A 70898-nucleotide genomic window follows, 5' to 3' on the forward strand; every position below is an offset into this window, starting at 1 on the left:
GGAGGACGATTTACGAGAGTAAATGACCGGAAATATGAAGTGTTTGCCGGCAACCTCGTGGACGGCGGGGCGAGCAGGAACAAGCACATACACACACACACACACACACACACACACACACACACACACACACACACACACACACACGGGGGAGGGGTGGGGGACAGAGAGAGAGAGAGAGAGAGAGAGAGAGAGAGAGAGTCCCTCCTTTCCTCTAGATATTATGAGTTATGGAGTGGCAGGTAGATTAGAGAGGGAGTGAAGGAGAGAGGGAGGGAGAGAGGGGGAGAGGAAAAGGAGGAAGAGTAGAAGAGGGCGACGGAGAGAAGAAAAGAGAAAGGAAGGAGAAATATTAAAGAGGGAGAGAGAAAGAAGAGGGAGGGAGAGAAAGGGAAGAAGAGGAGGCAGAAAGGGAGATAGAGAAGTAGAGGTGGAGAGAAGGGTGGAAGGAAAAGAAAGGAAGGAAGGAAGGAAAAAAAATAGGAAGAAAAATTAAAAAAAAACTCCATAAGAAAAAACGAACAAAAGAAAAAAGAGGAAAAAATGAAAAACAAACAAAAAAATCGAAAGGAAAAAAAAGAAAGAGGAAGAAGAGATTATAAATAAAAGAAGAAAAAGAAGAGGAGGAGGAGGAGGAGGAAGAATATGCGAAGTGGGAAGAAAGGAAGAACGAAAAAAAAGAAGATTGAAAGTGAGATAATGAAGCAAATAACCTTCAATAACGTAAAGACTTAAGAGGAGGAGGAGGAGGAGGAGGAGGAGGAGGAGGAGGAGGAGGAGGAGGAGGAGGAGGAATATAGAAGGAGGAGGAGGAGTAAAAGACGACCAAGTAGAATAAAGAAAATGAAGAAGAAAATGAAGAAGAAAAAGAGCAAGAAAGAAGAAGAAGAAGAAGAAGAAGAAAAAAAAGAGGAGGAAGTACAAGAAGAGGAATGGAAGAACGGATAAAGAAAAGGAAGAAAAAGAAGATCAAAGCGAAAGAAGAAACACCCAAAAAGATGATAAATTCGAAGAAGAAGAAAAAAAAGAAAAAAAATAATTACGCTGCCAAAGGAAGGAAGGAAGGAAGAGAGACAGAAGAAAAGAAGGAAGGAAGAAGGGAACAAATAAAACAAATATACATAATAATAAAGAGGAGGATGAGGAAGAGGAAGAAGAAGAGGAAGGATGTGGGAAAGAAGAATATATTTAGATAAACCAATGACAATATAATGATAAAGATAATAATAATAATAAAGAATAAAAGGAAGGAGGAAGCTGTCAAAGAGGAGGAGGAGGAGGAGGAGGAGGAGGAGGAGGAGGAGAGAAGGAAGAAGGGGAGGAAGAGGATGTGGGAAGGTGTAAAGAATGGAGAGAGAGGAGGAGGAGGAAGAAGGGGAGGAAGAGAATGAGGTAGCAGCCAAAATAATGAAGACAAAATAGACAAATTCAAAGAGCGAAAAAATATTAAAAAAACAGGATGGACAAAATGAGAAAAAAAGAGGAGGAAGAAGAAGAAGAAGAAGAAGAAGAAGAAGAAGAAGAAAGAGGAGCAGAAGGCAGCCAGCGACCAGAAGAAGGAAGAGAAAAGGAAGGAGGAAGAAAATGAGAAAGAGGAGGAGGAGGGCGAATAGAATATAAAAAAAGAAAAAGAAAAAGGAGGAGAACGAAGGGAAGGAAAAGAAGGACGAAGAAGGAGGAGAAGAACAAGAAGAACACGAAGAAAAAGAAAAAGAACAAGAGGAACAAAAACATAAACAAGAACAACAAAAACAAGAAGAAGAAGAGGAAGAGAAGAAGAAGAGGAAGAGAAGAAGAAGAGGAAGAGAAGAAGGAGGCAGTAGTCAGCACCGAGGTATTTATGAGGCAATGGCAGGAATATTGTGGTCGAGTATAATTGTCTAACGAGGCGAGAAATGGGAGGCGAGTCACGGGTTTTTGCAGGTAATTTTCAAGGTCATTCTTCACCTTTACTTATACTAATGGTCAGGGGCGTCTCTCTCTCACTCTCTCTTTCCCTCACACACACACACATATACACGCACATACACGCACACACATTAGCGGTATAGAGTCGGAACCTTCCCTTTTGTCATCTTGCGCCCTTTGAATACGAACATCTGGGTCGCCTCATGTGATAATTAGACTCCTCCTCCTCCTCCTCCTCCTCCTCCTCCTCCTCCTCCTCCTCCTCTTCTTCTTCTTCCTCTTTTTCTTCTTCTTCTCCGTATTCGCCTTCTTTTTCTATTCCTCCTCCTTCCTTCCTTACACTATTTCATCTCCTTCTTCTCCTCCTCCTCCTCTTCGTCTTCTTCCTCTCTCACTCCTCTTGTGCTTTCATTCTCTTCCTCTTTTCCTTCGTCGTCTTTTATATTCTACTCTTCCATTATTATCTCCCCTTCCTCTTTTTCCTCCTCCTCCTCCTCCTCCTCCTCCTCTTCTTTCTTTCTCTTTTTCTTCTTTATATTTTGCTTCATTTTATTTTTATTTTTTATCGTCTATTTTTTCCTCCTCGACCTTGCTTCACTCATTCCTCCTCCTCCTCCTCCTCCTCCTCCTCCTCCTCCTCCTCCTCCTCCCCTCTCATTAAGGTACAAGATCAACAGACGTTCACCTGATTATGAATATTACCTCACCTGTTTGACACTAATTGGAGGTCGCTATTTCACCTGTTCATACTCTCTCTCTCTCTCTCTCTCTCTCTCTCTCTCTCTCTCTCTCTCTCTCTCTCTCTCTCTCTCTCTCTCTCTCTCTCTCTCTCTCTCTCTCTCTCTTCACCTCCTCCTTTTCTCCACCCTCTCCTCCCCTCCCTTTCTTCTTCCTCCTCCTCCTCCTCCTCCTTCCCCTATAATCTATTACTGTACAATTCCCTCTGATGTGTTTCCTCCATCCCTCCTTCCCTCCTCTTCCCTCCCTTCCTCACCTCCCTCTTATATCACTTCACTCCTTTCCTCTACGCTCCCTCTCCTCCTCCTCCTCCTCCTCCTCCTCCTCCTCCTCCTCTTCTGCACTTCACAAATGTCAGCCTTTGAGAATAATTTGCTAGACTTATTACCGATAAACGCTGCATCAGACTACTTATCATGCCTCCTCCTCCTCCTCCTCCTCCTCCTCCTCCTCCTCCTCTTCTTCTTCTTCTTCTTCCTCCTCCTCCTCCTCGTCTTGCTGTTGCTGCCTAACCTAATCTTCCCTCTCAGTCCTTCCTTTCCACCTCTCTCTTTCTCTCTCTCTTTTCCTTCCTCATCATTCTCTCTCTCTCTCTCTCTCTCTCTCTCTCTCTCTCTCTCTCTCTCTCTCTCTCTCTCTCTCTCTCTCTCTCTCTCTCTCTCTCTCTCTCTGACTAATTACCTTTTTTTGCACCTGTCCTTATAACAATCAACCTCTACCTTGCCTTACCTGACATATACCTGTAATTTATTTTTCCTTAATTAATAGAGCAACACCTGTTAATCATATGCACTTTCCCAGGTACTTTAAGCCCAGATAAATGCTTGACAAAGTGGTTAATTATGTCTCTACCTGGTTCTAATTCTACCTGGTTATAATTTTACCTGGATTTATCTTCTCTCTCTTATCTTTCTCTCTTCTTCTTTCTTCCTTCTTTTTTCTTCCTATTTTCCTCCACCTGGTTCTCTCTCTCCACCTGGTTCTCTCCCCCTCTACCTGGTTCTCTCTCTCCACCTGGTTCTTTATCTCTCCACCCGGTTCTCTCTCTCCACCTGGTCTTCTCTCTCTCCACCTGGTTCTCTCTCTCCACCTGGTTCTAACTCTCCACCTGGTTCTTTATCTCTCCACCCGGTTCTCTCTCTCCACCTGGTTCTTTATCTCTCCACCAGGTTCTCTCTCTCCACCTGGTCTTCTCTCTCTCCACCTGGTTCTGTATCTCTCCACCCGGTTCTCTCTCTCCACCTGGTCTTCTTTTTCTCCACCTGGTTCTCTCTCTCCACCTGGTTCTTTCTCTCAACCCGTTTTTTCCTCCACCTGGTTCTCTCCCTCCACTTGCTGCTACTACCACTTTTTATTTTTTCCTCCCCCTCTTCCTCCTCCTCCTCCTCCTCCTCCTCCTCTTCCTCCCTCTCCTTCATTTGTTATGGCTATCATTAGTGTTGTGGTCTATGCCCAGGAATTTGTTGTGGTTGTGTTGAGTACTTCCTATTATTGTTTTTTACTCTATTTTTACAATTATTATTCATTTTTTCTTTTTTTTTTACTCTTTTTTTTCTTTTTTTTTTTTTGGAGGGGGGAAGAAAGTGCGTGGGAGCGGTTATCTTGAGTTTTCTCTTTTTTCTTTTCTTTCTTTACTGTTTCCTGAGCCTCCTGTGTGTGTGTGTGTGTGTGTGTGTGTGTGTGTGTGTGTGTGTGTGTGTGTGTGTGTGTGTGTGTGTCTGTGTGTGTGTGTGTGTGTGTCTGGTCAGGGCTCCAAACTTATTTCTTCCGGTTCCTTTCAAGTAAGACGTACAATATTGAGAGAGAGAGAGAGAGAGAGAGAGAGAGAGAGAGAGAGAATGACAAAAAATAGAAAAATATATGCGGTTAGGATAGAAAAAGTACCCACCACCACCACCATCACCACCACCACCACCACCACAAATTCCCCTTAAAATATGCGCCCAAGGTAATTAATAAAGGGTAACCACAATGGATGGGCAAATGAGCTTGTTAAGGTAGAGAACTGTGTGGAAGGTAAATGGGAGGGAGAGGAGGGAAAGGAAGGGAAGGGAAGGGAAGGGAAGGGAAGGGGAGGGAAGGATTAATATCTCTCTTCTGTTCTATTTCCTAAGTCCATATTCCCTCCTTTTTATCATTTTCCTCCTCTTTCTCTTCTTCTTCCTCCTCCTCCTCCTTCTCCTCCTCCTCCTCCTCCTCCTCCGCTCTTCTTTTCTCTTTTAACACTTTTTGTCTCTTCCTTTTTTCTCGTATTTTCTTTCCATCTTTTTCCAGCTACCCTTTGTCCTCCTCCTCCTCCTCCTCCTCCTCCTCCTCCTCCTCCTCCTCCTCCTCCTCCTCCCTCTCTCTCTATCTATCTCTCTATCTCGTGTCAAATGTACGGTATCTTATCTTTTGTTATCATATCTTGTGTGTGTGTGTGTGTGTGAGAGAGAGAGAGAGAGAGAGAGAGAGAGAGAGAGAGAGAGAGAGATTACCTTCAATGTTTATAACAGTGATGTTAGATAAAAAAAATGTCATTGTCAAGTTATGTAAGGAATCTCTCTCTCTCTCTCTCTCTCTCTCTCTCTCTCTCTCTCTCTGCAATGAATAAATTAAAGCAAAAATAAATAGCTACGCTTTACTCCTCTTCCTCTTCCTCTTTTCTTCCTCCTCCTCCTTCTACACCTCTTCTTCCTCCTTCAATACTCTTCTTTCCTCTTTTTTTCCTCTTCCTCTTCGCCTTTATCCTCTTAGTTAAAACCCTTAGCTACTATCACATATCCTCCTCCTCCTCCTTCTCCTCCTCCTCCCATCCATTCCTTATTTTCTCTTTCCTTATCTTTTTTTTCTCTCAATCCACTTTTCTTTGCTTTCCTTTCCTTTCCTACGTTTTCTGTCCTCCTCCTCCTCCTCCTCCTCCTCTTGCTCCTCCTCCTCCCATCCATTCCTTATTTTCTCTCTCCTTATCTTTTTTCTCTCAATCCACTTTTCTTTGCTTTCCTTTCCTTTCCTACGTTTTCTGTCCTCCTCCTCCTCCTCCTCCTCCTGCTCCTCCTCCTCCTCCTGCTCCTCCTCCTCCTCCTCCTCCTCTTCCGGTGACTCTCCATCCATCGTTATTTCCTTTGAATCAACAGAGATCTTCGTTACCAGACCACAGTATATTTTTTTTCCTTCCTCCTCTTCCACACTTCTTCACGCTGCCTTCCTTTCCCTAATATGGCTTCTCTTAATCCTCCCCCCTTTAACCCCCCTTCCTTTTAGCCTCCTTTACCCTATTCTCCCTGTTTCCCCACCTTTTCCCCCCTCTCCCTCTTTCCCCCTTTCCTCCACTTCTCCCTCCCTTCTCCTCTAAAATTACTTATCTCCCTTTCTCCCCAAATATTGCTTCTCAGACTCCCCCCTTTCCTCCCTTTTACCCTCCTCCCCTATCTTTCTTTCCCTCTCCCCCTCCCTCTCTTAACTTACCAAATTGCCTCCCTAACTCCCCTTCCTCCCCTTCACCACCTCTTTCCTACCCACTCCCCACTGCCCCAACCTCTTCCCTCCCTCCCCTTTCCTCCCCCCTTCTCTCCCTTTTCTAAACTACCCAAAAATTGCTACACAAATTCCCCGCTTTCTACCCCTTCACCCCTCTTTCCTCCACTCCCCGTCCCCTTCCTTCCTTTCCCTCCCCCTCTTTTCTCCCAAACAATCCCTTCGTCTACCATTTCTCCGCTCGCCATCTCTTCCCTCCCCCCTTCCCTCTCTTCCTTCTCTACCCCTTCTTTCCTCCTCCTCTTTCCTCTCCCCTTCCCCTTCTTTCCTCTCCCTCCCCATCTTTCCTCCCAGACATACCCTTCCTCTACCATTTCTTCCTTCCCACCCCCCTTCTTTCCTCCTTCTCTTTCTTTCCTCTCCCTCCTCACTTCATTTCTCTCCCTCACTCTTCCTCCCCCTCCCTCTAAGAACAAAATAGTCTGCCCCAGTATATTCCAACCTTGTCGAGAGAAAATGTGATGCGGTTTACACATAAGTTACGTTACGGCGCTGATGATGATGACGAATGGCTAATGGTCTTGCTGTGTGTGTGTGTGTGTGTGTGTGTGTGTGTGTGTGTGTGTGTGTGTGTGTGTGTGTTTTGCTTTTTTTTGTCTGTTATCATTTTGGTTTCCGTTTGTGTATTTGTTTTTCTTTATTTCTCTCTCTCTCTCTCTCTCTCTCTCTCTCTCTCTCTCTCTCTCTCTCTCTCTCTCTCTCTCTCTCTCTCTCTCTCTCTCTCTCTCTCTCATAATGGTAGGGGCTGATAAGTTATGGAAGTGAGTGAGTGAGAAAGTGAGTGAGCGAGCGAGCGTTTGCGTGAGAAAAGCAAGATCCAGAGGGCTGATAAGTGTCTCTCTCTCTCTCTCTCTCTCTCTCTCTCTCTCTCTCTCTCTCTCTCTCTCTCTCTCTCTCTCTCGTTTTTTTGCTTTATTCCTTAACTTTCATGTCCTGTTCGCTTGTATATCTATCCTATCTATCTATATCTGTCTGTCTATCTGTCTATCTGTCTATCCTCTCTATCTACTCCTCTGCTTTTTCCTGTTTATTTGTATTACTTTATTTAACTTTACTTACTTTATCCCTTTATTCATTTCCCTTATACTTCTTCTTTATATAAATGGTAAAATATAAATGGAGAAATAGACATCAGTAAACCCAAGTATAATATATATTAGGTAAGAAGGTTAAGTTTTGGGGAGGCATCATATCTTACAGCTGCGCGTGGCCTCAGTGCTCATCTCCGTCACACTGGCCCATACAAATATATATAAGAATAATAATAATAGGGAGAAGAAGGAGAAGGTAAAGGTGAGGGCATCATACACTACAGATGCGCGTGGTCTCGGTGCACATCTCCGTCACACTAGCCCTTACTAATGTACAGAAGAAGACGAAGAAGAAGAAGAAGAAGAAGAAGAAGAAGAAGAAGAAGAAGAAGAAGAAGAAGAAGAAGAAGAAGAAGAAAAAGAAGAAGAAGAAGAAGACGTGCTGCTGATGAGGTTGTGAATGGTAAAAACAGAAGAGTATGAAGAAAAAGGAAGAAAAAGAGGATGAAAAAAAAAGTGAAAAACTACAAAATACAAAAAAAGAAGAAGAAAAGTGATGTTCCAGTATTGTAAAGGAAGACAAAAGGAAGAGGACAAAAGACAGTGATGCGATTTTAGTTAACGTTCTTAGTGACTTGATGTAGTGTGACTTTTTTTCTATATTAATCAAACATCTTAATCATTAAACATCTGCCTAACACATCACACATCTGTCCGAGCCACCCCACACCTGTTCCTGCGTACCTAATCACACCTGGACACACACACACACACACACACACACACACACACACACACTAAAACACACACTAACACGTATTTTTGCCTCCATCAAACACCTGCCTTCTCTCTCTCTCTCTCTCTCTCTCTCTCTCTCTCTCTCTCTCTCTCTCTCTCTCTCTCTCTCTCTCTCTCTCGAAAATAATGGTGGGCAAGAACTATTTGCCTTAACCTAAACGGCTCATTTGCAAAATTGAACACACTCGCTCTGCTCGTGACACCCACTTCCTCTAGCGCTGATAGAAGTATAATTTAGAAGAGAGGGCGTGAAGAAGAGGAGGAGGAGGAGGGGGGAAGGGTAGGAGGAGGGAGGAGGGGTGTAAGAATAGGATGGAAATGATTATGTGTAGGTGTGTGTGCGTGTGTGTGTGTGTGTGTGCGTGTGTGTGTGCGTGTGTGTGTGTGTGTAGGAAAGAGAAAAGTAGCAGAGGGATTTGTGCAAGAGAAAGAAGAGGACGAAGAAGCGGAGGAGGAGGAGGAGGAGGAGGAGACGGACGGACATGGTGATATATCATTACCCCGACCAAGCTCCTCCTCCTCCTCCTCCTCTTCCTCCTCCTCTCTGTCTACCTCTACCATCGCCTAAACCTTGACCCTGTGGGAATTACAGTGGAGGAGGAGGAGGAGGAGGAGGAGAGAAGCAGCTGGAGAAGGAAGAGGAGCAGTTGCAAGAGGAGGAGCAGATGGAAGAGGAGGAAGAGGAAGAGGAGTAAATTTGAGAGAGAGAAGAGCAGAAAAGAGAAGAGGAAGGGGAGCATTTTGAGAGAGAGAGAGAGAGAGAGAGAGAGAGAGAGAAGAGAAGAGAAGAGAAGAGAGAATAAAATAGAAAAGGAAAGAGAAGGGAAGAAAAAAGAATGAAAAAAGAAAAACAATAAAGTAACGGAGAAAGTAAACAAAACAAAGAGAGAGAAAGAGGTAACGGAAAAGCGTAAAAAATTGTATATATTAAAAAAGGAAAAAAAGGAAAAAAAAGGAAAACAATAGAGAAACAGAGAAAGGAGACAAAACAAAGGGAGAGAGAGAGAGAGAGAGAGAGGAAACGGATAAGCGTAAAAAATTGTATCTATGAAAAAAAAGATGCAGAAAAAAGTAACAAACGAAGCATAATTGAACAGGAAGGGAGGAAGGACACGGCGAATAATACATTGATAAAACACGTACAAAAAAAAAAAACAGACAAAGAAAGAAATAAAAGGTATGAAGAAAACGAGAATATAAAAAAAGAAGGAAAAATAATCAACAAAGGAGCGGAAATTAAAACGATAGAGTCCAATTTTCGAAAGACTGATGCTCGGAAAAAAAATAATAATATCAATAATTAGACCATGATGAATGCATTGTGTGTGTGTGTGTGTGTGTGTGTGTGTGTGTGTGTGTGTGTGTGTGTGTGTGTGTGTGTGTCTCTCTCTCTCTCTCTCTCTCTCTCTCTCTCTCTCTCTCTCTCTCTCTATAGATAAGAGAGAGAGAGAGAGAGAGAGAGAGAGCACAGTAGCCATCACCTTTCCCTTCTATCTCCCTCCTTTCCTCCCTTCTCTTCTTCCATCTCCCTCCTTTCCTCCCTCCCTTCCTTTCTTTCCTCCCTCCCTTCCATCCTCTATCTTCTACCTTTCCTCCCTTCCTCCATCTCCCTCCCTTTCTCCATCTCCCTCCTTCCCTCCCTCCTCTTCAATCTCCCTCCTCCTCTTCCGGGTCCCAGAAGCAATTTGACGCCACGCGCAAATAAGGGAATTCATGTAAAAAGCGACAGTTTTGAATGTGACCACTTGTCCGCCCTGTCATTACACTTCTTTCCTCTTTTCCTTCTCCATATGATTTATTTTCTTCTTCTTTTTACCTTTTCTTTCTTTCTTTTTTCTTCTTTTTTATTTCTTAATGATTTACTTATTCAGCGAGTTATTTTCTGTTTTGTTTTGTTTTCCTTTTCTTTTTTTTTCTACTTTTCCTTCTTTTCTTCTTCTTTCTACCTTTTTTCTTTTTTTCTTTTTCTTCTTTTTTCTTTCTATATTTGATTTACTTATTCGGATATTTTTTTCTTTTTTTCCCTTTTCTTTTTCATCTACTGTTTCTTCTTCTTTCTACCTTTTCTTTCTTCTTTTTTTCCTTCTATATGATTTAATTTTTCAGCTGGTTTTTCTTTGTTTTCTTTTCTCCTTTTCTTTGTCTTCTGCTTTTCCTTCTTTTCTTCTTCTTTCTATCTTTTCTTTCTTTATTTTTCTTCTTTTTTCATTCTATGTGATTTAATTTTTCAGCTGGTTCTTCTTTGTTTTGTTTTTTTCCTTTCTTTTTCTGCTATTTTCCTACTCTTCTTTTTTTATATTATTTACTTATCCATCTGGTTCTTTTTTATTTTTGTTTCCTCCTTTTCTTTTTTCTTATTTTTCATCTGGTCATTTTTTTCTTTTCTTTTGTTTATATAAGAAAAAAATGAAGTGTAGATTTTTAGGGGTAAGAAAGGTGATGTTTTTTTCTTCTTTTTTTTTTTGTCTTTTTCCTATCTCAATTTTCCCTTTTCTTCCTTAACCACTTATTTATTACCTGACCTTCTATTCCTCCCCCCCCCCCCCCACCACCATCACCACCATCACCACCCCTAACACCACCACCATTGCAACATCACCACCGAAACCAGCACTTAAAATATCACCACTACCAAACTCATCACATCACCACAACCACCACCACCACCACCACCACTATCATCACCAATCATCACACTTCCAACAGGTGGGGAAGAAGAACGTTCATAAGGAGAATTTTTTTGTACTTTTTATTATATCACACCTGAGAGACGATGACAACTGTATTCTCTCTCTCTCTCTCTCTCTCTCTCTCTCTCTCTCTCTCTCTCTCTCTCTCGTTTGTCACCCCAAGTGTCTCCTAGCGTTATAAATCTGCCAGTGGACACCAGGTAAGGGGGGGAGGGGGGGGAAGACTGAGAGGGGAGGGGGGGGAGGGGGGGAGGGGAGTTTATGGTTGGCTTAAGCTGTTCCGCCGCGGCTGTCAGTCACGTGGGGAGGCGAAGGGGAGGAAGGGGAGAAGGGGAGGGATGGGGAAGGTAAAAAATAAAAAGATAAAAAGGCAAAAAAATAAAGGAGGGAATTTTAAGGTAACGCACCGAGGAAGAGGAGGAGGAGGAGGAGGCGAGATGACTATACAAAAAAAAAAAGGTGAAAACAGGGTATTTACAAACACTCACTGTCACCCCTTCCCCCTTCCCCCGCACATACACGCGTCACCCTACCAACACACACACACACACACACACACACACACACACACACACACACACACACGAGCGATGTAGTAGTATTGTATAAGTTCAATTAGAAGCCCAAGACGAGGAGGAGGAGGACGGTAAAGTGAGAGGCTGTCGACGAAGAGGAAGATGAGGACGACGAAGAACAGGAAGAGGAGTAGGAGGAGGAGGAGGAGGAGGGAGATGAGCAGCGTTCTAGATTGGTCACGGTGTCTCATGGAGGGTGGTCGAGAAAGAGGAGGAGGAGGAGGAGAAGGAGGAGGAAGAAGAGAGAGAAGATTTGGAGGTTAGTGTTGTCCCCACCCACCCATCACTCTCCTACCCACCTCTTCATTCCTTCGTAGAACTTCAGTAAAGGGAGGTAAGTCATCTGCCTCTAACATAAGACCTGAATATAACCAAGATAAATCAGGAAGGAAAATTATAAACCAGTTCCACATAAACCAAGATGGAAAATGAATGACAAGCAGAAAATCGAGGTAAATGAGGCAAAAAGACACAGTAGCCAACACAAAGTTCAACCCCCCTAAAAAAAGTGAGTGAGTAAGTGAGGTGTTTAAGAGAGCAAGAAGTAAAAGAGAGAGGGCTGAACGGGAGGTAAAAAGTGTGAAAAAAGAGAGGAAAAAGAGATGAGGGAGGTAAGAGTGTGGGGTAGGTGAGGTGAGGGAGAGAGATGAGGTGACAAGGAAGGTGAGGGAGATAAAGAAAGGAGGAGGGAAGGGGAGGTAAAAAGGAAGATGAAAAAGGGGAGGAAGGAGGGAACGAAGGAGGAGGAAAGAAAGGGATGGAAGGGAGAAAGAAAGGAAGGGAGATCGAGGGAGTGAATGAGGAAGAGCAAGAAAAGAAAGAAAGGATAAGAAGGAAGAAAAAGAGAGAAGGGAGAACACAGAATTATGCAGACTTAAGAAGAAGAAGAAAAAGGAAACGAAAGAGGGAAATAAAAACAGATAAAGGAGGAGAAATGATCACACCGGAAGAAAGGAAGGGAAGAAGGGGAGGTAAAAGAAGGGAAGAGGACACAGGAGGGAGAGGAGGAGGGTAAAAAAGGAGGATGAAAGAGTAAAAGATAAAATAAGGAAAGATAAGGAAGAACAGAGGACCACACCGGAAGAAAGGAAGGGAGGAAGGGGAGGTAAGGAGGGACACAGGAGGAGGAGGAGGAGGGAGAGGTAAGGGACAGGTCATAAAGCCAAAGACAGGTTTATTGGGAGCTGTTTCTGAGCGCCTCGTCACCCACCTCTGTGTTCCCAACTGACCCCGCCCCCCCGGCACCCCCCACGCCCCCCACGCCACACGCCACCATACCATACACGCCACACCTCTACACTCATTGCCCATCCACATAGTAATCATCGTAGTGACCACCTTCAGTCACTTCTACATAGTCATCATCGTATGTCGTTGTTGAATCTGAATTTAATCAACCAACCTAGACCCATTGCTGTGTCCTACCCGGGTCACTTAACATGTCCCTAATCAAAGCCTTTAATCTATTCATAAACCTTAAGGATGGTATTACAAGACACTTTGCCATCTCACATCTGCTATTTCTAAAGGTCAAAGAGAGGATCAATCGGGTTCTAATGAGTGGGTTTTTTTAGCCTCATGGTACTGAGGAAGGATCAAACTACCACCAGGGTCATAAAACTACCCCTGGAAATCCCCACAACTAATACGGAAGCCTTGTTATATATGTGTTCATGGGCGGTGAAATGTCTCATAATACGACCCTAATAAGGCTCCTCGCCCTCACATTTCGACCTGCGCAGGGGAGTGTCAGTTATGGAATAATTATATAATTCACCACGGCCTGATCACGAGCTGGACTCCTCATCGCCAGCAAGTACCCTCCCGGTCCGAGCAGGGTTATGATAGTCGATCTCTGGGTACTGCCGGGACCCTCACCACACCCAAAAACCCCGTGTTCCCACAGGTCCCCCAAGATCGTTGAGGGCAGGGGATTGGCATAACTTGAAAAGAGGCATAACTCGAAAAGTTGACATTTGCGACGGAAATGAGGTACAAAATCGTGCAATTCACTACATGAACCACGTGAGAAAATCGTTGGTTGGCTGAAACCGTAAATTGTCCCAAATACTCGAAGGGCTCCTATTTCTGAATTATACACACACAAGAAGAAGAAAAGGCAAAGAAACGAGAAGGGAAGAATAGAGGGAAATAAGAAAGAAAAAGATGGGAAAACATAATATCATAAACCCATAAAAACAAATATGATCGTGTTGAAGAAAAACAAAAATGGAACCTAATATCATAAACCCATAAAAACAAATATGATCGTGTTGAAGAAAAACAAAAATGGAACCAAGTCAAAACAATCCCTATTTACCTACCCCAGTACTGCACAACCCTCACTAACCTCAACAAGTATACAGATAACACCATTTACACCTTGAATTAAGAAACAGACATAGACATTTAGCGGTTAATAAACACAAACACAGCCTCGAGTACTCACCCCCCCATGAATCCCCGGGGAACATGAATCTCACCTTATTTTCCACGTTTAATCACCATGTCACTGTAAATCCACCTCACCACTGCATGACTCCACTATCCATGCGTGTGTCTGTTCACTGGGAGGCGCGGGGAGGGGATAATTATAGTTTTTTCGAGGTATTTAAACCCGCCATCAGTCAGGTAAACAAACAGTCCGAATCTCTTCCAGCGGTCTTTGTTACACTCCAGCATTCGATATATTCACAAAAGCTTGATTATACTGATGAGAACTTGACTAAAATGTGCTATTATGATGATGTTTTAAGACTGTGGCTAAAAAGAACGATTAAAATAAGTGCCCATGTGTAGTTTTGCCGAGAATGAAATACTCGTTCTTGCATATTCGGACGCGTTGGCCTTGGCTTCCACTGCCGGGCCGAATTTATATCACAGTATTACAAAGATGAATTTTTCCATTTGTAGAAGATCCTCAATTTCTAAACAGCGACCAGAGAAAGAAAGATCAAAGTAGTTAGTAAGACCAAGGGAGGTTAAACTATCAAGCCATATTTAAATTAAGGGAAGGAGGGGATTAGGGGGTTTAAATATTACTGAGATGGATTTATGTATGATTAGTAAGATTCATAACTTCTAAACAGCGACCAGAGAAAGAAAGATCAAAGTAGTTAGTAAGACCAGGGGAGATAGGCTGAAGTATCAAGCCATATTTAAATTAAGGAAAGGAGGGGATTAGGGGGTTTAAATATTACTGAGATGGATTTATGTATGGTTAGTAAGATTCATAACTTCTAAACAGCGATGAAAGAAAGACCATATTATTTAGTTAGACCATAAAAGGCTCACTACCACCAAAACCCAATTAACATCCATCACCTTATTAAAGCCCTTCATCCATTTATAAACCTCAAGCAAGTCTCTTTGCCCTCCCAAATAGCCTCTCCCCCTCAAAATAGTATCCTAAAGCCCTGGTCAGAGGCACTAAAATAACATATATAAGCCTAACAGTGTGAGCAACAGCAGGTGAAGCGTTGCAATTTCTACTTCCTGTGCTGCTGGCCTTAACATTAACATCCAAGGGCCAAGAAACCCATAAATTTGAGCAATTGTAACCTACCAATTTATCTGATTGTGATGTGGTCGTGGAATACATACTTTTGTAACATTTCCATAAACTACTCTTTCGGCTACTCTTTACTTTTGTCATTTATGGGAGCGGCGAGTAGCGAGCTTTTTTTTTTTTTTTGCAATCTTTTTGTTGCCCTTGAGCCGTTTTCTTTGATGTAAATAATAAGAATAAATAAATAAATAAAAATGTGAGCTATTTGACTGAAGGGGAAGAGCACAATGACTATAAGTACTTACATTTTGCAGTAAGTTTAGGATAGAACAAATTTGCATGTTAAACTAATGACAGACCTGAGAAGAATATTATAGATGGACTTATGCATGAGTCTAAGTAAATGTTATATTATCATTATGATTACTATTATTAGCATTATCACTGGTCTGGCTTTATTTGGGGTAAGAGGACAGAATGAAAAGAAGAAGAAACAAAGGGAGTTAAATTCAGCATACAGAGAGAAAAGAGGAAAAAGAGGAGTTAAATTTAGTGAGCAGAATGAAAAGAAGAAGAAACAAAATGAGTTAAATTTAGCATTCAGAAAGAAGAGAGGAAAAAGAGGAGTTAAATTTAGTGTACAGAATGAAAAGAAAAAGAAAAGGGAGTTAAATTTAGTGTACAGAAAGAAAAGAGGAAAAAGAGGAGTTAAATTTAGCGTACAGAATGAAAAGAAGAAAAAAGGGGTTAAATTTAGTGTACAGAATAAAAAGAAGAAACAAAGGGAGTTACATTTAGTGTACAGAATGAAGATAAAAAAGAGGAGTTAAATTTAGCGTATAGAATGAAAAGAAAAAGAAAAGGGAGTTAAATTTAGCATACAGAAAGAAAAGAGGAAAAAGAGGAGTTAAATTTAGTGTACAGAATGAAGATAAAAAAGAGGAGTTAAATTTAGTGTACAGAATGAAAAGAAAAAGAAAAGGGAGTTAAATTTAGCGTACAGAAAGAAAAGAGGAAAAAGAGGAGTTAAATTTAGTGTACAGAATGAAGATAAAAAAGAGGAGTTAAATTTAGTGTACAGAAAGAAAAGAAGAAACAAAGGGAGTTAAATTTAGTGTACAGAATGAAGATAAAAAAGAGGAGTTAAATTTAGTGTACAGAAAGAAAAGAAGAAACAAAGGGAGTTAAATTTAGTGTACAGAATTAAGATAAAAAAGAGGAGTTAAATTTAGTGTACAGAATGAAGATAAAAAAAGAGGAGTTAAATTTAGCATACAGAAAGAAAAGAGGAAAAAGAGGAGTTAAATTTAGTGTACAGAATGAAGATAAAAAAGAGGAGTTAAATTTAGTGTACAGAATGAAGATAAAAAAGAGGAGTTAAATTTAGTGTACAGAATGAAGATAAAAAAGAGGAGTTAAATTTAGTGTACAGAATGAAGATAAAAAACAAAGGGAGTTAAATTTAGTGTACAGAATGAAGTTAAAAAAGAGGAGTTAAATTTAGTGTACAGAATGAAGAGAAAAAACAAAGGGAGTTAAATTTAGTGTACAGAATGAAGATAAAAAAGAGGAGTTAAATTTAGTGTACAGAATGAAAAGAAGAAACAAAGGGAGTTAAATTTAGTGTACAGAATGAAGATAAGAAAGAGGGGTTAAATTTAGAGTACAGAATGAAGATAAGAAAAAGGAGTTAAATTTAGTGTACAGAATGAAGAGAAAAAATCCCAAAACTCCAACTGCAATAACATATAACAAGGAATAACATCGCAAATCTAACCTCCATGCAAATCTTCCCACTATAATTACAACCAACTTCAAGATTACCATTTCATTTAGTCTGACTCCTATAGCCTTGACCCATCCTCCACCACTGTCTCCCCCTCCCCTTTGCCCCCGGACCTCCCTAAAAAAAAGGCATTGGTGGTCTGGGAAACGAAAATTGTGGTCAAAAGACTTCACCACAGATGGTCTGCGGCGGGGCAAACTGTCGCCATACATCACACAGCCAAGTGGGCAAATTGATATGACTAGAAACAGCACTTTTATCAACCCCAAACATGAGAGAGACCGAGAGAGTGAGAGAGAGTGAAAGCGAGAGAGAGGGAGAGAGAGAAATACAATACATACAATAAAATACACAAAAAAATCACCCTAGTATTAATATTTAAGGTGACAATACTATGTTTACATCCTACACCTGTTCGTTCTGCCATAGTGAAAGGTGGGAGTCAAATAGCTCCGAGATCATGAGTTATCCTGGACTTGATCTACACAATCAATGGGGGCATACATAAGGGGGTGCATCGCCTTGCCCACCCTATGACACTAGCATTTTTTTTACCGTAAAGGAGACAGCTTAAGGGTAAAAAAAAGTACAGTAATGAAAAAAAAGCCCGCAAATTACTGCTTCTATAAAAAGAGTTGAGAGGAGTGGCCAAAAGAGAGGTCAATTTCAATTTTGTGGGCAGGGATGCAAAACCCATAAGAGGATAGTCCCCAAGTCACAACCAATACATGCATAAGTAAACATCTTCTCTTTCGCTGGCTTTTTATTAAGTAACTACCTTCCGTTACAAATTACATGCGACTTCAATTCAATGATATTATGGACAGATTGTTCAAGAGATAATTATGTTCGATATAGCAGAGGACGATGACCCTCCAGCGCCTCGTCTTTTTCTTCTTCTCCCTCCCACACACAAACCTTACCTTCCTGTCTTTTAAACCTTAACAGTGATGAGTGAGTGAATGAACGAATGCCGATATCTTAAACACAACTACCCGGGCGGCGATGTAGTTTAGTAATACATGAATCAAGTGTAGTAGTATACATCATCTGTACAGAGTTTAAAAATGAAAATAATGAACTTGAATTATGATGCATTATATATACACACACTAGTGAATCTTTGAGAGGATTGTATGCCACGCTGTTCTCACACACTTACACACACAGAAGAGTAATACACGGGAGACACACACAAGCTAAGGGTGCGTTATGGTATATGGCTGCCCTTGTAAACATCAACACTGCACATGAAATACTTGGCAGGTTTTGACAGACTGGCCTCATCATACTAGCCTGCTCTCTCCCTTCCTTCACATGATAGTACAGCCTTTCTTCCTTCCTTATTGCAGTGAAAAGGACATAACCAAGATTAGTTTATGGACTTTTCTACTACTTTTCAGTGAGGTTTCAATAGATTGGCCTCACTTCACAAACCTATTCCTTTCCTATATGTCTCAATACAGCCTTCCTGCCTTTCTTCCTTCCTCAATGCAATGAAAAAGAATATTAGCAAGATTAGTTTAAGGACTTTTCTACTACTTTTCAGTGAGGTTTCAATAGATTGGCCTCACTTCACAAACCTATTTCCTTCCTTCATATCTCAGTACAGCCTTCCTGCCTTCCTCAATGCAATGAAAAAGAACATTAGCAAGATTAGTTTTAGGACCTCTCCAGCATTTTACACAGGCTTCCATAGATTGCCCTCACTTCACAAACCTATTCCCTTCCTTCACATCTCAATACAGCCCTCCTTCCTTTCTCAATACAATGAAAAAGAACATAACCAAGATTAGTTTCAGAACTTTTCCAGCACTTTACATATTGAACACATCCGTAATGCTTGATAATATGAACAAAAAGATCAGACACCAACACACATACACACCCAAATAATTACTCTACTAAATACCAATTACCAGTTAATTCATATAAGGCCTCATTAATTTAGGCAATCATTTTCAACGAAGACGACGACTTTTTTGGGGCTGTTCGTTGACAATCGTAGAAAATCAAAGCAACAGAAAACACACGCACATTGATTCATTAGTATAGCACTGAAGAAAACTATTGTCAGACTCGGCTATGAACTTCAATGGGTGGAGCCTAGTCAGAAAGTACCCTGGCCATACCACTGCCAAATCTTACTTAGCGTTTACAGAATATTTGTCACACAATTTCATATAGTATACATAGCTGACATATGAGGGAGAGAGTGATGTCTTGGGGGTAATGTGGCAGTGCTGTGAGGAGGTTCAAGCCCCCACCCAAGAGGACTTCATAATTGTGCCGGACTATAGTGCGTACAAGCCTCAAAAATATATCCACTTACACTTAATATTTGTCTACCCATGACCCTGGTGACCTTGTGACCTTTGTTGAGCTCATTGTGCCTATCCTCACTATAAGTTTGACCTGACTCTGCCCCTTCGAGGATGGCTTTTGTTCTGACTATGATATAATATGAATACTTAAGAGAAAATACACGGGCGTTTAGAATACCTGAACAGCCTTATATGTGTTTTAATATCACATTATGCAGCGGGTACACACAAACACAATGCCCGCCCACTCAACACCGAACAGTCCAACACCAACTTGTTCATTACCTTGGTCAACACAGGAATAGGAGAGAAATAAATATATCACCTTCCCATTCACATCACTCACCTGGCAGTTACAGAGACCATTGTTCTTACAAATGACCAATGTACAATAAGCTCATATCAGAACTAAAACATGTATAAGCAAAACTAGCAGACATGACTTGTATTGGGCATATAACCATCCTGCAGATAACAGTCTTCCCAGAAACATGAATTTTCAGCTGACGTTACATGAATTAGACACAATGGGCATGGGATAGTTATTAAGAATGTTATCATCAGGCACAGTAAAGACGGAGAGAGAGGTGTGGGAGGAAAATGCCCTGTATCGTCAAGTAGAAATTGAAAGAGAAAGTTTAAGCAAAAAGTTCAGGTTTAGAGTTTGATGTGACACCTGTATAGTGCCGTCAGGTTGAAGAAGAGAAAAGGGAAGGTAAATTATTGAAGATGTTTTTGGCTGAATGCCAAAAATCTCAGGAAGAGTTAAGGTGAGCATGATTTTGACATTGTTAAGCTGAAGAACAGGTTTGGCACGATTCCAGGCAGTAAAGTTGGTGCAAGATAACAGTTGATTTTGCACAAGAATACTTTTTATTATGCTTTAAAGCAAAGAACATGATCATAGTTTCAGACACTCAAGGTTTTACAAAAATAATTTTGTCTAACGTTGCTCATTGAATCTTTATCACCCACGGCGTGAACTCCCTTCCTTGCTGTGGGGCTGTCTCCAGTCACTAATACTGCGTGGCCTTCCCAACCACTGCTAAGGCCAGTGGCCGGAGGTATAAGTCACCAACCCCTTCGCTACAGTTAGGCTTTCTTCAAAGAATAATTTGGTGTGTGTGTCTATTTGTGCACATAAGATTCCAGTCTCCTGATAAGTTAAATCAAGTTTTTGTGGCACTGTGAGCAAAATGAAAGGCAAGGCTTTACAAAGGGAGGAAGTCCTCATGTCTTTTTTCATGGACATGGATGAAAAAAAGTTAAAAGTTTAAACACAAGAGTAATGGGTTTGAGGGGAAGACAAAGATATTCCCACAAGTTTTGCTGAGCAGCACAAAGTTGCTTCTGTGTTAGTTGTGAGCCAAACATTCAAAGTCTGCTTCAAGCCTTGTTAAGGTCAAGGGAAGGAACATCTTGGACACGGTAACGAAGGGGTTCAGAGAATCAAAAATCACGACATAAAATTATGAAGCAGTTCAATAATGAGTCAAGAGAGCAGACTGCCAAACACGAGTATACATCAAGATAACTTTATAGAGCAGGAAAATATGTGTTTTTGTTGTAACTGATATAAATAATGGCTGAAGCATTTTTGTTACAAATTCTACATAAATAGTTTTACAAAGTTAAGCTGTGAGACAAAAAATCAATGTCTTGGCCAGGAGGTAGGTGGTGGGTGGTGGGTCTGGGGTCTGCCGGCGCATGCCCAGCAGACCTTGAGGCTCAGTGCCCGGCGTCAGCCTCCCCTCGCCTCCCACTCATTGGGCTGTATTATAAGTCGAATCCGAGAAATTTCCGGTCCCCATAGAGGTGAATAACTCAGTAGGAACCCGAAACTTCTCAAATTCAACTTGTAATACAGCCCCTAAACCGAACTCTGTAAGGACCCGAAACCTCTCGGATTCGCCTTGTAGCACGGCCCAGTGACTCTGCCCCACTCATTGACTCTGCCCCTCATTGACTGCTTCATCATCACAGTTCTAAAACGTCTATGTACAGCTTTCTACAAAAATATCATAGCCTCAGAATAATCCGTCACGGCTTTTTAATAGTAATATTCCTTTCTTACCTAATTGTTTCAAAATTTACAAATAAAAACAAAACAATGATGATTCAAGTAAATTAACACAATGTAATATGTACAGATTCAGCATATTTCAATATTGTACAGAATCATACACCTGGAGCTTGGACATGAAGTACATTTTTATACACTGACACCTAGTAGTAATACACAGAGGATTATGAGGAGTGAGCCATTGCCCTCTGAAGCTTTAAGGGCCATCCAAGGCAAGGCTGGGTAATAAGATACACGGAGAAAAGCACAAAACTCATACGGTTGAGTCATGACAGCAGGAAAAGCATCTCGTTGAAGGCATTGCTTCAGTTAGTCTACTTGTTCAACACACAGAAGTCATACCATGTTTCAAGTGTCTCAAACGATTATTAATGAACTCACAAAGAATATCAGAACCAAAGAACTGAACAAAAAAAAATGCTTGCTAATGTAACCAGTAAAAATTTCTCAACAGATTCAAGAAAACAAAATCCATGTCAGCCGTGCATGAATAAAATAAATTATGATGATGCATATGGACGTGGAGACACAAATAATGACAAACTTTGAAACTAGGACTGTACACCTGAGGAACACAAACCAGAGACACGCTTCCACCGCCACCGTCACAGCCACACACAGACGGACTAACCTAACCCACCGAGGGGCTGTCTGTGCCCGAGGACCCGCCGTCTGTGGCCGATAGCACTGCACCCTTGTCACCTTTCTTCTTCGCTCGGTTCAGGAGGGCGATTTCTCTGCTCTGTTCGCGTATCTTCTTCTGCAGCAGCTCGATCTTGCTGTCGAACTCTCGGGACACGTTCTTCATCTTCTGGCGGAGTTCCTGCTCGATGGTGAACTGCGAGGCCTTCAGCTCTGTCATCTGTGAGGTAAGGTGGAGTTTAAGGCTTGACGGAACAGGGGATTTGGCAACAATGGAAACTGGAGAGGCTGAAGCAATGGACAGAAAGAGTTGGAAGCATATCATTGGCTGTCCAACCTCATAAGTGATCATGGGAACTACAAGGCTTATAACTGTTATCTGTAATGTAATGTGAATATAAAAGCTTGACAGAACAGAGTGGCTGCCTATTAGTGCCTTACACAACTCTAAATATAAATGAAAGGGTGAGATTAAACAAAGGACAATAAAGACATAGTTACATACCTGCTTCTCCTTTGCTAAGAGCTGTGCATCCTTCCCTGATAACTGTTTCTCCAGGTGTGCAATCTGCTCGCGCAGCTGAGTGATGAGCACCAGCTGGTCGGCTGTGCCCGGGTCGTCGCGCACCGGCCCTGAGTTCCTGGAGACCTGCAGAGAAGATAAAAGGTTCCTCCTCGTATTAGCCCGTTGCAGCGTGTGGCCCAGCCAGCGCAGAGTGTAAAACAATTGGACCTCTAGAATGGCAGGTGTGTGTGGCCTACATGAAAATATAAGACATAGCAAAACTTGTGTGTATATTAGTACAATTCAAGCATCTGCTCTATATATCAAGGGAAGCACCTTTAACAGTGCAAAGTATTAACAATTTCAAGATGTCCAACACTTTCACAGAATAATTCACATACAAATGCGGTGATGAAATCAATGAATGAACAGCCAAATAAAAAAAAAGTAATATTTCAAGTAAGTTCATGTAAGTATAGTTTCCAAAATGTTTACAAGAACTGTAATCCACAACAACTGGATCTTTCCATCACTTGCTTACACACTGAGCATTAAACTACAATTCACATACTCACTGAAGTCACCTGAGTGCAGTGGAACCCTGTTAGCTTGCAGGTAAGATTTCCAAGCCTCCCACATTCACCCTTGATCAAAGTTTTTGGAGCATAACCTCACCTCATCCGCCACCACTAGGCTAAACAAAACTGTCCTGCACTGCCCGGCCCAGCACAACACGGCACCAGCCAATGCTTTGGTCTGCATATGAGATTGGGCGTGATGCTTCTAGTCGTCTTTACAAAGATAAATATGCAGTGTAAGCCATAACAGCACAATGCAACCAGCCAACACCACCCCATGTGTGTGCCACCCTGCATGACTTACATAACAAACTGTAACAGGGCAGAGTGGGAGTAAGTTTCCCAAAGACCCCAAAACATTTTGGCAGACACCATATATGAGTACAATAATGTCTTCAACCACCCAAGAGTTTGCTTACAGCCTTTGGCTACTTGTAAAATGGGGGTCGGTGGTTCTGTGAGACCTGACTTATGACCAAAAAGTTGATTGATTCCAGCTTGTGGCATCTTCTTGGTATGAGAGGAAGCACTTTCTGGTAACTGGCAGAGCCACAGGGTCTTGGACACCTAGCTGAAGGGATTCTTTAATTACCTCGCCTGCTCTTAAATTAATATTTAAGAAAAACTGCTTCGGCAGCAGCACAGCTTCAGGGAAGCAGCTGTTTTAACAGCTTGATGGATCACCTGCTCACTTCAGTATCTGTTGTGCTGTTGTGACAACAAAGCCTTACATGCTATGAGCCCAGTTTCATCACTACTATTATAGTCTTACCATCCATAATGCAGTATGGTACTTAAACATTACAAATACAGAAGTTTTCATCCATGGCTTCCCAAATAGTTAACAGCTTGGCAAGAAAACTTGCTAATTTCCTAAATATTTGACTTACGTGCAGAGGATACTACACACACAATTATGAATTTCATACTCTGATTCTCAATCTTGATAAAAATCAGATTCCAAGTGATCTTTTCTACCACTGGCAAATGGCATTTTTTATTATTAATATTAAAAACTTCCCATGGGAGATTTTGATGATGGTAGAAAATGGTAGAGGAATATGTAAGAGTGGCATGGGCATGGTACGGAAAAGGGCTGCCAAATGCTGCACAGCATGAAACTTTGAGGAAGGTGACGTCCGTGTTGTGCGGGACTGGCAATGTCCTGGCCCTAACACCTGACTGCCGGGTCTGCCTCCTCACCACAGCCACCCACAGGCTCTGGGGCTGTAAACAGACTCCTCCTCCATTACACAGCTCAACTAAGACTTATTAAGGACTGTAAAAGTATTCAAAATAAACTGGTATAAAAACCACTATTGCTAATATCTTTCAGAATCAGAGTATCCTTAAAATACCACTAGTGAATAGAGTGAAGGACATCACATATCAATGGTTTCAAGACAATTATCATGCGTGCTGTTTGCGTAGCATGAGTGGGTGCAGAGGACACCACAACTAAGCACTCGGCGCAGCGCTGCCCCTGCCTGCGGGTCCCCGGCGGACTCTGCGGGGACAGATCTCAACGCTTCACGGACTGTAACCAACAAAAGAAACACAGCAAGCGAGCGTCTACCTTGGGTACCACTAACAGGGTTCTACTGTCTCCTGCTCTTCATTGCCTAAAACTCAGTTCATATTCAAGAAGCATTGGTTTACATAGTTCTTATAACCAACTAAGGAGTTTTTAATGTCCATTTTTTATTTGCATATTTGTTTGTTAATTTTTTTCATGTCCTTCACTTACCAAAGCCTTAAAATTGTCATGTATTTCCATACTCTGAGTGTCTTTGCCTGTATCATATAACCCCAGCTGAAACACGAAAAAGATTTGTAAGTTTTGACAAGGGATCAGGATTAGGCAGGAAACCATTGTGAGTCACACTGAATCAACCTAAAGTCTGTGGTGAGTGTATCAACAACATTCTTCTCTACATAAAGACAACAATTAGTAAAGCTTCAACTCAGCTTGGCTAAAATGTTACCAATTCCTGTATGAGACATTACAGTGACCTCTGAGTGCTTCCATTTACATCAAGGCTAACAATGCTTTGCCCTACGCAGTACATATAGATGCAAAGTCTTTTTCAATGTGTTGAACTGAGGTGAGGATGAACTTCAGGCCTTAATGTCAATGATTCCCTGATGCCCCCTCAAGAGTCTCATGTCAGGTCAGGATACCTTGGCTGGGGGCTCCTCCTGCGGCATCTTGGTCACGTCAGGGCGGTTCGGACGCTTGTTGTGTCCACTCAGTTTGTGTCTGGAGGGAGGAAGAGTAAAAAAAAATACTTCTATGAGCATCCGTAGGCTATACGTCCAGCAGCTTTAGATGATACTCCTAGTGACTAATAGCCTTTGCCAGACAATTTCCTTTTTTCCTTATTTTTTCATCAGATAAACATTTACCTATATCTAGTACAGTAGGCATGCATTATCTAGGCCTTATTGATTCCAAAACACAATGTGAATAATGAAATTTGCTTCTTTTACAAAAACGTTTGACCAATTTTATATTTTTTAACAACAATTGGTCGAAATCAATGACTAATTGTATTTACCTTTCCTTATCCTTGTGATGGCCGGAGCGAGAGCCCAGCTTGATGTGAGAGTGTCTGGCGGGGTCTGTCACCTTGGTCTTGGCCAGGGCTCTCTTGTAAGACAATGTACACAGCCAGCACAGCAGCTTCCCGTCCACCTGCAGGGCAACACACCTCAGAAATGGCCTTGCCTATAACCAAGCCAAGCAGACACAAGACATTATACTATTTTCTTACATATAAAATGATAAAATAATACCATGTCTCAGTGGAATCAGATTTTTTTCTTCTTAAATTCACTCCTTTTTTTGTTATTCTACCATCTTGCTTACACAGGATCATAAATTTGTCACATAATTCAGTGATATCCACTACAAATATACAGAATATCAGTTTAGTTCATCCTTCTCCCATCTAACTCATAGTAAGAGTCAGCAACTAAAGCTTTGGTAATGATATAAGAAAGATCAGCCTTCACAGTAAACAAATGGTGACAGCTGCCTACCTTCTTCTTGTCGATATCCTTTCTGTCGAATGCACACTTTTGCTTACACTGGTCGCAGGATAGTGGAGGCCCATACTTGCGCTCTGAGTTGGTACACCGCTGACACTTGTTGCCGATGAAGGCGGCTATGACGTTGCAGTACTCGCAGGCTGAGGGCTTCCCGTGCTGCTTGACCATAGTCTCGCATTTTTTGCAGATGGTAACAGTGCTGCTTTTGCTGAAACACGAGTAAATGCCATGATGAAAGATGGAGCTACAGCTACCTCCGGCCAACCATCAGGCCCCTGAAGAAACCCTACCGGCGCTAGAGGCCAGATGTAAAAAAAATAAAAAAATAAAAATAAATAAATAAAAAGCTATACAGTTCATTTTATGCATATATATTACCAGATTATTGTACACTAAAACCATTAACACCTGTGCCTTACCTCTCTTGCTGGAATTCGCTTCGACAATATGTGCATTTTACAATGGGAAAGGAACCTCTACACTCCTGTGGAAAAAAAAGTCACATAAGCTCCATTAGTACTTAGGTCTTGACTCATAGCCTTTGCCAGACAATTTCCTTTTTTCCTTATTTTTTCATCAGATAAACATTTATATCTAGTACAGTAGGCATGCATTATCTAGGCCTTATTGATTCCAGAATTCATATATGCTTCCTTACAAATGAGACTTACTATACAACAAAGTGAGGTCATTCTTTGTTCATCAATACCATAAGTGCTGGCTATCATGTATTTAAAGGTATCCTAAACCTAACCTAACATAACATAACCAGGGTTGTTTGATTTAAATGAAGTTGATATAAATTAAAATGTAATCCCAAACCATCCCTTAAAGGACCCAAGAAGGACATGGACCCCAGGAAATCCCCAACAGTTAAAAAAGATCATGAGAGGAAGAAGATGAACGGAAGGAACGGGAAAGAGGACATGGTGAAGAAAAGCAATATAGGACCGAGGGAAGGACATCCCCAAAGACAAGGAGACCAAAACCACCCCTAAAAGGACCCAAAAAGGACACAGGACCCCAGGAAATCCCCAACAAAAGGACATGGGAGGGGTCCGTGTCCCTATATCCTACACCAGGAAAAGGATACAAATAGGACACCCTCAAGGACCCAAAAAGGACACAGGAGGTTGGGAAATTCCCAAAAAAGGACACAGGAGGTTGGGAAATCCCCCTCAGAAGGACTCTTGAGGGTGAGCTCAGTGTCCGTGTCCCTATATCCTACACCAAGAAAAGGATACGAAAAGGACACCCCCAAGGACAAGGACACCGAAAAGGACCCAAAAAGGACACAGGATGCCGGGAAATCCCCCTCAGAAGGACACTTGAGGGTGAGTTTGGTGTCCGTGTCCCTATATCCTACACCAAGAAAATAGGACACCCCCAAAGAACAAGGACACCAAAAACACCCCAAAAGGACCCAAAAAGGACACAGGGCACCAGGAAATCCCAAACAAAAGGACATGGGAGGGGTCCGTGTCCCTATATCCTACACCAAGAAACGGATACAAATAGGACACCCCATGGACATAAACCCAAAAGGACCCAAAAAGGTCACAGGTCAGGAAATCCCCCAAAAGGTCACAGAGGGTCGGGAAATCCCCCAAAAAGGACACAAGAGGTCGGGAAATCCCCCCAAAAAGGACATAGGTCGGGAAATCCCCAAAAAATGACAAAGGACGCCGAAACCACCCCAAAAGGACAAAGGACGTCGGGAAATCCCCCTCAGAAGGACTCTTGAGGGGTAGCTTGGCGTCCGTGTCCCCGGCGCCGCACCTTGCACAGCTGCTGGCCCTGGGAGAGCTCCTCGAAGGGGTGGCGACTGAAGCAGCGGGAGCAGGCGAATAAGGCGGACATGGTGCTCAGGGGCTGCTCATGGGGGACGAGGAGGCGCCAGGGGGGACAAATAAGCGTCACTCACTCCGCCACCTTGACCAACTGACACTCGCTATGAGGACTCTAAATTATCGTACTCGACGCCTTCCTCATCTTCTCCTTGTGGCCTCCTTTTTCTTCCTCTTCTTCCTTTAAAAATGGCCTGCATCTCGCCTTCTCCTCCTCCTTAATTCTTCCTCTTCTTTTTTTTACCTCGTGTATCGCTTTCTATTTTATTTGTCCTCCTATTGGTCCTCTCTTCTTAGCTCCCTTGTTAGTGAGTCTATCACCAATCAGCTTAATTGCTTTGGTCTGAGCAGGATGGTTAATTAATTGTCCCTCCAGCATTCACTAGTACTATGCCCAGGTATCACGCTTCTGCACCCACACTTATGGGAGGCTTAGTGCATCCTATGATCTGGTGGTGATGCTGCTGAGGCTGGGCTACAGATATTACTAAGAGGTCAGTGTGCCGGGCTGACCCTGTGCCTTGCAGCTTAATTGTGTGCCAGGCCAGGGGGTCACACGGTCAATCACTGTCCTGCAATGTCCTAGTTGCTATTAGTGCTTACCGCGGCCACAGGGACCTGCCTGAGCTGGTGGGCTGGTTCATTAACAATAATGTTCCCTCATCTGTGCTCAGTGGGTATTCTGCATTTGCCCCTAGATTGTAGTTCACATGTTCAGTCCCTTATTTATTATGTCTATTCCGGCCCCTGACTAAATCAAGGCTTTTTATTATTTTTTTTTAGCACTTGTCTCCTACCATTGTGTCTTTTTCGTTTTATGGTACTTGCAACAATAAACTATCAATCACTCAATCATCAATCTACCTCCACATGTATTATTATAGTTGTGTAATCAGATGTATGTACTACTGCCTGGGGGTTGGGATGGCAGCTCCTCCCTTCTCCTTTGTTTACGTGCAACATTAAACTATCAATCAATCAAGCAATCTTTAGCTTATTCACACACTTTGCTTCTCAGTGGTTGTATATTATTTGTCTATCCTTTCTTTAAAACGCTATCGCACTATGAAGGACGAGGAGGAGGAGAAAGATCGAGGAACATATCAGGGAAGGAGGAGGAGGAAGAGGAAGAAGAAGGATGACCACCAGGGAGGAGGAAGTGGAGGAAGATGGGGTAAGATGACCACCAGGGAGGAAGAGCATGAATTATAGAAAGATGATCAGGGAGTACTGGACGAGGAGGAGGATGAAGCAGATCGCAGCCTGAATGATGAACACCAGATGTCTCCATACAGCCCTGATTCAGCACATATTGCCCCTTTGTCCTCCTCTAGCCTCCTATCCTATTCTTAGTCTGCATATTACTGTCACTAAACAAGCTATTAACTTCGGAATCCACATCTGTCTCCATATTGCATTTATCGGTTTCTGCCTAATAGCTCTCATCCCCATCAACTAAAGCTATTCATTCAAGCTTGTTATCTAAAATCAATCTCTTCTAGACGAGTGGAAAGTACAGATCAAGGTTAATTATGTGGTTTGATTGTCCTATTAGAAGTCATTGTCGTACTTATGGGAACGCTGACATTCATTTCTCTCACTCACTCGCCATTGCTATATTGTCGTACTCAGCCCTTTCTATATGTCAGTTTCTGAGTTTAAATGATCATATTCACACTAATCAGCTATCGGTAAAGAAGAGTTAATTATTGATGTAGTTTATTAGAGTGGAAGGGAGAAATCTGACTTCCTGAGCGTCATTTAATGGTCGTGTGCTTTAAATAGTTGTCGTACTCTTGGTATACGTTTACACTATTTTCCTCTTTTCCTTATCTCATGGCTATTCAAACCTATTAATACGCTTTTGTCTGTTTTTGGGGTCTTTTAAGGATGTATTTGAGTGGCTTTAACGTTAGGTTGGGACATAAAGAACACTCACGCAGGACATGACTCATCTAGATTGCCCTATTTTCCTATTTTCCATCCCTTCTGGCTATCCAAACACAATAAAATGTTTGTCCGAGGCGGTTTTATGCTGTTTGGGAACGTTTCCGAGTGGCTACGAGATCAAGGCAACGTGAATAAGAAACGTTCATAGGTTGGCATCATCGGCCGGGAACATTTAAACCAGGCTGCCAACCTCTCGGGCGGCGCTTTCAAAATTGTCTGCTCTCTTATATCCTTTCTTTCACTGCCTACGTATGATTCCCGACTTTAAGAATGACGTTAGTGTAAAGCTTAATCATATACCTGTCGTTACTATCCTACCCGTGGACTATATTCCCCTCTAAACTAGTTAATTTAATGTCGGGAGATGAGGAGCTGAGCATCACCAGCATCCCATGGTATCGACTGTTACCTGGCTTACGCAAAGACTTATGTAACTATCTATCAATGGCGATCTATATGAATTTAAGGTAGAAATGTATTGGTATTTAGCTTTTGGTGTGTACTATGTGTGAATAAGTTGAATAGATGGCTTGAGTACTGTCAGTGAGAGGGGGGAGAGGGGGGGAGGGATGGAGGAGGCGGGTTCTTTGACCTCAAGGGGCCCGGACGAGGAGGTTCACAAATATACCCAGAGACGTGTATTTAAGAGCATGAGTTAGCTTAGAGATCAGTGAAGTATATGCAAAGGTGTGTACTAAATCACATTGAGCATTTAAACTATTGATCAGGTTAAGACGGAAACAGAAAAATAATTAAGATAGTCACACACACACACACACACACACACACACACACACACACACACACACAGCGATGATGCGTGGATTAAGGGAAGATATTGTGATGGTAAAGTGTCAGACAGTAAGGTAGTCGATCTAATAAATTACCTACCTTACTAACTAATGAGCTATTCACCTATTTTACGATCTATTACACTATAACTACCTACGTAATTATCTAACCAAGTAAATGTGGTGCTAGAGAGAAGGATCTGTCGCTTTCCCAGTTAAATGTATACCTTCACGTAGGCTTTGGGACAACTCGTGGTCATATAGGTCATAGGGTCATAGGTAGGGTCTAAGTGGTCTGAAAATTTATCAGTATAGGGATAACACACACACACACACACACACACACACACACACACACACACACACCAAATGCTTTACCAAATGTTATCACGCGCAATACATAAGATCAAGGAGATAAATGATGAATTATGATAAGATATACGACTTTTCCAGCTTACCTTGATCCTGTGAAACTGAAACTATGTACAAATTCACAACCCTGGCATGTCTATTCACTGGTCACCTATACAGTTGTATCTTAGGAGTGACTCAAGCTCGAAAGGTACGAGTCTAAAGTGGTTGGGTACTTCGTCTACTGAGATACCACCTAACGGGATCTGTCAGTTGTTTGTAGACTATAAAGTAATACTATCTCGTTTATACTTACACCTACAATACCAAAACAAGCGATATACTTCATGCCCCATCTAGACGGAAGATAGACAGATATTGAGACATATAGTTCGTTCCCTTGATATAAATTAAATAGAAAGCAATACTAACTTAACTAAGGCAAACAAAAGGTTGTTATACCCACACCTACCGTAGACTGAAGCAGGAAAGGAGAGGGACAAAATCAACATACCCACCGTAGCTTTGATATCATTTATTATTAATAGAATGAAACCTTACACTTCTATGCATAAAAATGGTTAAGTAGATATGCTATGAACCGATGATTCCAGCGACACAGGCTTCCCCGCTACGCTTCCTTCGCTCCTGGTCCGCCAAAGTCCGGCCAGGAAGAAGGATAAAGTCACCAGGGTCCAGTGGGTTTAGTTATCTCGCAAAATAACAACAATCGGGCTTATACATCTGGTGTGTCCTCGGTTAATACACCTGACTCGCATACCTGGCCCGTGTTCCCCTCTCTGCCAGGCCGCTATATAGTCACCTGTGCACCTGTTGTTGTATTTGTTGTATTTTTGGCTAATACTGTATGACTGACTGGTGCAGGCTTCGGGGTGTAACATACGAACACACAAACATCGTATATGGGAGTTGTATGCATATCGTCACCTTCGTAAACTGTCTAAGTAATTTTTTCGGTGATTTTCTTGACTTGTTTTTAGTGAATTTGAGTTTTTATCACATTTTTGGCAGATTTTGTTATGTATATTTGGTATAATTGGCATATTTTGGTACTTCGGCAGCACATTTTTTGGTATATTTCTTTTTTTTGTTTTGTTATTCTAGAGTGTGAGTGTTTAAAATTAGCCTTAACAGTTTTGCCTGAATTATAAACCAAAATATAAAAAAATGAGACTATTTCAATTTCCCGAAGAGTAGAAGAAAACAATGACTAAGGCGGTTCGTTTATGGAGGTGACGATATATATAGATTTTGATCATGTATAGTGCTATGTTCTTTTGTTATGATTCCGTACTTCATTTCTTCTTTGCATACGATCTCGATAAAGGCTGTAGCGAGGGGGGGACGCGCGGGCCAGTGGTATATTATAGGCTTATACGGCGTATCTCACACACACACACACTTGGTGAGGTGCAACCCTTCACAATCATCAAGTTATAGATTTTGATTTACCCTTCGTGACTGTGTTAGTACGTACATTCTTAACAAGGTGCAACAGAGTGCTCGGCTCCACAGATGTGATTCAGCTTGTATACAGACCACGATTTTTACAATTTTGAAATACTCTGGTTATGCGTTATGCAGCAACAGACGTGTAAACAGCAGAGGCAGAATGTGGCGTTCCCTGTTGAAGTGAGATAAGGGACATGAAGGTCGATCTTGATATATCACTTGCTTCGCATCGACCAACTTTTCAGGCGTTCTGAGGCAACTTTTCAAACTAAAATTCAGACGTTTTGGCATTATGGTCAATTTTTTTTCACACCTATGCCTCGAAAAAGTGCATAAACACCCGACTTCAATGGCAACTTTCTCGTTTGCTTGTGTCGCTTGCCTCACTTCAGCAGGGAGCGACACAAATATGTATTTCATTACCGCGTGAGTAAGGGGCGGGGAGCCAGCATCACGGGGCGGGGCGGAGGCCGGGACGGGAAAGTATATGTTAGTTATGTACATAAGATTCTTTACTCTTTAGCTTCGTCCCGGCGCTGAGGCCCCGCCGGCGACCTGACCCCCCGCCTAACACCAGGATATGTGTAGACAGGTCAAGTTGGTGAATAATTTTTTTCCCTTTTTTAATCCCCCACACAAACTGCTTCACAAAAATAGTTATAGGCTGTCACACTTTGATTATTTTAAGTTTTCTGACTGATTTCAGTTTGATTGTTCACACCCTATTATAATTTCCCTTCTCTCTCGCTCGCTCTCGCTCTCTCTCTCTCTTAGGAAACTACACGCAAGCGCTGTCCCTTCGTTTTGTACATGGGCGTTAAAACCGAATGAATGACGACATTGAAACCTGATGAAAAAATAGTAAAAAATAATCCTTGGGTGTGGCGCTGGGTGGCCGGGGACCGAGGCGTGGGAGGCTGTGACGCGGCCTGTCTGTCGTCCTGCTGACCTGCGTGACCCTTCCAGACACAAATACCTGTCTGCTGACCTGCCTGCCAACGTTATAGTTCCGTACACAAATACACCTACCTGCTGGCCTGCCTACCTGTATACCTGCCCTGCTCGCCTTTCTGACTCAATCACTCCTGAAGACACAGCAAACATTACCTGTATACTGTTCACCTGTGTCCCTCGTTCTAACACATTCATCACTATACCTGTCCTGCTGTCTTGCCTCCTTGCGTCTCTCGTCTAACACAACTATCACTACCTGTCCTACCAAGTCTACCTGTTCATCTACGTCCCTCGTCTAGCACAATCGTCACCACCTGTCTGCTTGCCTTCCCATCTACATCTTTCGGCCAGACAGCGTGCGGGACCCTCTTCACGACACACCTCTTCACTTCTTGGCCTCCAGGGAACTTTGAGAAACGAGGATTTGACTTAGTCTATGCACTGTCTAGAGCCAATGTCTGAGATCGTTTTAAGAGGCAACGATGCTGGACGAGGCTCGCGAGTCTCCCTGAGCCCCGCGGCTGTTGTGTTGGCGCTCTCTTCGTCCCCTCGAGCAAGACACATCAGGTGGTTGCTGTCTGGCGCGCACTTTTGAACGCGATCAGAATCTTGGCCTAAGTACTTCATCATCATTCGCGGCAGAGATTTTGGAATGTCTCGAAAGTAATAATAATAATAATAGCCTTTTGTTTGCCTTAGTTAAGTTAGTATTGCTTTCTACTTAATTTGTATCATGGGAACGAACTATATCTGGCTGCCGGCTATCTTTTTTTTTGTGAAGGTAGCATCTCAAGGGCAAAAACAACAAAATAAAAACAATACCCAAACATTCACCAGTAATTCCAGGCTGTCTCGCCCACATCAAGCCACATAATTCCTTCTAAAAAAGGCACTGATTTGATTCTGAGATAAAAGTTTAATGATTTTAGATTTCCATTCAACTTTCTGGCACCACTAGGATCATTACGAACGATCCCCGTCACCTTCACGCAGTGTAACCCGAGTGATACCGCCTCGCCCAGAGCTCCGTGCCAAGATCTGTAAACGGTCATAGCGCCTACCAGAACGAGCATGTCAAGAGCCTCACACACCGGGGCAGAACACGCATAACAACGCCCCTTTAAACCTACCTACACCAGCCAATGTTTTTACGAAGGCAGGGCTCGTAACTTGGGAAGCCGTCCTGCACACCACGACCTGCTGAGTCTAATTTTGCCAGAAACCGATGCCATGTTGTCTCATTACCATGTATGAATTTAACGCACTAACTACCAAGATCAGGTTATTGAAAGTCCCACCCCTCCAAGCCCTGCTACTCGTGGCGGCGCCCGGCGCGGAGTGGCGCGGGGGGCCGCCACCCCCGGCCTGCGTCACTCTCCCGGGAACTTGACGGGCCGGCCACCCGCGGCACGCGCACACCTTCAGCATTATTTTGATCCTGTGATATCACTGCTTGAAAGCCACCTCGGGGTTGTGCAGTCCGTGACAATTAGTCGCTAATGAGCCTGCACGCATATACATACATTATAAATAATTTATAACATGGTAGCAAAATCTACATATTCTGGGTACATTTTATAATATACTTTTTTTTACCTAAGCAGGATGAGTGGCGCACTCCCAGGATGGGCCAGTGTGCATTGACTCCTGAGCTTATAAACGTGGTTAGGTTACCGAGATCAATCATCTCAAAACTTATAAAATTTAGCCTGTTTTGTAACACTGATTCTGGATACACATGTAAATCAATATAGCAAATATTTATGCTGCAGCTTAATAGTACTAAACACCATTATTATGCATAAAAAATAACAATAGAAAATCAACAATCTACAGTAATAGTGACAGCTTAGGATAGCTAACCTTGCTTCTCAGGGAGGATTTACATAACAGTGCTCTCTGGCAACCCAACGTCCCAGCCTCATGTGGCGACATCTGTGTTTGGTCCCGTGAGTTCCAACATGCAGGGGAGGGCGCACCTCCGCTCCGCCTGCCTCGCTCACTGCACCCCCAGGAAGCGTATACTTTTGAAGCTGTGAAGGTGGTCTGGCTGTGGATGCTCAATTTCCGTCGCAGGCGTCCACAGAGGCAGTAGAAGAATGACCTAATTGCTTGATTTACATACTGATAAAACCATTTTTTGTTTGTCACAAAATATAATATTCACCTGAAAGTAGATAATCACAGGAACAAGTTTTGGTTAGTGTTGCACAACGTGGGGTGAGACTTGCGGCAGGGGTGGCGGCGGGGGGCAGGGAGGGGGCGGCGGCAGGGGGCAGTGGCTCCAGGCGCCCCCCGCGGCTCCCGACACTTGCGACAAGCCAGGAGGGTCAGGTCACCCTCGCTGCGCGTGCTCCTGGAGGGGTCGTCGGCCAATCAGCAGCGGACAACGGCACCTTGAGAACGGCCATGTTACCACTCGCGTCGGAGCGGCTGCGGGAGGGAGGGCGCGGGGCGCGAGGCCTCCGCCGTGTGGGGCGCCGCCGACGGCTGGCTTTTGCTAACGAAGGAAACCTTTGACCTGCGTCTGAAGGGCCAAACACGTCCCGGGCGTCACGTCTGGCAGCAACAAAGGGAGTCCTCGGCAGACAGACGTAGCGATATTCTTATTCCTATCTTTGACAAGCATAAAAAGAAGCTACTGAAGACAAACCGTACTATATAATATATAATTATCATATTATATGCATTAATTCATAAACTAAAGGCGAACATTCCCTTACATTTCAATTTTTGTGTCTGATGAGATTATCTAGTTGTTGTTAGTCGCTAAACGTACGAGTGATACGAGTGGTAATACGGCGGTCAAGCGGTCCTGCAGTGACGCACACACGCACGCACAGGCGCACGCACACACACACACACACACACACACACACACACACACACACACACACACACACACACACACACACGCGGGTGCAAGCCACGAGCCGTCCCTCCCCGAGGCGGGCGTCGCCGGCCCCGGCGGCTACACCATCTTGGAGTGCAGCCTACAGTTAGCGGGGGGTGGAGGCTGCCCGTACAATACCTGGATTTTGCCGCCCCCTGTGCGCTCGCCCAGTGCTGCCAGGGTGATATCTAGAGAAAAATCAAACCTCTACGTTATAAAGATCTATATATTAACAATGCATGGATGGGCTCAAGTGACGGTAGGGAGGCCGCCACAGAAGCCTGAGAGTACCGCCACTTGCCGCGCCCCTCTGTACACGTGACCTACAGTATGTACTATGCAGTCATATGATGACCAGGCTAGGCATGTCCTCTATACTATGTTCAGTAACTGAAACCTAGTGTCTATAAGAGACTAACAGGAAAATGGTAATTGAGTGAAAATATAATTTTGCTACAGTGATGATAATTACAACAAGCAAGTAGTTACATGATGCGTTATAACAGTTGCATTCTCTACAAGCTTAAGAACTCAGCGCCAACCTTCAACACTCCTGGCGGCGCCGTCCCCGCCGCCGCCGCCGCCCCCGCCGGGAACACGGCTCCCGGGGGCGGCGGCGGGGCGGCGGGGCGGCGGGCGAGGGGCCGCGCCGGGCCTCCTGTCAGGGTACCAAGCACACTAACGCTCAACTCGTCAACTTCAGTAGTATATTATTAGGTGTGTATATATAAAACATGCATAAAAAGTCATCACTTACTTCTTATTTATTTAGCATAGAAATTTACTTTATATTATTTAAAGGATTATATTCGTTACGCCTGACGCGACAGTGTTGAGGGTGCGGGGCGGCCCGGACGCCGCCTCGTGCGCCGCCGCGGCCACGTCCACGGCGCCAGCGGGCACGGCGGCCCGCCGCCCGCCGCCTGCAGCGCCGCGCCGCCCCGGGACCTGCGTCGCCGCGAGCTGCTGGAGCTCAAGGCGGGTTTAGGAGACAGTTGTCATAGTTACGGGGTGTCTGATTATCCTCAATTTTAGTTAGTGTCACGCTACTTGTATAAACGGTACAAAATGGACGCCTTGGGGCCCCCGGCGGCGGAGCGCGGCGACAGGGGGCCGGGGCGGCGCGGCGCCTCGCTGCCAACCAAAGATACATTGCCCTCTGAGCTACTCAAAGTACCACATGTTTAACAGTCTTAGGCCTCTAAATATGATTATGGACTTTTATAATGCACATGTTGCTCATTAAAATACTTCACTTACTTATAAATCCATTAGTGGCTGTTGCTGGTAGTGTTAGGTCCTCTCTATATATCAAGAGACTGCGGGTGGAAACATCAGAGTACAGGACAGGTTAAAAGATGAAACTTCAAGTAGCCAACAAAAGGAGAACAGCAGCGGCCAACAACTGCCAGAGCTTGTGCTTAGCTGCCCGCGCCGCGCAGCCCCGCGCGGGGCCGCCGGCGGTACAGGAGGAAACAGTGGAGATATGAAGCGTTAAAATACTCGACTTCCGGTTTGGTCCTTTATGAGAGAGGAAACAAATGTGCTAAAATCGTGTCAACAAACATGCAGACAAACAGTGCGGTAAGAGTCTTGCATTCGAAGTATCATTGTCTTCTGAACACCAAAATAATGAAAATAATACATAATAGTTATACAAGTAACACACAAGGATCACAGTACAAGGTCTGTCACGGGCGTCCAGCTGGCGAGGGACGCCGCGGTAGTGTCTGGCTGCTCGGCCGTCGTCACACGCACCGTCACGCGTCACTAACCGGCTCAGTGTTCTTGTCTGGTCACACGAGCTAAGCGTCTTGTCTCTGCTCACGCCCGAGGCTACTGGGTCACCTCGGGCCTGCTGCGTCTGGTGGTGCTCCTGCCGCCGGGGCTACACGGTGCTGGGGGTGAGCTCCGGGGAGTCCCGCCCCTGAGAGCTGCTGTCCCCAGCGCCTGTGTCTGCGTTCTGTCCACTGTCTGGTCCACGGAGGCCCGCTATGGAGCCTGACGATGACCCCAGGAGAGGGCGAGTTGGGGAAGGGGGTGGAGATGGGGAGCGGTGGGGACGGGAGGTGGGCGGAGGCTGCTGGAGGGGGAGCTGGGAGGGGGCTGAGGTGGGCTGCGCCAGAGCCACCTGCGCCATGGTGGCAATAGGGAAGAGTGGCTGGAGGGGGGCGGTGGGGCCCCCGCCCACTCCCGACTGAGACAATAATGGGGCCTTGAGGGCCGTCTCTAAGCCTACGCCATTGGGATTCAAGGTAACAGATAGACCCATGCCCATGCCGACTGTAAGAGAGAGGGAGACAGATAGGTGTTAGCGCTACACACACAGCCGCCGCGCCGCTGCCATGCCCACCCACTACAGCTACACCAGCACCACAACACACTAACTTCCACCAAGAGAATACACAGTGTAGGTGTGAGTGTACTGCACCCACATGCCAACACTACACTAGAAGCAGCACTGCCCCGCCCAGAGCCCGGTGTACTGCGGCCGAGCGGCAGCGACGCCAAACGCCTGCGACAAGCGCACCACCACGCCCCGACGCGCGGCCCCCGACGCGACGCGCAGGTTCCCGCAAAGTAAAGCGCTGACGCCCCAGCACGCGCGGTGACGCAGGCACACTCAGAAGTACTCTAATTTGTGCATGTATACAGCCTGGCCACGCGTTCCCCGCCCTGACACACACGCCTGACACTCACCGCGCCTCGGTCGCCGCCAGAGGCCACCGCCGACCCTGCACTACAACACTAGGCTCGTAACAGTAAGGAGTAACCTGCGTTTTAGTGGCCGGAGCAAGTTTTGGTCTCGTCTTGGCCGGCGGTGATCGCGAAGGTCCCGCCATCACCAGCCTGAGCCTCGAGGACGATTTGTGCACATCGATACGAACAGAGGAAGGTCACTAAGCGTTGGACGAACCGAAGCTAAACAAAGGAACGTCAGCCTAAGATTATAGGTACGCTGCTGAACGCATTAACAACTAAACACGGGGTATCGAGGGTGGCTTCAAAGGATTATACATCACTTCGCTAAGCTCACTGCGTCTTCTCACTCACGCACGCAAATATAAATTAAAATAATCAGTCATTCCACGTCTAATTACTACACGGCGCCCATTGATGAAGATGGTAATGATCTAACTAATGACAGAGATACAGAGATAGAGAGAAATTAAAACTAATCTACATTCACATCGTACTCATTCGGTGTTTCTCTCTTGCTAAGCCTAAAAAGAAATCTACCCCATTCATAAACCTACAAAACAAAAGAAATATAACCTACCGTAACATTAACAAACTCAAAAACGAAAAAAAAAAAAATCCTAACTTTCTCACAAACACTACCAGAAAAAATAAATGCCCTGGAAAATGACCCCCCCCAAAAAAATTAAGTCGCTAAAAACAAAACTAACAACAATAACAATAAAAATAAACAAAATGATACTAAAAAAAAATCTAACTCTCACAAACACTACTAGCAAAAAATAAATGCCCTGAAAAATGTTACCAGCAAAAAATAAATGCCCTGAAAAATGTTACTAGCAAAAAATAAATGCCCTGAAAAATGTTACCAGCAAAAAATAAATGCCCTGAAAAATGTTACCAGCAAAAAATAAATGCCCTGAAAAATGTTACCAGCAAAAAATAAATGCCCTGAAAAATGTTACCAGCAAAAAATAAATGCCCTGAAAAATGTTACCAGCAAAAAATAAATGCCCTGAAAAATGTTACCAGCAAAAAATAAATGCCCTGAAAAATGTTACCAGCAAAAAATAAATGCCCTGAAAAATGTTACCAGCAAAAAATAAATGCCCTGAAAAATGTTACCAGCAAAAAATAAATGCCCTGAAAAATGTTACCAGCAAAAAATAAATGCCCTGAAAAATGTTACCAGCAAAAAAAAAATCAGTCGCTACAAAACATCCATTATTCTTTTTTTCTTCACTAGTCTACCGCGGGACGGGCGATAAGGTGTGTAGAATTGCGTTGAGGGAGACACACGGAAGGGCGACAACTCTAAATGATCTACGTAATAATTCGCTAACCACGGACGACTAGGTATGTATTCACTATTCGCTATCATCGTTACTATTGTTATTATTATCATTATGTTTCCGTTTATTATCTATTTATTATGTCTACGCGAACGTCTTCCTGTCCGTCTGTTTGTCTGTTTGGCTTCTGCTACGGATTCTTTCTCACGCCTACGAAACAGAGACGCTGCCCATTCTATGCTATCCTTTTAACACTGATGGGCATTTTAGGACTATACGCGGATTCAATAACTCTCTCTCTCTCTCTCTCTCTCTCTCTCTCTCTCTCTCTCTCTCTCTCTCTCTCTCTCTCTCTCTCTCTCTCGAAAAGGCCAACAGAGCACCATTTTCTCCTTCAATTCAACACAAAAACGAATATAATACCTCTCTCTCTCTCTCTCTCTCTCTCCGAAAGGCTAACAGAGCACCATTTTCTCTCACGATTCAGTCACAGAAAACGAATATAACGACTGTCACAAGCGCGAGAACCTGCCTGGTCACGCCGAGACGGACACGCCGCGGGGTTTCGAAGTGGGGGCGCCGAGGCTACGTATGGTGCAGTCCGCGTCCCTTCCGCCAGCCCGCAGTACACCACGACCAGAGTCAGTCAACAGAGGTGCAGTACTCCTACTTAGTACAGCTCTTGCCACACAGAGGACAGTTTTATACCAACACTAGGAACAGTATTTTGGTCTGACGAAGTAGTAGTAGTAGAAGTAATTGCATTCTCACGGGAAGACACAGTGTTCTACATATACTCACAGACGTCTCGACAGCACTCATGCAAAGGAATGGAAGGAGGCCCTCGCGGGGAGAGCGGTGTTCAGGGGGATGAATACAACAGCTCAACCAGCATGTTACTCATATGAATCAACGTTCACAAAGGGACCAAGAACAGGGGGACTCGACAATCACTTCATTTCCTCTCATATGACAACAGTTTGGGAAGGGACAACATGACGACGCAAGATTCATATGAATATAGCACTAACACGGGACCAAGTTGAGTGTGGGGGCTTGTAGGGGAAGTTTGAGGGGCAAGAGTGTGAGGGGAAACCTTGACCCAGAGGAAGGTAACTCTGGCGATCGTAGCAATACTCTCACGATGCCCACGGAACCTTAAGCTGAGAAAGAGGGAGAGGGCAGCACCTTCGTCTGTTAACGCGTCTAAAGCTTGCCAAAACACTGGATATTAAGGCTTTCAATGACTTAGATGAGGAGACGAGAGTGTGACTGACTATTTGAAAACGGGAGCTGGTTCATGAGAGCATCTTAGAATAGAGCAAACGAGCCTTGTTACCCTGTTTTTAAGGGGGAAGGAGGGCAAGGGGGACAGGGGACAGGAAATACAATATCTCTAAGAACAGTACCTCCATAGCGAAGGCCAAGGTCATAGTACTTCTTAGTTATGTACAGTATCGAATAGGGGACAGTACTTGCGAGAGGAAAGTATAGTACGGAAATGAAGACACTGCATTTTATAGATAGGAATAGTAGTAGTAGTAGTAGTAGTAGTAGTAGTAGTAGTAGTAGTAGTAGTAATATTAGCTGTTGTTGTTGTTGTTGCTGTTGTGGTAGTAGAATTAGTAGTAGTAATAGTATAGTAGTAGTTTGTTGTTGAGATCCTTGGTCGCAGTGGTGGAAATAGTAGTAGTAGTTGTAGTTGTAGTAATAGTAGTAGTAGTGGTAGTAGTAGTAGAAATATTAGTTTGTTGTCGAAATTCTTGGTGGGAGAGGTGGAAGTTGTAGTAGTAGAAGTAGTAGCAGTTTGTTGTTGAAATTCTTGTTGTTAGTGGTAGAAGTAGTGGCAGAAGTGGTGCCAGAAGTAGTAGTAGTAGTAGTAGTAACAGTAGTAGTGGTAGCGGAAGTATCAGTTTCTATTAGTGGTTGTTGGCGGGTGGCAGGTTCACAGGGGGTGGTGGAGAGTTGTTCACTAAGGTAGGTCTTCCAGGCTCTCGCAGGCCGCCGCCGGGACGCGGGCGGCGCCGCTGATGAGCCGTGGAAGGATCTCCACAAGGGAATCTTACATGAAGCAACTCTAAAGTCTGAGAGGGGAGTGATATGGGAAGTCTTGTGGAGTCAACATTACAACACCGTACGTAGGCTACAAAACAACCATTTACTTTCCCTTGTGAAGCCCCGACGCATGCCAGAGTTTGGTCATGGTGGGTGGTGGACGCGGCACCTCTAGAACCCAGTTATTTTGTTTGAGGGCCTGTCACTACCTTTAGATGTACCATTAGTCGTGGAATTAGGGGCATCGTTGCCTGAAAAAAGTAATATTAGTGAATGTCAGTAACAATGGGAGAAAACGGCTGCCTCACCTGGAGTCCACCGGCAGGGAGGCAAGAGAGACAGATCCAGCGGGGCACACACACAAACACACACAGTAACAGGGAAAAAAACACTTTGAGGGAAAAATACCGAGATCTCTCTCTTGACCCTCCGCTTGGTGAGGCCGCAGCGTGAGGCAGCCGAGAGATGTTGGTGAGTTGTCAAGACACCCAAGAAGACATGTGCAGGAAACAGTCCTATATGACAAGTTGTGATCTCTTAAATATTTTCTTTGTGAGAGAAGCGAGTGGATAAGACTTGTGAGAGAGAGGCTCAAGAAACTCCGCCCTGACTCCTCCTCCCAAGCTGAGACCAATGACCTTAGACTTTAGAGGGAAACTGATCTATAGTCGATACGAGACGAGAGGTAAAAGAAGGATCAGAATTTCCGTAATAGTAACATCCAGGTGAGACTTAATTAGAATCACACCTGCCTTGGAACACCTTGGGAGCAGGAGTCACGTCGGAGGCACAGTTAGCTTTAAAGATTGCAAAGGGTTTTAGCAAAGACTGAGGCTGTTGCTATCAGTATCAAGGACTTCTCTTGACTCAACAGAATTCAATGAGGAGATAAACTATGTAAAAAAAAAAAAACAATACTAGGTCACAATCACTTTGCTGTCCTGATGAAAGTTTAAAATGGTGACAACTCGAAGCTCTGTAGCTAGTGAAGCACGTTAATAGTACAGGTAAGATAATCACCGGTAGCACAAGAGGATGAGGATGTGGATGTGAACCAAAGATGAACAGGTGAGCTACAGTAGTCTGGCGGGGAGAGGAAGGGGCAGGGGGGGCGGGGGGCGAGGAGGGGAGGACACTCTCTGAGAACTGGCTGGTGTCTGGGTCATCCACAAACACGTATATCACCTTCTAGGAATTAAGTTAATCGTTTCACAGCTCTGAGAAATGAGGAGAAACATGCAAACTGAGGAGGAACATTACTGAAACATGACACACGGACACTGTTGGCTACAGCTACGTCCAGCCAGCGGAGACACTGTCGCTGCTACCTCACAGTCCAGCAGGCACTAACTATGTGTACTGGAGACTGGCCACGCGGGCCACAGAGGGGAGCCACAGAGACACGTGGATAAACTAGACTCCTGGGCGAGCCATGAAGCACTGAAGAGCAAAGGTCCACTTTAGATACTCTATACTGTGTTGAGATAAGCGTATGTTATTATGGAAGAGAAGAGGGCACATGCCCATTCAAGTAATGCACAATCTTCTGCACTGATGCAGGAGGAAGCAAGAGGAAACACCAAATCAAGATAAAGTAAAACACATGGAATACCAAATTTAGGCAGCATGGTTCTGAGGCAGTAAAAAGCTATTGTATACACGTAAAGGAGCAGATCAGATCAACAGTCATTAGAAAAAAGGAGGAGAACACTTGAAAGATTGGTAACATGACTAACAAGTGACGTGGATATGATCATGACAAAGGAATAACAAGACAGACAGAGGCCTAGGAGCGTGGCCCCAGGTTACCGGGGCACCATGGACAGGGAGAGGAGAGGGTTGTTCTGAGACTGGTCAATACCACACGAGGCGACCACCAGCTGCAAGGACCGGGAGCCTTTGGAGGGTGACAGAACTTCTGAAAACTGGGATTGGGATCCGGAATAATCCTGCGCCTTGGCGTTGGCGAGCACATCCTCCGCAAGTGCATAGCCCCGGCCGGCTGGGTAGCTCTCGCCGGCACTGGAGAGGCCGTGGGAGGACTGGGAGGCGCGAGCCGAGGCCTGCTGGCTCCCACGCAAGGGGGACGACTGAGACTCCTTCCGAGACTCCCTCCGCGACTCCTTCCGCGACTCCCGCCGGCTGACGCCTTGAGAGGAGGCTTGCTGGCTGCCTTTGGGGATGACATTCCAACTGTAATTGTTGGGGAGTGTGTTGGTGGGCACCGAGAGGGTGTTGTGGGAGTAAGTGTTGGAGCGAGAGGTGGGGTCCAGCACGTAAGTATTGGAGAGGGAGCTTGTGGGGCTGCCCACTGTAGGGGTGGGTGGAGGAGGTGGGCAGGTCCCCCCGCCCATTTGCAGGAGGTGGTTCTTAAGACCCAACATGGGGATGGCCTCATCACCGTTGCCTACCAAACAAATGAACATCGTGAGATCCCTGAGCCTGACCTGACCTGCGCTAAGTAACCAGCTAGAACCTCACCTCAGGGGCGCCTCGGCCTCACCTTTGCCGCCACGCACCTGCCGCGGCCACACCTTGCTGGCCGCCTCTACTCTACCTGGTGACTCTACTCGGGGCTTACAGTGAGGGACAAACTCCTAGGAGCCACAGCACAGTACACTACATAAGGAAACCCAACACAAGCCTAGATAGAAGGGAAGCACGCACGGGGAAGCACATTACGTCTTGTCCTTCATCAGAGAATTATAGAAAGTAAAACTGACTTCATTATCCCCCAGATCTATCCAGTTATTGTTTTTCCTTTTGCTCAAACGAAAGAAATAATGTTCTTCCCCTTGCTCTCAGATATACATTAGATTATCTTAAAGGTTTCACTTCTCTCTCTCTCTCTCTCTCTCTCTCTCTCTCTCTCTCTCTCTCTCTCTCTCTCTCTCTCTCTCTCTCTCTCTCTCTCTCTCTCTCTCTCTCTCTCTCTCTCATACACCCCTTCCTACACACACATACCCTCCCCTCCACACATACAACCATACCCATATCCACTTCCCCCCCCCCCAACACACACACATACCCACCCATACCCACCCACCCACACCCACACACATACACCCATACCCAGACCCACACACACAATAAGACCCATACCCTCCAAACACACACGTCCACATCCCACCCCATCACACACATACCCAGACACACATCCACATACCCACACCCACACAATCGCCTGCAGCAAGCCACGGGTCACATCAGGTGGAGAGAGACAGGATCAATAGCTCTTTACTGCCTCCGCGGGACACACTATCGCTCAGAAGGGTAAAAATCTGCACAGCGAATGCCTTACTTGTGGTCTCTATCCGTCTCCTTTTCAGTGGGCTCGGCGCCTCCTCATTCAGAAGAGTAGCGAAGAGCGTGATAGTCAGTGTCACGATAGCTGGCGGGGACAAGCCTTCAGGGAGGGACTCGCGGACTTGGCATCATTGCTTGGGTGATGGTACTGCGCAGCGCTCATTTTCCCGCAGGTTAAATCTAGTAAACAACCGGCCATTGAGCGGCGCGATCATCACCCGAGCGAAGATGTCAAGTCCAGGAGTCCCTACCTGAAGGATTACCCCCGCCAGGTCTCGTGCCCCCGACTTTAGTAGTGAAAACAGATTGCCGAGGTCTTTTTGGCGTTGGTTCCCGTGGGTTGTTTCCTCCCCTACGCGCTGCCACACCGTCCCAACACCTGTCCTTTCCTCTTATAGCTATAGGTAACATATGAGCAGAAAAGACTGGCGTTAGCACTGTGCGGGGGAGCGCGCTGCCACACCGTCCCAATACCTGTCCTTTCCTCTTATAGCTATAGGTAACATATGAGAGGAAGAGATTGGCGTTAGTGCTGTGTGGGGGAGCGCGCTGCCACACCGTCCCATATAGCTATAAGTAACATATGAGAGGAAGAGATTGGCGTTAGTACTGTGTGGGGGAGCGCGCTGCCACACCGTCCCAACATCTGTCCTTTCCTCTTATAGCTATAGGTAACATATGAGAGGAAGAGATTGGCGTTAGTACTGTGCGGGGGAGCGGAGACGAGGAAAAGGACCCAGCGGATGTCAACACCAAGACGATCTCCCAATCTGCTTTCCCTATAGTAGTACACACACATAAGCATCAGGTTTAGCTCATTATTACTATTATTATTATCATTATTAGTGGTGTTATTTTTTTGGATTATATTTTATTAGGCTGTGGCTTTTTTTTTTTAGTAGTTTTAGGTCAAGCGTGTTTAAGTACAGACTACTAATAATACTTTGGTGGTGGGGGGAGGATAACAAGCTTACTACTTTGTTATAACTACTGGTATACTCGACTTTTGCAGCACACGCATACAGACGCACTCACACACACACACACACTCACACGCAGCAAAGCACTTAACTAGACTGGAAGAAGCGCTTAAATAGTGAAACCTGCAAAATTTATCCTCTCTTGCCTTCCTAAGTACTTATGTCTCCTATTTCCTACGTCCTATCATACCTTACTAGCCTCTATTCTACCTCTATACGCTCTCTAACCTCAATCTCTGCCTCTACTCCTGCCTGTAACTTCGATTTCAGTCTCTAATCTACCTCTAAACGTTCTCTAACCTTCTATTCTACCTCTAACCTCAATTTCTTTTACCGACTCGTTTACTCCAGCCCTTGACTAACCTCCCAGACCATCTACCTCACTACACCAGCCAAAACAAAGGAAATGGAAGAGGCTACGTGAGTCTACCTAGAGGAACCTCATCGAAGCAGAATAAGTCTCATCATTAGAGCTGAACGGAAAGGGACATTAGAACAAGGTTATTATTATTATTATTATTATTAGTGTCATGATTATTAGTAGGAGTAGTAGTAGCATCATTAGCATCATCAAGGAACCTTCTTTTTTTTGTCTGTTAAGAGTAATGATAGTGGTAATAGTAGTAATGTTAAGGTGGATCTGAGTGGAGTTAAGGACATATTCAAAGGACAAATCAATGTTTTTTCTTCCCTTCACTAAAATCTGCACCTGAGTCGGCCGTGTCTGCCTGTCTAACTCGCTCCAAGTCGTTTTTATCCGATTATTTATTGATATTTAGTAACGTATATAGGTGAGACGGAGGAGAACCCGACTAATCCTCTCTGTGGTCTTAGAAAATCATCGTAGCGGGAGTCTGAAGTGTTTGACTCAGGGCCATAGTCTCACAATTTCGGCGCACAAACTCACATATTTGACATGGCTTTCACAGGAGTTTAAGGCATTTCCAGGGATAGTTGTATGACCCTGGTGGTAGTCGGACCTTTCTTCTGTACCGTGAACCTAAGAAAACTCATGATAACACGAACTCACATATTTCCCAAGGCTTTCATAGGAGTTTAAGGCATTTCCAGGGATAGTTGTATGACCCTGGTGGTAGTCTGACCTTTCTTCTGTACCGTGAACCTAAGGAAACTCATAAGAACCCGAACTCACATATTTCCCAAGGCTTTCATAGGAGTTTAAGGCATTTCAAGGGGTAGTTTTATGACCCTGGTGGTAGTTTGACCTTTCTTCTGTACCGTGAACCTAAGAAAACTCATGAAAACCCGAACTCACATATTTCCCAAGGCTTTCATAGGCGTTTAAGGCATTTCCATTGGTAGTTTTATGACCCTGGTGGTTGTCCGACCTTTCTTCTGTATACCGTGAACCTAAGGAAACTCATGATAACACGAACTCACATATTTCCCAAGGCTTTCATAGGAGTTTAAGGCATTCCCAGGGGTAGTTTTATGACCCTGGTGGTAGTTTGACCTTTCTTCTGTACCGTGAACCTAAGAAAACTCATGATAACCCGAACTCACATATTCCCCAAGGCTTTCATAGGAGTTTAAGGCATTTCCATTGGTAGTTTTATGACCCTGGTGGTTGTCCGACCTTTCTTCCGTATACCGTGAACCTAAGGAAGCTCTCATGAGAACTCGAACTCGTATTTCCCAAGGCTTTCATAGGGGTTTAAGGCATTTCCATTGGTAGTTGTATGACCCTGGTGGTAGTTTGACCTTTCTTCTGTACCGTGAACCTAAGAAAACTCATGAAAACCCGAACTCACATATTTCCCAAGGCTTTCATAGGCGTTTAAGGCATTTCCATTGGTAGTTTTATGACCCTGGTGGTTGTCCGACCTTTCTTCTGTATACCGTGAACCTAAGGAAGCTCTCATGAGAACTCGAACTCGTATTTCCCAAGGCTTTCATAGGGGTTTAAGGCATTTCCATTGGTAGTTGTATGACCCTGGTGGTAGTCCGACCTTTCTTCTGTACCATGAACGTAAGGAAATTCTAATGAGAACTCGAACTCGTATTTCCCAAGGCTTTCAAGGGAGTTTAAGGCATTTCCAGGGGTAGGTTTATGACCCTGGTGGCAGTCTGACCTTTCTTCTGTACCATGAACCTAAGAAAACACTCATGAGAACCCGATCGATCTCCTTTTTGGCCTTTGGAAATAATTGATGTGGGAGGCGGAAGCGTCTGAGAATACCAACCTCAAAGCAAACCAGTCCAGGCGCTACACGATGGGAAGTTGTTATCGAGTCGTAAATGTGTTATGAGCTAGACGTGAAGCAGGGAGGAGCGTGACCTGATGACCGTGACCCTCGTAAACAAACTACCCGAGTCCAGATCTCCGCCACAATCAATTTTTAAAGTGGAGCACCTTTTGGTAGAGTTGCCCTTGTCATTCCAGGGTGTAAACATGGAAACATGGAAACGCAGGCAACAGAAAGTCTATTGGCTCATTACGATGTTGCCCCCGCTCTGGTAATTCAATCTGCTCGACAGTCACTTGGTGCCCGCAGAGATGATGAAAGCACTTCGGTATTCAGTTCACTCCTGACGCAGCGAAATGACGGTCAATTCGATTTTTGAAGGAGTTGATGGCATTCGCATTTACAACTTCTGAGGGAAGATTGTTTCAGTGGCGGACGACTCGGTTTGAGAAGAGAAGTAAAGTTGGGAACATACACTTTAACTGAGAGTGGCGGCGATGCTCATCTCCGTCCTGTTGGTTGAGGAAGGTGAAAGAGAACCCTTAACCCGGCATAGGGCCAGCGTGACATCCGGGTTACCACAGTTTACCTTCCCCAGGTTTCCCCAGGTACCCATTTATCGACCAGCCAAAAAGGAAAGCTGAACGACTGGGTGGGCTGCACGCTGACTGCCCAGGCCGGGATTCGAACCCAGGCCCGCAAATTCGACGTCAGGAACGCTAACCACTGCACCGGGGAGGCTCTGTCGGGTGTTTTCTGGATATAAAACGACGATATTCATTCATGTTTCAGAATTCTTCATCACCCACGGAGGGACACGCACTGGTATAGAAGACATCCGGAGTGCTTCCAAAGGTTACTAGGTTTACAAGGTTACAAAGGTGGCCAAGTTACTGTTAAAGGGCGCTGAGAATTGTACAGCGGTGAATGAGACTCGGCCACTCTCAGACTTAAGGGCCACAAGACATCTGAGGGAGGCGATAGGGGAGGGGAAGAAAGGGAAAGGAGGGAGAGAGGAAGGGGAGGAGAAGAAAGGGGAGGGGAAGGGGAAGGAAGGGAGGGAAAAGGAGGGGAGGAATGGGGAAGAGGGGGAGGGGAAGTAATGGAGAGGAAGGGGAGGAGAAGAAAGAGGAGGGGAAGGGGAAGGAAGGGAGGGAAAAGGAGGGGAGGAATGGGGAAGAGGGGGAGGGGAAGGAATGGAGAGGAAGGGGAGGAGAGGAGGGAAGGGGAGGCGGGCAGTCAGTAAAGAAAAAAAAAAAGTTATGTGAAGCAGGAATCGCGGCGCGGCTCAGGTGCAGACGTTGAGGGACACTTGAGGGGGGTGTTCGCCAACTGGTACGCACCGATCCAATTCGTACGCACACTAGTGAAGACATCTACCCTGGGACTTTGAGGGAAGGCTAAAAAATAATACTTTAGGATCAGAATATGAACGTTTAATCAATGTATGAACTTTAAGAGTAGTTATTTCTTTACGCCTTAACTCAATGGGTCAGGGTAGATGTCTTCTTGAGCATAGTACAGATTGGAGCGGTGCGTACTATTTGGCGACCATTCCTTAGGCAGCATTGACGTATAAATGAATGTTTTTTTTACTGATACTAAAAAAGAGAAAAAAAATCTGTTACATCATCATTACCACTATTATTACCATCATTATTACCATAGTAGCAAAGTTTTAAACACACACCTTTAACAAAATTTTAACAAGTAGTATTTAGAGGAGCTGAGTAGGAACACGAGTTTATCTGCAATGAACATTATATTATGGATCTCTGTTGGTTGGTTGATGGAGAGGGAATAACTGTAGTAGATATATTAAAATTTTAGTGCAGATATGTTTATATAAATGTTTTCTTGTGCAGAGTAATGGAGGTGGCGAGTGGGGTGTGTCACACTTAAGAATGCCAGCTTGAGGGACTGAGGAGACACACTGAACACTAGACTATCGCGGAAAATCCATCATGAGCAAGATATCCGTGGGGGGAGTCCATCATTGGGGCAAAATGCACGACAATCCAGGACACATCATGACTTATTCCTTGAGAGGCGGTGGACACTATTGCACACCGGTTCTGCTATAATCTGAAGGTCCAGAAACACAGGTCACTCAGGATGCTAAAAACCTAGTAGTCATTTGGTTCACTAGACAGCCAGTTCTATTGAGAGTAGGAGGTGCAGGCGTATCATTCAAGGGGGTTACTAGCACGTTACTACAGGCTATCAAATCAGGTCTAGTCTACAGCCAAAATGAGAGTATCAAAAAGGAGGTGGCTAGGGCTACGTGAGGTCTATGCCTGATGACCGCAAACCAGATCACAACACAACGATCGTCGCCGTCGGGAACCCAGTGTGGCTTCGTCAGGCGTCGGGTTGGTTAGGTTAGGTTAGGTTAGTCAGTCTTGATGAAGAAGGAGGAACACTGATTTATCCTTTCGTTTGTTGGTTAGTTAGTTAGTTTCTCTGCACTTTAGGATTTTGATACTGAGAATATTTACGTGAAATGACTAAAACTGCAAGATAGATTTAGCTTCCAAACTTCTATTCAAAACCAAAACAAATACAGCTTTAGAATGGCCAAATTAGTAAGTCCAATTGAAGTTTACCTCTTAAAAATCAACCGTAGTCTTCTTATTACGACACTACCGGTTTGAAAGTAAAAAAGTGCAGAGATATATTCCATTACACCAGACAAGCTCAGCACACACTATAGCCAGATCAGCACGACGCTTCCTGACCGGTGCTGAGCGAGCCTGGCCACAAACAACAACAACAGTAACAGAACTTCCAGTCAGAAAGGGCGAGCCACGAGGCGTTACTGAAGTCCGAATTACCACATCTTTAGTTTACATAGTTTAACATCGCTTGGCTTTAGGATCTTTTATCTCTTTTAACACTTAAGGTCCTTTATCTAGTCTGGGTTAGCATGCATAACACCTCAGTGGGGCTTTTTATACAGGGGTGAGGTTCAAGTCGTGAGTGCAATGTCAACTCTCGTGCGGCGAAGTCCTTAAGGTGGTCAGTGGTGCTTCGGTGGGGTCGGTGGTCACATGCGGCATGCTGGCGAGGTGAGGGGCGGTGAGGCAGCCAGCAGATGAAAGCGAAGCGAGCAGGCAAGGCAAGGCAGGGAGTTAGAGAGGGACAGGAGGAGAAGGGCCAGAAGAAGTGATGAGGTACACACCGGCTGAAGAAGATCGTCGGGGAAGCAACATAAAGAGGATGCATGGAGGAGGAGGAGGACGAGGAGGAGGAGGAGGAGGAGGAGACAGTGTGGCAAGCAAGAGTCTGTTTGTTAGTTAGTGTTTGTTGTGGTTGTTTTGGTTGGGTCTGGTTCCAAGGGGTTGTTTGGTAGTGTTTGTGGTGGCGTCTGGTTTGGTTAGGTTTGTAGAAGACAGTGTGGCAAGCAAGAGTCTGTTAGTTAGTGTTTGTTGTGGTTCTTTGGGTTGGTCTGGGTGTCAAGGGGTTGTTTGGTAGTGTTTGTGGTGGCGTCTGGTTTGGTTAGGTTTGTAGAAGACAGTGTGGCAAGCAAGAGATTAGTTTAGTGTTTGTTATGGCGTTGAGGTTGTTTGATAGGGTTGGGCTTGACGAGGTAGTGTGGAAAACAGTATGTAGTTAGTGTGTCTGTTATACCTTGAGGTTCGTCTGTTTGGTTCGGTCTGTTTGGGTTTGACATAGAGGAGGAGGAGGACAGTATGACAAGCAAGAGTAGTTCGTGTTTGTTTTGTGTTCGGTCTGGTTTGGTCTGTAGGTGTAGTGACGCGTGTGTTGCTTGTGTTGCTTCTCTCTCTAACGTGTGTTGTTACTGAGGTCGTTAGTGGAAGGTGTTAAAAGGACTTACTGACTTACTTTCGTTTCTGTTGGAGGAAAGGATAAAAGGGGGATGTGATATGTGTGTCTCCCCTGCAAAAAGTGTGTGTATCCCTTCCTTTTCTCTACGGCAATGGGAGCAGCTCAAGGGCAAAACAAAAACAGAAAACAAAAAAGGCCTCACTAAGAGCTGCTCCAGACACTTTACGTGTATGCTACGTGTGTTAGTTTGGTTTCGCTTCTGGCAAGACTGTTTTTTTTATTCACGGCTGAACTTCACGTAAATAGGAGAGTGTACGGCCTGTTTGTTATCAGTATTAGTTAAAGAAAGGAGAATAAGCTGTGAACTATATATGTAAAAACTGACACTGGGACAATATTGAATAATTCCAAGAGTATTTAATGTCAATACTGCATTCAGAAACGTTACATGAAGCTACTTTAAAATTAAATACTTTACTTTTCTGAATGAACATTTACTTAAAGCATAAAAATATCTAAGTAAACATTAAAACTTCAGTGAGTGCAGCAATAGGATTAAAGACGCACTGTAAAAAAGACTAAGGCCCTTTAAATCACATCATTACAAGTACGTTAAACAGAAATCTTGCAGCCTTGAAGGACAGGGAGCACGACTGGAAACCTAAGCACGCGGTGGCCGAGGTGTTAGTCTGTGTGTGGCGGTGTGAGACAGGAAGCGTCAAGGTGTGAGTGGCGGAGGAGAGATGAGTGGCTGTAATGGTGGACATGAGTGTGGCGCTACGAGATGACCTGATGAGAATGTGAACGTGGGATTGCATCAACTCACCCATTTTTGGTCCGGGGCCGCGGTTCATGGCGTTGGGACCACCACCGCGCTTGGGGGGCGGCGCCACCAGCCCCGCCCTCACGTGCTCCACGGGCAGGACTCGCCGCCTCTTCTTGGGCAGCTTGGCGCGGGCCTGGGTGTGGCTGTAGTACATGGCGAAGTTGGACACGATGACGGGCACGGGCAGCGCGATGGTCAGCACGCCGGCCAGGGCACAGAGGGCACCCACGAACATGCCCACGTAGGTCTTGGGGGCCATGTCGCCATAGCCCACCGTAGTCATGGTGACCAGCGCCCACCACAGGCCCAGCGGGATGCTGTTGAAGTCGTTGTGAGGGTTGGCTTGTATCCTCTCGGCGTAGTAGACGAGGGAGGCAAAGATCACAATTCCCAGCACCAGGAAGAACACAAGTAAGGTTAACTCTTTCGCTGATGCTCGGAAAGTCTGTATCAGGATTTTGAGTCCCGAGGAGTGGCGCGTCAACTTGAATAACCTCATGATTCGGATGATGCTAAAGAACTCGAGGATGTCCGCGTTCTCCAAATGGGAGGCGAACTTCTGGAGCAAGATGTCCACGTAGAAGCTTAGGGTGGCAATGAAGTCAATCATATTCACTGAGGCCTTAAGAAACATGAACTTATTGGGGGAGGCGATTAACCTAATTAGTATCTCGAAGGTGAACCAAGTGTTACACACGCACTCGATGTAGAAGAACGCCTCGTGAGCGTTGGTCGCCTTCTTGTCCAGCGTCCAGACCGTCGTGTTCTCGGCCGTGTGCACCGTCACGTTCTGTATCACCGGCACTCTCATGTCCGGGTGCGTCTTGAGGCAGAAGGAAAGAATGGACACACAGATGAAGAACACGGAGATTACGCCAATAACCTGAAGCAGAAGTCAACACGTTAGTGGCCGGCACGACGCGGCTCAGAGGAACACGTAAGACATGAAAGGTAAGGTTACATATTAATAGATGGTTATGAGACGTATTTATGGGTTATTGAACACGTGATATATCAAGGAACACTGTTTAAGTTAGTTTATGAGTTAATAAATGGTTATGAGAAGTATTTATGGGTTACTGAACACATTTTACGATACTCAGACAGGCTTATTAAAGGAAGGCGTAAGATATCAATGGACTGTATGTTTAAATGAGCCTGGAAATTAATAATTGTTGTGAAACGTAGTTATAAGTTATAGAATACATTTTAAGATGCCCAGACAGGTTTATTAAGAGAGAGTTTTAAGATTTATACACCACAATAAAAGACCAGCTGATTTTTAGTGATAATAGATAGTTTTACGAATTACATGTGTTATAAGTCATTGGTATTAACTGGAATATTACTTAGAGCAACGTCTGAATTACTGACTGAAAGAGAGGAAATATGGCGAAGCTCAGAACACCACAAGACCGAAGTGAAGATGAGATAAGTTTCCTGATTCTAGAGATTTATGGGAAAAAAGAACAATTGAGGAAGTTCAGTGATTTAACAGGAATACAAAAAAAAGATAAGTGACTGAACAAATACGTTTGAAAATATGGACAAACTGAGAGGACCTAGGTGATTCAACAGAAATAAAAGTAAAAAAGGCCAAATTTTTCAGCTGATACGTTAGAAAAGGTACAAGATAAAGATGAAACAAAAGTGTGGGGCGAGTGTGGACACAATGAAAAGAGTATGTATCATTATCACTGCCGGGTCATTCTAAGCCCCAAAGCAAAAGCGGGAATGACCAATAAAATGTGTTTGCTCTGAAAGGGAACACTTGTCATCAGCAGTAGAGTAATCCATGTAGACGAAGGAAGAAGGAGAGGAAAACGTAGATGGAGGAGACAAACAGACTCGGGTAGCTTAGAGAGCACAGACCTTAGAGAAACTTAGACAATGAGGAACTCAGAGAAAACAAAACTTAGAGAACGCAGAACTTAGAGACTTAAGAGAAAATTATAGAAGCCAAAACTTTGAGAAACTTACAGAACACAGAACTTAGAGAGAATTAGAATGCAGAACTTAGAGAAACTTACAGAACAGAACTTAGAGACATTTAATGAGCTTGCAGAAACTTGTGAAATTTAGACTGCGAACTGTTTCAAAAATTATATCCAAGGGGGGTATAACAGTGTACTCTTAGACTGTGGATAGCATAACCTTGATAACGGCTTACGTATGCGTCGACCTGAAGGAGGAGAAGGGAGTTATGGGGAGCGGGCATCGAACTCATACCATGCAAGTTTAGAGCTGTGCACCCTCCCCCCAGAACCCACTGAGCTAGGATCGAACTCACATCATGGAAGTCGAAAGTCGAGCCCCCAACCCACGGAACACACTGAGCTAGCATCGAACTCACAACACCTCGGACTCACAAAACCCCGGACTCACAACACCCCGAATTCCCAACACCCCGAACTCCCAGCACTTCGAACTCACAGCACCCCGAACTCACACCACCCCGAACTCACAACATATCGAACTCCAAACACCCCAAACTCACACCACCCCGAACTCACAACATATCGAACTCCAAACACCCCAAACTCACACCACCCCGAAACTCACACCACCCCGAACTCACAACACCTCGAACTCACACCACCCCGAACTCACAACACCTCGAACTCACACCACCCCGAACTCACAGCACCCCGAGCTCACACCATTGAAGTCTACAACCGAGCACCCTGACCCCAGAACCCACCTTGGCGGCCTGTGAGGAGTATGGCTCGTCGAAGAGGGACCATAGTTTCGGTTTGGTCTTCTGCCACCACGAGAGGTTACCGGAGAAGTAGTCGTCCTCGAAGCCGAACTTTCTGGCCAGCTCCTCCTCGCTGGGCTTGTCCGTGTCGAGGTCGAGGCGGTCCAGCACGGCCAGCGTCTCCTGCGTGTCTCGATGCTGTAAGGGAAGGGAAGGTCAGCATCTATTTAGTCCAGTTTACGACAGTTTTCTTCTAATGTTCTTCTTAATACATACTACAGGGGAAGGAATGATCAGCCGTCGTCATCATCATCATCATCAGGATGGTTTTATTTATCTAATGTTCCTCGATGTTGCAAGGATATGGATACGGAGGGTCAGACTTCATCATCATCAATATCATCATCGCCATCATCATTATCATCATCAACAACCATTTAGTCATTATGAGGTCACTGTTTATGATTTCTTCACCATTCATTCATTCATATATCAAACCTTTACTCTGAAGAACAAAAACAACGATGCAACAAACCTCCGCCCATAAACATATAGAGGGAACATTATTACATTCCGAAACTGTGACGGAATGGGAAAGGAAACGAAACTTGAAACGAGAGCAAGAAACTGACAGGCACACTCGACTCGGCGGAGCTGCTTCAAATATTTGCTCCAAGTTAGCGGAGACTCCAGCCAAAGGACTTCCCATCAGTGAATTGATTGAAACTTCTCCCGTGTGACAATACCTCAACAGACAGGCGAAGGAGGAGAAGGAGAAGGAGGAGGAGGAGGAGGAGGAGGAGGAGGAGGAGGAGGAGGAGGAGGAGGAGGAGGAGGAGGAGGACTTGGAGAAGGATGAAGGAGACAGGAAAGAGGACGAGGAGAAAGACGAGAGTGAGGATGACGAAGAGGAGGACGCGGAAGAGGAGGAGGAGGACGAGGAAGGTCAAGAAAAGAAGAAGGAGAATAAGTAGGGGAAGAAACAAAGGAATAAACAAAAGAAGAACGGTAAAGAAAGGAAGAAGAAAGGGAAAAGAGAAGGAGGAGAAGGAGAAGACATGGAAATCAAAGGAAAAAAGCCAAGTTACAAAGAAGAGCGAAGGGTAGGAAAGAAAGAAAGAGGGGAACAGGAAAGAAATGAGCGAAGGAAGGGGAAGGAGAGGAGGAGGAAGGAAAAACGTAATATTCAAAGGAAAGAAAAAAAAGTTACAAAGAAGAAACGAAGGGAAGGAAAGAAGGAGAGAAGAGTGGAGGAAAGAAATGAGCGAAGGAAGGGGAGGGAGAGGAGGACGAAGAAATGACATAGAGAGCAAGGGAAAGAAAGCCAAGGTCCACAATTCACTCACCGCCGTGTACGTCATCCAGCAGCACGGCTCGACCTGGTTGGAGTCGAGGCCCCAGTACTCCAGCTCCTCCTCGAAGAGCGGCCCGCACACATCGGTGGGGTAGTGGAGCTTCCCCGTGCGGTAGTAATTCAAAACCTGCCGAGAGAGGAAGGTGTTAGGGGCTTCAAAGGGGTTAATAACAAGAGAGAGAAGTTACGAGATGCAAAATCATGGAAAATAAGTAATGGTAGCAGTGGTAGTAATTTTCAAAACCTGCCGAAGGAGTTTGTGTTAGTGGCTACATAATGCATTAGAAAGTGAAGTTAAGAGAGTGGCGAAAAGCAATGGTGTTAGTGGCTACATAGGCATTAGTTTAAATCATCTAGTCCTTCCTAAATCATCGATATACCTGTTGTGCTCAAACATCACCTGACCTTTCGCTCTCTGACCTGTCCAAACCAGTGCTATACATGTACCCGAAGCTTACCTGTCCTTTCCTCTGTTCACTCTCTCTTACCTGTCAAAAGCAATTAACGATATACCAATACTAGAACCTCATCATACCTCTCATCTCACCTCTGTTCTCTCTCTCTTCTCTTACCTCTCAAACTACTCAAGGTTAAACAAGAAGCTCATCTGCCCTTTCCTCTGTTCACTCTCTCTTACTAACACTCTTACCCTAACCTCACTTCACCTCTGTCCGTTCTCTTTTACTAGTCAAGCTAAGCGATATAGCCTACCTGTGACATAACATCACCTCACTTCTCCCTTTCTCTTACCTCTCCCTTTATACCTGCACGAGAAGCTCACCTGCGCAAACACCCCTGGATGCCTGTCGAAGAAGTACTCGTTCAGGATGGGGTCGTAGTTCGCGAGGGCCTCCGTCAGTCGGGACAGGCGCGTCGCTGGGATCTTCTTCAGAGTCGCCTGCGGGAGGAGGAGGAAGAGGAGGAGGATGTGGTTAGTGAGGGTGATGGAGGTGGTGGTGGTGGTGGTGTGTGTATGAGTGTCTGGCTTTACGAAGTGGTGTTGGTGTTGATGGTGTTGATAGTGTTGGTGTTGGTGGTGGTGGTTGGGTTAGGTTACGTGTGATGTTATGGTTTACGAAGTGGTGACGATGAAACACACACACACACACACACACACACACACACACACACACACACACACACACACACACACACACACACAGCCTCTGATTCTAATGGACAAGTCACCTTTAAGAGAGCGGAAAGAAAAGAAAAAAAGAGAAAGAACGCCAACAACAAACTCACACACAAACAAACAAACAAACAAACGCAAAATATGAATATAAACTAAAACGCAGTAGCGAGTAAATTGTCCACAACAGAGCATCTCTCTCTCTCTCTCTCTCTCTCTCTCTCTCTCTCTCCCACGCCCACCCACCTTATAAGTCTCGTGCCGTATGCCGCCCACATTGAGCACCACCCTGTTCTCGGCGTCCATGGCTGGAGGGGAGGGCGGGCCGGGGTGGGGGGCGGGCGTGGCTGCGAGGGCGTCTTGGCGGTGGGCGGCGGCGACGTGGCAGGGGGGGGAGAGGGTCAGGTGGCGGCGACCTGGCTACTCCCCCACCGCCCTGTCTCCTCCTGCAACCAAGGACAGGTGGGGTGATTAGTGTCACGTAAGGTGGGATAAAGACAGGTGGAGGAATACGTTAACAGGTAAACAAGCAGGTAAGGAACAGGTAAACAGGTCAATAAAGAGGTAAGGACAGGTAAACAAAACAAAGAACAGTTATTTATTAACGTTTCTGCCTATGGCGCCGGTAGACTTTTTTGGTGGGGCCCGATTATCGTCCCCAGCCCGTTACGGCGCAGGCAAGTGTTTATAGAGGCGCCATCTTGCTTGGTTCATGCTGCCCCCCGGAGCTCATCTTTGATCATCTTGTTAGGGAGAGAATCTAGAGTCCGGGTTGAAGGGTGGTCTTCAGGACATCATGTGGGTAGTCTTGGGCCACTCGGCGGTGACTGAAAAATCCCAAGTGTGGCGGCGGGCGAGACGCGAACCTCCTCAGGAAAGGTGTGAGACAGACAGAGAGATAGACAGACCGGGAGATAATAGAACAACAGCCTTTTCAGCATACAGAAAAATAAGTAAACAAACAAATAAATAAAACAAGGTAAACATACAAGAGACAAACAAAAACAAACAAACAAACACACGTATTGTTTAAGCTGTCAAGAGAAAAAAAGAAGACGATGTAGAAAATTAATCCCACGCCCAAATAACTCTCTCTCTCTCTCTCTCTCTCTCTCTCTCTCTCTCTCTCTCTCTCTCTCTCTCTCTCTCTCTCTCTCTCTCTCTCTCTCTCTCTCTCTCTCTCTCTCTCTCTCTCTCTCTCTCTCTTAGAGAGAGAGAGAGAGAGAGAGAGAGAGAGAGAGAGAGAGAGAGAGAGAGAGAGAGAGAGAGAGAGAGAGAGAGAGAGAGAGAGAGAGAGAGAGAGAGAGAGAGAGACTACTACCTACTACTACTCCTGCTAATACATCAATAATAATAATAATAATAATAATAATAATAATAATAATAATAATAATAATAATAATAATAATAATAATAAAGTCAAGGCAAAACAAAAGACGAGAACAGCGACAAAAACGACAAACAATGAAGGACGAGGAGGAGGAGGAGGAGGAGGAGGAGGAGGAGGAGGAGGAGAAAGGAGGGAGGGAGGAGGCACTGAGGAAGGGAAGGAGACGAGATGAAGTGAAAGAGAGAGAAGGAAAGAGAAAGAGAAAAGAGAAGAAAAAGAAAAAACAACAACAACAGACTGGGTGGCGGTGGTGGCAGGGTGGCCGCAGTGGTGAGGGGGCGGGTGTCGAACGTGGGCGCATGCGGAACTCGGTGCGGCAAAAGAGCACAGGAGAGCCAAGAGAGCTAAAGTGCACCCCCTTCACCCCTCACCCCCCTCTGTGCCCCCTCCAGCCGCCCCCCCCGCCCCCCTCGACCTCACCGCTCCATCTGGCTCTTTGTCGGGGGTGAGAGGTGACCCGACCCTCGCCTCATTGTGTGTGACGCCTTTTATTTTATACACCACAATGAGGGGAGGGGGGGGATAGGGGAGGGGAGAACAGCCCCCCAGTACACTCACCCCACGACTCTCACCCCTCACCGGTACTCTCCCCATCAAGCCCAGTAACCTCCCCTCCCAAACCAGAATGAAGGGGAGACAGCCCCCCCACAAGACCATTCCCCCTCACTGTCTCCCCACCAACCGGCAGTACCCTCTCCCGAGCTCAGTAACCTCCCCTCCCACACTATTTCCCGTCTCCCCACCAACCAGCAGTACCCTCCTCCCAACTCAGTAACCTCCCCTCCCATATCATTTCCCGTCTCCCCACTCCTCCCACACCATTTCCCGTCTCCCCACCAACCAGCAGTACCCTCCCCCCAGCTCAGTAACATCCCCTCCCATATCATTTCCCGTCTCCCCACTAAAAGGCAGTGCCCTCCCCCAAGCTCGGTAACCTCCCCTCCCACACCATTTCCCGTCTCCCCACCGAGCTGCAGTACCCCCCGAGGCTATCCTCCCCCCACACACACACTACTTCTCCCCTCCCCACACTGCTTTCCCCTCTTTCTTCCCCCCATCACACACCGTTCCCCACCTCCCCGTCCCAACACACTTTTCTCCCCATCCATACCCTTTTCCGCACCCCCCAGGACCCTTGCCCCATAGTTATCCTCTCTCCCCACCCCAGTCATTCCCTCCCCACCTTTTCACCCCTCCCATGCTCCCCCCACCCACTATACTCCCTACCCATACCCCTCTTCTTCTCCCCGTTACCTCCTCTCCCCCCTACTATATACCAGAATTGGCGGGGAAAGAACCAGCACCCACAAGACCCTTCCCCCTCACTATCTCCCCACCTCACCTCACTTTTCTCCCCTCCTTCTCCTCCTCCTCCCCCTCCTCCTCCTCCTCCTCCTCCTGCCCACTCGCTGCAAGATCCAATATTAGAAACGCCGTCATATTCTCCTTCTTCTTGCCAGATGGTGGTGGTGGTGGTGGTGGTGGTGGTGGTAGGGGTGATGGTGGTGGTGGTGGTGATGGTGGTGGTGGTGGTGGTGATGACTTAATAACTTTATCGCCCCGGGGAAAAGACTTCGCCAGAACTAATCTAAGCTAGGTTGGTCCTCCTCCTCCTCCTCCTCCTCCTCCCTAGCTTTTCTTTTCTCTTCTTTTTCTTTTTCTTTTTTGTTTTCTTCTACTTACTTTTGTTTCTCTTTCTTATCATCTTTCTCTTTATCTCCTCCTCCTCCTCCTCCTCCTCCTCCTCTCCTCTCTTGTTTTCTTTTCTTTAATTTATTTTTCTTCTTTTTTTTCTTTTCTTTTCCTCCTCTTTATCTTCATTCCTCTTTATATTCTCTCTCCCTCCTCCCCTCCTCCTCCTCCTCCTCCTCCTCCTCTTAGCTTTTATTCCTCTCTTTTTTTTTTCTTCTTTCTTTGATCTTCTTCCCTCTTTCATCTTCCCTCCTCTTTATTTCCTCTTCATCTTTATCTACATTGTTCTTCTTGTTCTTGTTCTTGTGTATGGTATTTCACTGCTCTCTCTCTCTCTCTCTCTCTCTCTCTCTCTCTCTCTCTCTCTCTCTCTCTCTCTCTCTCTCTCTCTCTCTCTCTCTCTCTCTCTCTCTCTCTCTCTCTCTCTCTCCTTCTGATTCTGCCTTCAACGGTGCGGTAGAAGGCAGTCTTCGATTCAATGTGACCGCTTGTCTCTCTCTCTCTCTCTCTCTCTCTCTCTCTCTCTCTCTCTCTCTCTCTCTCTCTCAGCCCTTCCCTATCCTCTTTCTCCCTCTCTCTCTCTCTCCCTTCTGATTCTGCCTTTTCAACGGTGCGGTAGAAGGCAGTACGGCTCTTCGATTTAATGTGACCGCTTGTATCTCTCTCTCTCTCTCTCTCTCTCTCTCCTGCTAATGTGAAGTGAACAAGAGCAGGACAGGAAGTGAAGAGCCTTGAGGTGGAAAAAAAATAGAAGAGAAAGAAAAACTGTAGCTTCTCGTCTTCGTAAAACTGTCCTCAATTATTCTTCGATTACGTACATAAAAAAATAATTATATGTTGGTTCAGGTTGTAATTTTGGGTGTTATTGTGTATTTATGTGTTTGTGTGTTTGTGTGTGTGTGTGTGTGTGTGTGTGTGTGTGTGTGTGTGTGTGTGTGTGTGTGTGTGTTGATTGCGTCATGTCTCTCGAAGCGGGTTATTATATCATACCTTAATTCGTTCGTCTGTTCGTGCGTGTCTCGGTATAATGAGTCACAGTACGTACTTGTCGATGTGTGTGTGTGTGTGTGTGTGTGTTTATTTATCCTACACACGTGACGCCCCATCTGAGATCTTTATCCCCCCTCACACACACACACACACACACACACACACACACGTCCACCAGTCCCCTTTCACGTCCGCCTCGAAGATTAAATTAAGACCCAGTTTTGTAGCACCCCGGCCCCCCCCCCTCTTTGGCCCCCCTCCCTCCCACCTCTCGCCCCCCTTACAGAACACCTCCCTTCCCCTCCCCCCTTCCTCACCCTTCTCTAGATAAGCTGGCGATGAGTAAATATGGTAGGTCTCTCTCTCTCTCTCTCTCTCTCTCTCTCTCTCTCTCTCTCTCTCTCTCTCTCTCAAAATGATTTCTCTAGTTATTTTCTTCTTTTCTTCTTCTTCCTCTCTTCCTCCTCCTCCTCTTCCTCCTTTTCACTTCCTTCATTCTCTCTTTCTTGTTATTCTTGTTCTTGTTTTTCCTCTTTTCCTCCTCTTCTTCATTCTTCTCATTCACCTCCCTTCTTCTTCTTCTTCTTCTTCTTCTTCTTCCTCCTCCTCCTCCTCCTCCTCCTCCTCCTCTTCTTCTTCTTCTTCTCCTTCCTAATCATCTTCTTCTTCCCCTAAGCGACACCAATCGGACTTCTTGGAATGCAAGTTTACGAGAAATGAGGAAGAAAAAATAAGCCCGAGGGTCAAATAGACACGTTTACATACTTTTTCTTATGCGATTCCCTCTTCGGCGAATGTTGAGTTCACGAAAGGGACAAGAAAGAGAGGGTAGAAAGGGTATATCTATAGGGGAGGGAAGGAGGGAGAGGGGAGGAAAGGGGGGATAAAGGGGTGGGAGATGAAAGAAGGAAAGGAAAGAAGGGGGAAAGAGGAATAAAAGAGGGAGAGGAAAGGGAGATAAAGGGAGGGGGAAGGAAAGAAGGAAAGGAAAGAAGGGAGAAAGAGGAATGAAAGGGTGAGGAAAGGGAGATAAAGGGAGGGGGAAGGAAAGAAGGGGGAAAGAGGAATGGAAGGGTGAGGAAAGGGAGATAAAGAGAGGGAAAAGGAAGGAAGGAAAAGAAAAATGGAGAAAGAGGAATTAAAAAGGAGAAGAGAAGAGGGAGAGGGAAGAAAAAGAGAATAAAGGGAGGGAAAAGGAAGAGAGGAAAAGAAAGAAGGGAGAAAGATGAATTAAAATGGAGAGGGGAAGAGGAAGAGCTGAGGAAAGGGGAATAAAGGGAGGGAAAAGGAAGAAAGGAAAAGAAAGAAAGGAGAAAGGGGAATAAAGGGAGGGAAAAGGAAGGAAGGAAAAGAAAGAAAGGAGAAAGGGGAATAAAAGAAGAAGAGAGGGGAAGAGGGAGAGGTAATGAAAGGGGAAACCAAGGAAATAAAAGATAATGGGAAAAAGGAAAGGAGGGGAAGAAAAGGAAGAGGAAAGTAAGTGACGATGTTTATCATTTTTTGTTTCGTCCCAAAAATCAAGATCGCAAAGGGAAGGAGAGAAAATAGTAGTTGTAAAAGTAGTAGTAGTAGTAGTAGTAGTGGTAGTGGTAGTAAGAAGTAGTAGTAGTAGTAGTAGTAGTAGTAGTAGTAGTAATAGTAGTAGTAGGCTAGTAGTGCTGAGTCGATTATTTCTTAGACGTTCTATCCCCAAATTTCACACGAATTCCAACCCTTCCACTCCCTCTCGCCCCTCCACCTCCCCTCCCCCTTGCCCCCTCCTTGCCTGCCCCCCTCCCCCCCCCCCCGGCCCCTCGAAGAAGATAATCCAGCTGACTTAAATATTTGAAATGTAAAGTAACAACATTCAGACAGATATGAGTCTCTCTCTCTCTCTCTCTCTCTCTCTCTCTCTCTTTCTCTCTCTCTCTCTCTCTCAGCCTTTCTCTGTCTCTCTTTCCGTCTGTTTGTCTGTCTGTCTGTCTATCAAACGCGATTCACCTTCCCATATCGTTATTACATTAGCGAATTAGGTCAGTCGCTGGACGTTGGTGGGAGAGGGGAGGGGGGCAACGGGGGACACACAGGGGGCGGGGGAGGGACGGGGAATAGGCAGAACCGTTCACGAGGCAAGGCTGAAAGTAAGGTTAAGGAGACCATTCTACAAACGACATTCGGGATTAGCCACAAGTGGTCTCCTGCGACATTCGTTCATTAATTCACGGCGCATCACGCGAGTCCTAACGTAACCTACCTGTGGATTGATCAAGGTAAGAAGGAGGGATGAGGAGGAGGAGGAGAGGGAGAAGGGGAGCAAGCGAGCGGCAGGTGTAGGAAGGGAAGGGGGAGAGAGGTGAGGAAAGGAAACCAGAGAGGGAGACCGTCGAGGAGGAGGAGGAGGAGGAACACTTCTTAACTCACTCTCAACTTTTCGCTAATAAACTGCGTAAGGTTGTCAGAACACTCTATCAACTCACTCCTGACTTCCCTTAGCTTACGTCCGGCTAGGTTCAGCGGGTAACTCACGGCCACGCGGCGACCCCACGCACACACTCTCACCTTCCCTGTCTTAGCTTACGTCAGGAAAGGTTCAGCGGGTAACTCACGGCCACGCGGCGACCCCCACGCACACACTCTCACCTTCCCTGTCTTAGCTTACGTCAGGAAAGGTTCAGCGGGTAACTCACGGCCACGCGGCGACCCCCACGCACACACTCTCACCTTCCCTGTCTTAGCTTACGTCAGGAAAGGTTCAGCGGGTAACTCACGGCCACGCGGCGACCCCACGCACACACTCTCACCTTCCCTGTCTTAGCTTACGTCAGGAAAGGTTCAGCGGGTAACTCACGGCCACGCGGCGACCCCCACGCACACACTCTCACCTTCCCTGCCTTAGCTTACGTCAGGAAAGGTTCAGCGGGTAACTCACGGCCACGCGGCGACCCCACGCACACACTCTCACCTTCCCTGCCTTAGCTTACGTCAGGAAAGGTTCAGCGGGTAACTCACGGCCACGCGGCGACCCCACGCACACACTCTCACCCTCCCTGCCTTAGCTTACGTCGGGACAGGTTTAGCGGGTAGTTCACGGCCACGCGGCGACCCCCACGCACATACTCTCACCTTCCCTGCCTTAGCTTACGTCAGGAAAGGTTCAGCGGGTAACTCACGGCCACGCGGCTACCCCCACGCACCGACTCACACCTTCCCTCGCTTAGCTTACGTCGGGACAGGTTCAGGGGATAACTCATGACCTCGCGGCGACCCCCACGCACAGAACTTCACCCTCTCACACACTCGTGGTCTTCCGTCCCCGTCCCGCAGGTTTTCCCGCGCTGCAATGAACCTGACTGGCTGTTGTCGCTCCCAACTTGTGGCGGCAATAATGCTCGAGGGAGACACAGCAATATGAGAAGCGGAACTCAGTGTGCTAAGCGATGGCGCAGTTACAAGAGAAATGGAGGCGTGGGAAGGAGATGTAGGGTGGAAGGGAGGGACGAAGGAAGGAGAAGAAGGAGGGGGAGGAAAGGATGAAAGGCGGGGAAGAGGGGGAAGGAGAGAGAGGGTAGAAAGAAAGCTAAAGAAGGAAGGAATGGAGGAAAAGAAAGAAAGAGAGAAAGTTACGAGAGATGGAGGGCGTGGGACGGAAAAATGGAGGGTGGAAGAAAGGAAAGAAGGAGGAGGAGGAGGAAAGAAGGGGAAGACGAATGGAGGAGTAGGAGGAGGAGGGGTAGGAAGGAAACTATAGATGGGAGGAATAAAGATAAAAAAGGGAGAGAAATGAAAAGAGTTAAGGGAAGGAGAGGAGAGATAAGGGAGAGAAGGAAAAGGAAGAAGGGAGAGATAAACCATACGGGGAATGGAGATAAGAAAGAAAGGAAGGGTGGAGAGAAAAGGAAGATAAAGAAAGAGAGAAAAGGGAGTTAAAGGGACGAGGCAACAACAAAGGAAGGGAGAGAAAGAGAGAAAAAAAGTTGAATTTAAATGCCAAAGGGAAAGAGAGAGGGAGAGGGAGAGAGGGAGAGAGAGAAAGAGGAGGAAAGAGCTTGAAGTTGGGGAGAGAATAATTGGGTGAGGGAGGAGGAGGAGGAGGAGGAGGAGGAGGGAGACTAAGGGTGGCCGTGTGTGGTCTGAAGAAGGGAGAGAGATCTTGGAGGGAAGGGAGAAAAGGGGGTGAGGGTGAGAAGGAGGGGGGGAGGGGGCGTCTAAATGATGATAATTATTATGTGGAGGCTTTACAAACTCAAATTAATAGTGATCCAGTGAGGGAGGGAGCGAGGGAGGTCAATGTCCGACTCCTGTGTGTTGTGTTGTGTTATGTTGTGTTATGTAGTGTTGTGTTGTGTTATGTTGTGTTGTGTTGTGTTATGTTGTGTTATGTTGTGTTGTGTTGTGTTGTGTTATGTTGTGTTATGTAGTGTTGTGTTGTGTTATGTTGTGTTGTGTTGTGTTGTGTTGTGTTGTGTTGTGTTGTGTTGTGTTGTGTTATGTTGTGTTATGTAGTGTTGTGTTGTGTTATGTTGTGTTGTGTTGTGTTGTGTTATGTTATGTTGTGTTATGTTGTGTTGTGTTGTGTTGTGTTATGTTGTGTTATGTAGTGTTGTGTTGTGTTATGTTGTGTTGTGTTGTGTTGTGTTATGTTGTGTTATGTTGTGTTGTGTTGTGTTGTGTTGTAATATGTTATGTTATGTTATGTTATGTTATGTTATGTTGTGTTGTGTTGTGTTGTGTTATGTTGTGTTATGTTATGTTATGTTGTGTTATGTTGTGTTGTGTTGTATTGTGTTGTGTTATGATGTGTTGTGTTATGTTGTGTTATGTTGTGTTGTGTTGTATTGTGTTGTGTTGTGTTGTATTGTGTTGTTATGTTGTGTTATGTTATGTTATGTTGTGTTATGTTGTGTTATGTTGTGTTGTGTTATGTTGAGTCATGTTATGTTGTGTTGTGTTGTGTTGTGTTATGATGTGTTGTGTTGTGTTGTGTTGTGTTATGTTGTGTTGTGTTGTGTTGTGTTATGTTGTGTTATGTTGTGCTGTGTTATGTTGTGTTATGTTGTGTTATGTTGTGTTATTTTGTGTTGTGTTATGTTGTGTTATGTTGTGTTGTGTTGTCTTATGCTGTGTTATGTTGTGTTATGTTGTGTTGTGTTGTGTTGTGTTGTGTTGTGTTGTGTTGTGTTATGTTGTGTTGTGTTGTGTTGTGTTGTGTTGTGTTATGTTATGTTGTGTTGTGTTGTGTTATGCTGTGTTATGTTGTGTTGTGTTGTGTTGTATTGTGTTGTGTTATGTTGTGTTATGTTGTGTTGTGTTATGATGTGTTGTGTTGTGTTATGATGTGTTGTGTTGTGTTGTGTTGTGTTGTGTTGTGTTGTATTGTGTTGTGTTATGTTGTGTTATGTTGTGTTGTGTTGTGTTGTGTTGTGTTGTGTTGTGTTGTGTTGTGTTGTGTTATGTTGTGTTGTGTTGTGTTGTGTTGTGTTGTGTTGTGTTGTGTTGTGTTTTGTTGTGTTGTGTTGTGTTGTGTTGTGTTGTGTTGTGTTGTGTTGTGTTGTGTTGCCCTTCCTTGCCTTCCTTTCCCTTCTCTTTCTTTTCCTTTCTTTTCGTTTTTTTTCCACACTTTCCTTTCATTCTTCACCTTCAGTCCTTTCTTCCCTTCCCTTCCCTTCCCTTCCCTTCCCTTTCTTTCCCTTCCTTTCCTCCTTCTCTTGTTACCTCTTCTTGGGCGGGCGCGGCACCTCTCTCTCTCTCTCTCTCTCTCTCTCTCTCTCTGTGTGTGTGTGTGTGTGTGTGTGTGTGTGTGTGTGTGTGTGTGTGTGTGTGTGTGTGTGTTTGGACGTTAATGAGACTTTTGTTTGAATATATAGACGGCTGTTTAACTAGAGCGTGTGTGCGTGCGTGTGTGTATGTGTGTGCGTGTGTGTGTACAGGAAGGGGCAGTGGGCGTGAAGAGATGAGGCGGGTAACGAGGAGGAGGAGGAGGAGGAGGAGGAAGAGGAAATGCAAAAAGTTATGGCTATTTCACGATTCTCATTATCATTATCATCATCATTATCATCATTATTAGGTAGAAGAAAAGATGGGAAAGGAGAGATGAAAAGATTATGATGAGGAGAGGAAGAACTGGCAAACGGAAAGGAGAGAGAGAAAGAGAAAACAAAAGAATGATTGAATGAAGGAAGGAAGAAGAAAAAAACATAGTAAAGAGAATTGTGGAAAGAGAAAGAAAGAAGACAAAGAAAACACCACAAAAAATAATGAAAAAAGAAGAAAAGAACGTAAAAGCGATAATGAATAAGAAATAAACAAACAAATAAAGAAAACAGAAGAAGAAGACGACTAAAAAAACAAGAAAAGTAAGAAAAAAGAAAATATTAGAAAAAAAGAAAGAAAATTAAAAAAAGTAAAAAAGTAGAAAGTAGAGAGATAGAGAAGAAAATAAATGAGATGAAAGACGAAGAGTACAAAAGGAGGAGAAAAATAGAGGGGAGGAGGACGAGGAGGAAGAGGAGGAGAGATAAGAGAGTGAAGGGATGAAGCGTTGGGAGGATCACGTCATGGAGGAGATAAGAGGAGATAAGAGGAGATCAAAGGAGGAGGAGGAGGAGGAGGAGGAAGGGACGTAGAAAGAGGAACCATATGGAAGATAAAATGGAGGTAGTAGTTGTAGTAGAAGTAGTAGTAGTAGTAGTAGTAGTAGTAGTAGTAGTAGTAGTAGTAGTAGTAGTAGTAGTAGTAGTAGAAGTAGTAGTAGTAGTAGTAGTAGTAGTAGTAGTAGTAGTAGTAGTAGTAGTAGTAGAAGTTGTAGTAGTAGTAGTAGTAGCAAAAAAAATAAGGGAATAATAAGAAAATAACAATAATAATCTCTCTCTCTCTCTCTCTCTGTACTACTTCTTACAGCGAATCAATAACATAAATATTAATTTCTCCGAGGCAAGTCGTAACATGTTATGACGTGTATCGCAAATGAGGGAGCGGGGAGGAGGAGGAGGAGGAGGAGGAGGAAAGGAGGGAGGGATTAGGGTAAGGAATGAGGGAATGTGGGCGAAGGGAGGAAGAGGAGGAGAGAGGAAGAGTAAGGGAGGTTATGATGGAATGAATGAATGAATGAATGAATGAAGGAAGGAAGGAAGGAAGGAGGAAAGAAAGAAAGGAAATAAGGGGAAAGGGAGAAAACAAGCAGAAAAGGAGTTAATAGAAGGGAAGGAAGGAAGGAAGTAAGGAAGGAAGGAAGGAAGAAAGGAGGAAAGAAAGAAAGAAAGGAAATAAGGGGAAAGGGAGAAAACAAGCAGAAAAGGAGTTAATAGAAGGGAAGGAAGGAAGGAAGGAAGGAAGGAAGGAAGGAGGAAAAGAAAAAAAGCAACCTCTCACCTCAGTTCATTACATCCTTTGTCTAACTCCCCTCCTCCTCCTCCTCCTCCTCCTCCTCCTCCTCCTCCTCCCAAACTTCGCTTATCACAGGATAGGTATTGATTCCTCCTGTAGACATGTGTGCGTATCCTAACACACACACACACACACACACACACACACACACACTCAGACAGAATACGTTATTATGCATTTGGCTGCAGGACGCAAGAGGAGAAGGAGGAAGAGGAGGAAGAGGAGGAAGAGGAAGAGGAAGAGGAGGAAGAGGAAGAGGAGGAGGAGGAAGAGGAGGAAGAGGAAGAGGAAGAGGAGGAGGAGGAAGAGGAGGGATTGTGGGTCCTGGGTGAACATTTTGGCTTATGAGAGAGAGAGAGAGAGAGAGAGAGAGAGAGAGAGAGAGAGAGAGAGAGAGAGAGAGAGACAGAGAGAGAGTGTCCCCCTTCACCAAGTAAACACAAGACCTAATAACTGGCCGATCATAAAGAAATAACTCTCTCTCTCTCTCTCTCTCTCTCTCTCTCTCATTTTCTCCTATTTCTTTTCTTTCCTGCGTTTATTCTTGTTTTCATCATTTTTCATCGTTTATTCGTCTCCTTTATCCTTCCTTCCTTTCTTTCTTTTTTTCTTCCTTTCTTTTTTTCTTTCTTTCTTTCTTTCTTTCTTCCTTCCCTTTCTAAAAGTTAAACTCAACTAGAAGAGTGAAAAGAAAAAAAGAAAAAGGAAAAGAGAGGAAGAATAATGATGGAAGGCGAGAGAGAGAGGAGGAGAGAGGGAAAGAAGGAAGGGAGAGAGGGAGAGGAGGAGGGAGGGAGGGAGGAAGAAAATGTCATATGCTTAATTTAGAGTTTAATGATAAAAATTGCATGTTATTTGGATTAGAGAATTAAGGGAAAGGAGGAGGAGGAGGAGGAGGAAACATGGAAACATGGACTAGCAGGCAGCAGAAAGCCTGTTGGCTCATTACTAGGCTGCCTGCGTTCAGTGATTTAATCAATCCGTTTGCCACAGAAGTGGCTTGCAGGGAAGGATTAAAGCACTTGTGTACCTACTCTTGGGAACGTTCAGTTCACTCCTGTTGCAGCAAAGTGGCGATCAATGCGTTTCTTGAAGGAGTTGATGGTCTCTGCGCTAACCACTTCTGCAGGAAG

The 70898-nt window shown here is 44.9% G+C and overlaps 2 protein-coding genes across 7 annotated transcripts; both read right to left on the reverse strand.

Moving 5' to 3' along the window:
* Positions 1 to 17295: 17295 nt before the first annotated feature.
* On the reverse strand, positions 17296 to 27716 carry LOC126985978 (protein FAM76A-like). 5 transcript variants are annotated; one of them, XR_007739230.1, is made up of 9 exons: positions 27513 to 27716; positions 26153 to 26217; positions 25725 to 25941; positions 25241 to 25410; positions 24864 to 24942; positions 24430 to 24495; positions 22105 to 22248; positions 18270 to 21819; positions 17296 to 18133 (listed from the first exon to the last, which is right to left on the reverse strand). XR_007739230.1 is itself a non-coding variant. In XM_050841667.1 (8 exons), exons 1-8 carry the CDS (start codon positions 27591 to 27593, stop codon positions 21589 to 21591), a joined length of 1053 nt encoding a protein of 350 aa, XP_050697624.1. In that variant the 5' UTR covers positions 27594 to 27716; the 3' UTR covers positions 17296 to 21588. The 5 variants fall into 5 exon arrangements, 4 of the variants coding, with proteins under 4 accessions (XP_050697624.1, XP_050697636.1, XP_050697638.1 ...); XM_050841667.1 differs by having other exon boundaries at positions 17296 to 21819; XM_050841679.1 differs by having other exon boundaries at positions 17296 to 21819; positions 25241 to 25377; positions 27513 to 27713.
* A 3475-nt stretch (positions 27717 to 31191) lies between these two features.
* LOC126986011 (potassium voltage-gated channel protein Shaw-like) lies at positions 31192 to 58804 on the reverse strand. 2 transcript variants are annotated; one of them, XM_050841707.1, is made up of 6 exons: positions 58578 to 58803; positions 57981 to 58097; positions 57192 to 57326; positions 55849 to 56043; positions 53148 to 54030; positions 31192 to 38275 (listed from the first exon to the last, which is right to left on the reverse strand). In XM_050841707.1, exons 1-6 carry the CDS (start codon positions 58635 to 58637, stop codon positions 37881 to 37883), a joined length of 1785 nt encoding a protein of 594 aa, XP_050697664.1. In that variant the 5' UTR covers positions 58638 to 58803; the 3' UTR covers positions 31192 to 37880. The 2 variants fall into 2 exon arrangements, with proteins under 2 accessions (XP_050697664.1, XP_050697657.1); XM_050841700.1 differs by lacking the exon at positions 31192 to 38275 and adding an exon at positions 42299 to 44446 and having other exon boundaries at positions 58578 to 58804.
* Between the last annotated feature and the right edge of the window lie 12094 nt (positions 58805 to 70898).

This window comes from Eriocheir sinensis, chromosome 5 (assembly GCF_024679095.1).
Source record: "Eriocheir sinensis breed Jianghai 21 chromosome 5, ASM2467909v1, whole genome shotgun sequence".
Classification (NCBI taxonomy): domain Eukaryota; kingdom Metazoa; phylum Arthropoda; class Malacostraca; order Decapoda; family Varunidae; genus Eriocheir; species Eriocheir sinensis.

What these genes read in the sequence shown, in the direction of transcription:
- LOC126985978 (XM_050841667.1), bottom strand. Translation starts at nt 27,593, where the DNA reads ATGTCCGCCTTATTCGCCTGCTCCCGCTGCTTCAGTCGCCACCCCTTC. An exon ending in AGCGAATTCCAGCAAGAGAG is followed by an intron (nt 25,942 to 26,152) that starts GTAAGGCACAGG and finishes CTCGTGTTTCAG; the next exon opens with CAAAAGCAGCACTGTTACCA. An exon ending in TCTTAGCAAAGGAGAAGCAG is followed by an intron (nt 21,820 to 22,104) that starts GTATGTAACTAT and finishes CTTACCTCACAG; the next exon opens with ATGACAGAGCTGAAGGCCTC.
- LOC126986011 (XM_050841700.1), bottom strand. Translation starts at nt 58,637, where the DNA reads ATGGACGCCGAGAACAGGGTGGTGCTCAATGTGGGCGGCATACGGCAC. An exon ending in TACGGCACGAGACTTATAAG is followed by an intron (nt 58,098 to 58,577) that starts GTGGGTGGGCGT and finishes CTCCTCCCGCAG; the next exon opens with GCGACTCTGAAGAAGATCCC. An exon ending in CGGCCCCGGACCAAAAATGG is followed by an intron (nt 44,447 to 53,147) that starts GTGAGTTGATGC and finishes TTTGTTTGGTAG; the next exon opens with GCAACGGTGATGAGGCCATC.